Source organism: Drosophila sulfurigaster, chromosome 3 (genome assembly GCF_023558435.1).
Source record: "Drosophila sulfurigaster albostrigata strain 15112-1811.04 chromosome 3, ASM2355843v2, whole genome shotgun sequence".
Classification (NCBI taxonomy): Eukaryota; Metazoa; Arthropoda; class Insecta; order Diptera; family Drosophilidae; genus Drosophila; species Drosophila sulfurigaster.
In genome coordinates, this window is record NC_084883.1 from 142,165 (window position 1) to 214,253 (window position 72,089).

General features: G+C 37.8%; 1 protein-coding gene across 1 annotated transcript; it reads right to left on the minus strand.

Annotated features, from left to right (window-relative positions):
- Window positions 1–22,177: 22,177 nt before the first annotated feature.
- LOC133844705 (uncharacterized) lies at window positions 22,178–40,582 on the minus strand. Its single transcript, XM_062278804.1, has 5 exons — window positions 40,392–40,582; window positions 26,240–27,656; window positions 25,758–26,050; window positions 24,960–25,684; window positions 22,178–24,864 (listed from the first exon to the last, which is right to left on the minus strand). Exons 1-5 carry the CDS (start codon window positions 40,580–40,582, stop codon window positions 22,178–22,180), a joined length of 5,313 nt encoding a protein of 1,770 aa, XP_062134788.1.
- Window positions 40,583–72,089: the final 31,507 nt, after the last annotated feature.

The following is a 72,089-nucleotide window of genomic DNA, read 5'->3' on the forward strand; positions in this document are numbered from 1 at the left end:
GTAAAATCGGCCAAATTTCGGAAATTGAAACAAACTTAAAAATCGGCCAAATTTTGGAAATTGAAAAAAATGTGAAAATCGGCCAAAATTCGGAAATTGAAAAAAATTTAAAAATCGGTCAAATTTTGGATATTGAAAAAATTTTTAAAATCGCCAATATTTTGGAAATTGAAAAAATGTAAAAATCGGCAAAATTTTGAAAATTGAAAAAAATGTAAAAATCGGCAAAATTTTGGAAATTGAAAAAATGTATAAATCGGTAATATTTTGAAAATTGAAAAAATTTAAAAGTCGGCAAAATTTTGAAAATTGAAAAAAATGTGAAAATCGGACAAAATTTGGAAATTGAAAAATTTAAAATCGGCCAAATTTTGGAAATTGAAAAATTTTAAAATCGGCAATATTTTGGAAATTGAAAAAATTTAAAAATCGGTAAAATTTTGAAAAATTGAAAAAAATGTAAAAATTGGCAAATTTTTGGAAATTGAAAAAATGTTAAAGTCGTCAAAATTTTGGAAATTGAAAAAATGTAAAAATCGGCCAAATTTTGGAAATTAAAAAAATGTAAAAATCAGCAAAATTTTAGAAATTGAAAAAATGTATAAATTGGCAATATTTTGGAAATTGAAAAAATTTAAAAGTCGGCAAAATTTTGGAAAATGAAAAAAATGTTAAAATCGGCAAAATTTTGGAAATTGAAAAATGTAAAATCGGCCAAATTTTGGAAATTGAAAAAATGTAAAAATCGGCAATATTTTGGAAATTGAAAAAATTTAAGAGTCTGTAAAATTTCGGAAATTGAAAAAATTTAAGAATCGGCCAAAATTCGGAAATTGAAAAAATTTAAAAATCAGCAAAATTTTGGAAATTTAAAAATAGGCAAAATTTTGGGAAATTAAAAAAATGTAAAAGTCGCCATAATTTTGAAAATTGAAAAAATGTAAAATAAGATAAAATTCGGAAATTGAAATTAAAAGAAATGAAAAAAATTGGCAAAGTTTGGGAAATTAAAAAATGTAAAAATTGGCCAAAATTCGGAAATTGAAAAAAATATAATAAACGCAAGTTAGAAATTGAAAAAAGTTAAAACTCGGCAAAATTTTGGAAGTTGAAAATTATAAAATCGGCAACATTTTGGAAATTGAGAAAATAGAAAAATTGGCAAATTTTGGAAATTGAAAAATGTTAAAAGTCGTCAAAATTTTGGAAATTAAAAATGTAAAATCGGCCAAATTTCGGAAATTGAAACAAATTTAAAAACCGGCAAAATTTTGGAAATTGAAATAATGTAAAAATCGGCGAAATTTTAGAAATTGAAAAAATGTATAAATCGGAAATATTTATGAAAATAAAAAAATTTAAAAATCGGCAAAATTTTGGAAATTTAAAAAATTTAAAAATCGGCAAAATTATGGAAAATGAAAAAATGTAAAATCGGCAATATTTTGAAAATTGAAAAAATGTTAAAGTCGTCAAAATTTTGGAAATTGAAAAAATGAAAGAATCGGCCAAATTTCAGAAATTGAAACAAATTTAAAAATCGTCCAAAATTCGAAAATTGAAAAAAATGTGAAAATCGGCAAAATTTTGGAAATTAAAAAAATGTAAAAATCGGCAAAATTTTAGAAATTGAAAAATTTTAAAAATCGGCAAAATTTTGGATGTTGAAAAAATGTAAAAATCGGCAATATTTTGAAAATTGAAAAAATTTAAAAGTCGTCAAAATTTTGGAAATTGAAAAAATGTATAAATCGGCAATATTTTGAAAATTGAAAAAATTTAAAAGTCGGCAAAATTTTGGAAATTGAAAAAAATGTGAAAATCGGCCAAAATTCGGAAATTGAAAAAAATTTAAAAATCGGCCAAATTTTGGAAATTGAAAAAATTTTAAAAATCGGCAATATTTTGGAAATTGAAAAAATTTAAAAATCGGCAAAATTTTGAAAATTGAAAAAAATGTAAAAATCGGCAAAATCTTGGAAATTGAAAAAATGTATAAATCGGTAATATTTTGAAAATTGAAAAAATTTAAAAGTCGGCAAAATTTTGGAAATTGAAAAAAATGTGAAAATCGGACAAAATTTGGAAATTGAAAAAAAATTAAAAATCGGCCAAATTTTGGAAATTGAAAAAATTTTAAAAATCGTCAATATTTTGGAAATTGAAAAAATTTAAAAATCGGCAAAATTTTTAAAATTGATAAAATGTAAAAATTGGCAAATTTTTGGAAATTGAAAAAATGTTAAAGTCGTCAAAATTTTGGAAATTAAAAAAATGTAAAAATCGGCCAAATTTCGAAAATTGAAACAAATTTAAAAACCGGCAAAATTTTGGAAATTGAAATAATTTAAAAATCGACCAAAATTCGGAAATTGAAAAAATTTAAAAATCAGCAAAATTTTGGAAATTTAAAAAATTTAAAAATCGTCAAAATTTTGGGAAATTAAAAAAATGTAAAAGTCGCCATAATATTGGAAATTGAAAAAATGTGAAAATCGGCAAAATTTCGGAAATTAAAAAAATGTAAAAATCGGCGAAATTTTAGAAATTGAAAAAATGTATAAATCGGAAATATTTATGAAATTGAAAAAATTTAAAAATCGGCAAAATTTTGGAAATTGAAAAAATGTTAAAAATCGGCAATATTTTGGAAATTGAAAAAATTTAAAAATCGGCAAAATTTTGAAAATTGAAAAAAATGTAAAAATCTGCAAAATTTTGGAAATTGAAAAAATGTAAAAATCGGCCAAATTTTGGAAATTAAAAAAATGTAAAAATCAGCAAAATTTTAGAAATTGAAAAAATGTATAAATTGGCAATATTTTAGAAATTGAAAAAATTTAAAAGTCGGCAAAATTTTGGAAATTGAAAAAAATGTAAAAATCGGCCAAATTTTGGAAATTGAAAAAATGTAAAAATCGGCCAAATTTTGGAAATTGAAAAAAATGTAAAATCGGCAATATTTTGGAAATTGAAAAAATTTAAGAGTCTGTAAAATTTCGGAAATTGAAAAAATTTAAGAATCGGCCAAAATTCGGAAATTGAAAAATTTAAAATCAGCAAAATTTTGGAAATTTAAAATTTAAAATCGGCAAAATTTTGGGAAATTAAAAAATGTAAAAGTCGCCATAATTTTGGAAATTGAAAAAATGTAAAAATAAGATAAAATTCGGAAAAATTGAAATTAAAAAATGAAAAAATTGGCAAAGTTTGGAAAATTAAAAAAATGTAAAAATTGGCCAAAATTCGGATATTGAAAAAATGTAAAAATCGGCAATATTTTGAAAATTGAAAAAATTTAAAAGTCGTCAAAATTTTGGAAATTGAAAAAATGTAAAAATCGGCCAAATTTCGGAAATTGAAACAAACTTAAAAATCGGCCAAATTTTGGAAATTGAAAAAAATGTGAAAATCGGCCAAAATTCGGAAATTGAAAAAAATTTAAAAATCGGTCAAATTTTCGATATTGAAAAAATTTTTAAAATCGCCAATATTTTGGAAATTGAAAAAATGTAAAAATCGGCAAAATTTTGAAAATTGAAAAAAATGTAAAAATCGGCAAAATTTTGGAAATTGAAAAAATGTATAAATCGGTAATATTTTGAAAATTGAAAAAATTTAAAAGTCGGCAAAATTTTGAAAATTGAAAAAAATGTGAAAATCGGACAAAATTTGAAATTGAAAAATTTAAAATCGGCCAAATTTTGGAAATTGAAAAAATTTTAAAAATCGGCAATATTTTGGAAATTGAGAAAATGTAAAAATCGGCCAAGATTCGGAAATTGAAAAAATGTAAAAATCGGCAATATTTTGAAAATTGAAAAAATTTAAAAGTCGTCAAAATTTTGGAAATTGAAAAAATGTAAAAATCGGCCAAATTTCGGAAATTGAAACAAACTTAAAAATCGGCCAAATTTTGGAAATTGAAAAAAATGTGAAAATCGGCCAAAATTCGGAAATTGAAAAAAATTTAAAAATCGGTCAAATTTTGATATTGAAAAAATTTTAAAATCGCCAATATTTTGAAATTGAAAAATGTAAAATCGGCAAAATTTTGAAAATTGAAAAAAATGTAAAATTCGGCAAAATTTTGGAAATTGAAAAAATGTATAAATCGGTAATATTTTGAAAATTGAAAAAATTTAAAAGTCGGCAAAATTTTGAAAATTGAAAAAAATGTGAAAATCGGACAAAATTTGGAAATTGAAAAAAATTTAAAAATCGGCCAAATTTTGGAAATTGAAAAAATTTTAAAAATCGGCAATATTTTGGAAATTGAAAAAATTTAAAAATCGGTAAAATTTTGAAAAATTGAAAAAAATTTAAAAATTAGCAAATTTTTGGAAATTGAAAAAATGTTAAAGTCGTCAAAATTTTGGAAATTGAAAAATGTAAAATCGGCCAAATTTTGGAAATTAAAAAAATGTAAAAATCAGCAAAATTTTAGAAATTGAAAAAATGTATAAATTGGCAATATTTTGGAAATTGAAAAAATTTAAAAGTCGGCAAAATTTTGGAAAATGAAAAAAATGTAAAAATCGGCAAAATTTTGGAAATTGAAAAATGTAAAATCGGCCAAATTTTGGAAATTGAAAAATGTAAAATCGGCAATATTTTGAAATTGAAAAAATTTAAGAGTCTGTAAAATTTCGGAAATTGAAAAAATTTAAGAATCGGCCAAAATTCGGAAATTGAAAAAATTTAAAAATCAGCAAAATTTTGGAAATTTAAAAATAGGCAAAATTTTGGGAAATTAAAAAAATGTAAAAGTCGCCATAATTTTGAAAATTGAAAAAATGTAAAAATAAGATAAAATTCGGAAATTGAAATTAAAAGAAATGAAAAAATTGGCCAAAATTCGGAAATTGAAAAAAATATAATAAACGCAAGTTAGAAATTGAAAAAAGTTAAAACTCGGCAAAATTTTGGAAGTTGAAAAATTATAAAAAGCGGCAACATTTTGGAAATTGAGAAAATAGAAAAATTGGCAAATTTTTAGAAATTGAAAAATGTTAAAGTCGTCAAAATTTTGAAATTAAAAATGTAAAATCGGCCAAATTTCGGAAATTGAAACAAATTTAAAAACCGGCAAAATTTTGGAAATTGAAATAATTTAAAAATCGGCCAAAATTCGGAAATTGAAAAAATGTGAAAATCGGCAAAATTTTGGAAATTAAAAAAATGTAAAAATCGGCGAAATTTTAGAAATTGAAAAAATGTATAAATCGGAAATATTTATGAAAATAAAAAAATTTAAAAATCGGCAAAATTTTGGAAATTTAAGAAATTTAAAATTCGGCAAAATTATGGAAAATGAAAAAATGTAAAATCGGCAATATTTTGAAAATTGAAAAATGTTAAAGTCGTCAAAATTTTGGAAATTGAAAAAATGAAAGAATCGGCCAAATTTCGGAAATTGAAACAAATTTAAAAATCGTCCAAAATTCGAAAATTGAAAAAAATGTGAAAATCGGCAAAATTTTGGAAATTAAAAAAATGTAAAAATCGGCAAAATTTTAGAAATTGAAAAATGTAAAAATCGGCAATATTTTGGAAATTGAAAAAATTTTAAAATCGGAAATTTGGAAATTTGGAAATTGAAAACATTTAAAAGTCGGCAAAATTTTGGAAATTGAAAAAATTGGCAATATTTGGAAATTGAAAAGGAAAAATTGGCAAAATTTGGAAAATTAAAAAATGTAAAATTGGCCAAAATTCGGAAATTGAAAAAAATAAAAATCGCAAAATTTTGAAATTGAAAAAATTTTAAAAATCGGCAAAATTTTGATGTTGAAAAATGTAAAACCGGCAAAATTTTGGAAATTGAAAAAATGTAAAAATCGGCTAAGATTCGGAAATTGAAAAAAAAATGTAAAAAACGGCAAAATTTTGGGAATTAAAAAAATGTAAAAATTGGCAAAATCTTGGAGATTGAAAAATGTAAAAATCGCAAAATTTTGGAAATTGAAAAAATGTAAAAATCGGCAAAAGTTTGGATATTGAAAAAATGTAAAAATCGGTCAAAATTCGAAAATTGAAAAAATTTAATAATCGGTAAAATTTTGGAAATTGAAAAAATGTAAAAATCGGCAAAATTTTGGGAAATTGAAAAAATGTAAAAGTCGGCAAAATTTTGGAAATTGAAAAAATATAAAAATCGGCCAAAATTCGAAAATTGAAAAAATGTAAAAATCTGCAAAATTTGGAAATTGAATAAAATTTAAAAATCGGAAAAATTTGGAAATTGAAAAAATTTAAAAATCGGCAAAAGTTTGGATATTGAAAAAATGTAAAAATCGGTCAAAATTCGAAAATTGAAAAATTTAATAATCGGTAAAATTTTGGAAATTGAAAAATGTAAAATCGGCAAAATTTTGGGAAATTGAAAAAATGTAAAAGTCGGCTCAGTTACACACCGAACTTCAAAGAGTTAAGACGTGCGACTACTTACACTCCAAGCGAAAGCTTAACAATCTAATCTATAAATAGATCAGCTGATTTACAGCTACTTCGCGCTCAAGTTACAAATATTACAATTAACACAAACAACAAGTGAACTTACTTACACGTGGCTGGGCCCGAGCCCAAAAAAAAAGCTCCGATATGTCTCGACCACCCGACCGTACATTGACAATGATAAACTCAATAACAAGTGAACCCAAATATATTGTTATAAGTAGAACCGACAATGAAACCTTTGAAAAAACATCACCGTTTATAATAAAAAAAGTCATAGACTTTACCTGCAATGGAGCAGTTGAAACATGCAAGAAAACCAAAACTGGTACTCTACTAGTCAAAACAAAAAGCTTCATCCAAGCTCAAAAGCTACTCAAAATGCAGACTTTTCACATCTTTCCCGTCCACGCTGAAGAACATAAAACGCTAAACTCCTCCAAAGGCATCATATACTCCAACGATCTACGGAATATCGACGAGAAAGATATCTTGGATGAACTCAAACCTCAAAATGTTACTAATGTCCGCAAAATACTAAAAAAAGACAACAACGATATTAATAAAACAACAGAAACAGGCCTAATCGTGCTAACGTTCTCAACAACTACCCTTCCCGACAAATTGTGGATAGGATATGAAGTTGTCAATATACGCCCATACGTCCCACCCCCAATGAGATGCTTCAACTGCCTCAGATTTGGACACCTCTCCGCCTACTGTAAAAGCCCTAAAACATGCGCCAATTGTTCTGAAAAAGTTCATACTGCAGACAATGAAACATGCACCAATAACCAAACCTGTATTAATTGTAAATACGAGGACGACAATATCAAACACCACAACGCAATGGACAAATCATGCCCCGCCTTCATCAAACAAAAAGAACTGACTGCCATTAAAACAATCCAAAAAGTGGATCACAAGACTGCATGCTTTATATACAACACACGCCATACTCACCCACCAATTCCCTATGCACAAAAAGCAGCAATTCCAACACACGAAACACCAGCTATAAAAAAAAAAATAGACACAACTACTACATTAAAAACAAACTCATCAACTCCAAACACTTCAACCAGACAAATTATCACCTACGACGACATCTCTGAAGAACACATGGACACCAACACATCAACACCATTATACTCCTCACGCCCTGATATTTCCGACGAACTCAAACTTAAAATATTCTTAAATAAACCAAATAAGCTAAGTACTAACATGAAATCTAAAGAAAAAAACCAAAAAACTAAAACAGACAAAAGAACAAAAAATAAGACTTCTGAAGATAAATGTACAATGAGTACAGACGAAGACTCTGAATTATAATATTATATAAATTATCCAAATTAAATTTATCTTAATTCTAATTAACTTATACTCCTATTCCCAAAATGCTAAAAATATTACAATTAAATTTAAATGGATACCTTAATAATTATAACCACCTACAAATACTAATAAAAAAACACCACCCCAAAATAATATCCATCCAAGATACACACCTCCACTCCACAAATAATATTCCTATCCCAATAAACTTCACTCTCTACCACATAAATAACTCCAACAATCCTTATGGCGGAGTAGCCCTTCTGCTTCACAACTCCTTACAACAACAACAAACCCAAATTCGCAATATAAGCTTTGACTCAATCGCCGTTACCGTACAATCCAAAATCAAATTCACTATAATCTCCAGTTACATTCCTCCGAACAAACCATTCACTCTACAAGAATTGCAAGATACTTACAATCATATCGACACCCCTATTCTAATAACAGGTGATTTTAACAGCTGGCATAGGAGTTGGGGATCACAAAATAACAACTCGCGGGGTAACTTACTATTCAAATTTATAAATCAATCCCTTTTAGCCACTCTTAATAATGGCTCCCCGACCCACTTCACCACACACCACACCTTTACACATATTGACCTCTCTCTAGCTTCCCCCGAACTATACATATACTGTAAATGGTCAATTGACAACCACCTCTCAGGTAGTGACCACTTCCCGATACTAATCCAACTCTTTGAAAATGAACCAACTGACTCCTCCACCATTAAACCTAAATTCAACACAGATAAAGCCAACTGGCCTCTCTATCAAAAATTCAGTAAACAACTTTCCGACAACAGACCTCCCAGCCAACAAATAAACCAAGAAACTGCCCACATTTGCTCCATCATAAGACACAGCGCTCATTTATCCATTCCACAACATCATCCAATCTCATCCAAACTGGTCCCATGGTGGGACTCTGACCTTCAAGCACTAAAAACAAAAAAAAAATCAGCCTGGCAAAACCTACGTAATAATATAAACACTACCAACATAATAACTTACAAAAAAGCAAACGCAATACTCAAACGAGAAATAAAGCAAAAAAAACGCAAAGCCTTACACGAATTTACCTCAGACATAAATCCTCATACTCCCATTCCTACAATTTGGAAAAAAATCAATAGATTCTGTGGCCTCAAAACCAACCTCCCGATTCATTGTCTCATCAATCCTAACAATACATCCGAGACTTATACAAAGAATTATGATATATCCAAAGCCCTATGTGAATTCTGGTCAAATGCTTCACTCAACAATAACTTCCATCCTTCCTTCAGATCACACAAAGAAAACATAAGCTACAATTTCTCCCACAGTACCTCCCCCCTAACTCTACCCTTAGAATGTGATTTTTCTATTATCGAATTGAAAAGCGCCATAAACCAACTTAAAGGCAAAACACCAGGTAAAGACCGAATCAGTTACCCAATGATAAAAAATTTACCAGATTCGGTAATGATAAGACTCCTCAAGCTCTACAACAATATCTTCAAAGCACACATCCCTCAACAATTTAAAATAAGCAACATCATCCCAATATTAAAACCAGATTCAAACAAAGCAGAAATACCATCATATCGTCCTATATCTCTAAATAGTTGTCTATCCAAAGTCCTTGATAAAATTATTTCTAAAAGACTATGGTGGCTAGTTAACAACAGCCAGCTACTCGATAGTCGTCAAATGGGCTTCAGAAAGGGTAAATCGGTATCTGACTCTCTAGCTACGCTAGATTATCTGACTACCACCGCCCTATCCAGAAAAAGTCACCTTTCTCTAATTTCGCTAGACTTCTCAAAAGCATTTGACAAAATAGGAATCCACACTATCATAGACGAACTTGTTGATTGGAAGTTAGGACCAAAAATGATGAAATATATAATAAACTTCCTAACCAATAGAAAAATCTGCGTACAAATTCAAAACACACAATCCCAACCTTTACCACTTGAGAATGGAATCCCACAAGGATCACCATTATCCGTAATCCTCTTTGCAATTGCCTACAACAAACTCAATAGAATCATAGGTCTTCACAAATCATTCGAATTTACGGCATACGCAGACGACTACACAATTATAAATAGACACAAAAGAAGTGACACGTCAATAAACCTAAATCCTCTCCTCACTGACATTCAAGAATGGTGCAATTATTCTGGAGCCAGTCTCTCCATCCCTAAATCCAAATATCTACACGTTTGTCGAAAAAAGAAATGTAACTTCAAAGTACTTAGCACTCTCCAGCTAAAAAACGAAAAATCGTTAAAAATATTGGGTATTACTATAACTAATAATTATAAATGGGACGCACACATTGATCATTTAGTAATACAAATTTCTAAAAGATTAAATATTATAAAATGCCTCTCTAGCTCTAGCTTTAACTGTCACATTAAATCCATTATTTATGTAATCAACTCAATAATCATGTCGAAAATTGATTACGGGTTATTTCTATACGGAAGAGCACCCAAATCAAAACTTAATAAAATAAAAACGATATACCACTCAGCTATTAGAATAGCCTTCGGAGCATTTCGCTCCTCACCAATTAACAACCTACTATACGATGCAAACATTAGACCAATAGAAGACAGAACTAAACATGCCATCTTAAAAAACTTTAAAATGATTCCCACCGCCAAGAAAACACCTGTAGAACAAATTATCAAAAAGATCAAGAATACAAAACGAATTCCAAAATATACATCAACAATAAAAGATACGATTGACCACTGCAAAGCAATACTACTACACCCTATCCCCATAACAATTAAAAAAGAAACCGCGCCAGCGTGGTCCTTTAACTCTACTAAAATAAACATATCCTTACATACTTCAATAAAACCAAACACACCTCCGATAGTCTACAATAAAAAGTTCCAAGCAACACACATTCCTTTACACTGACGGCTCCAAATCCATCAATGGCGTTTCCTATAGCGTAACCTCTTCACAATACATCATAACCCAGCAGATCCTACCTCCTTATTCATCCATTTTCACCGCTGAAATAGCAGCCATCCTTCACGCATGTAAATATGCCGAAAAACAAACAGGAAAATTCGCTATATGCACCGACTCACTATCAGCCCTTACAGCTCTTGAAAACCCAAACAACTCTACATACTATACATTAGAAATCAGAAAAATTATATACAAATACAAATACAAATTTACTCTTATTTGGGTCCCAGGCCACTGCGGCATCATTGGCAACGAACTTGCAGACCTAGCTGCTAAACAAGCAACCACACTACCTTTAATAGCAGTAAAAAACTACAACGTATCAGATACCCTTAAATACATCAACAATCACATGAAAGAGCAAAATTACCTTATATGGAACAATACATCCATACACTACAAACTTATTAACACAAAAAAACAGAGCAATATCGAACTTTTAAAGCCAACTATTTCTCGATTAGATACCATCAAATTTATGAGACTCCGAATAGGACACACTAAACTGACACACAGCCACCTATTTGATAAAACACCTCCACCCATATGCCAAGAATGTAACCTTAACCTCACCATATCTCACATATTCCTTGATTGCCCTACCTACAATCAACTCAGACATAAATTCCTCCAAAAAACTTTAGAAGAAATATTAGATCCTATGAATATAACCACAACTATCCAATTCCTTAAATCCATAAACCTTTACAACAGCATATAACATAAGTTCATCCTTACTGTACATAACTAGAATAAGTGCACACATTTGTATATATGTAAATACTTATTTAAGTCATTTCATATTATTTAAGTAATCTCATATTATAAAGTAGATTTTAAGCAGAAGGCCTTTGTAGCTATTGCTTTACACAAACCAAAATTACCCGCACTTTATAATTGCTGGTAATTTCTTAATAATAATAATAATAATAAAAGTCGGCAAAATTTTGGAAATTGAAAAAATATAAAAATCGGCCAAAATTCGAAAATTGAAAAAATGTAAAAATCTGCAAAATTTGGAAATTGAATAAAATTTAAAAATCGGAAAAATTTGGAAATTGAAAAAATTTAAAAATCGGCAAAAGTTTGGATATTGAAAAAATGTAAAAATCGGTCAAAATTCGAAAATTGAAAAAAATTTAATAATCGGTAAAATTTTGGAAATTGAAAAAATGTAAAAATCGGCAAAATTTTGGGAAATTGAAAAAATGTAAAAGTCGGCAAAATTTTGGAAATTGAAAAAATATAAAAATCGGCCAAAATTCGAAAATTGAAAAAATGTAAAAATCTGCAAAATTTGGAAATTGAAAAAATTTTAAAAATCGCCAAATTTTGGAAATTGAAAAAATGTAAAAATCGGCCAAATCTTTGAAATTGAAAAAATTTAAAAATCGGCAATATTTTGGAAATTAAAAAAATGAAAGAGTCTGTAAATTTTGGAAATTAAAAAAATTGGCCAAAATTCGGAAATTGAAAAAATTTAAAATTCGGCATGTTTGTGGCGGCGCTGAAAAGTGTCCAAAGTATTTGCTTCCCGAACAATAAAAACACTCGCGTTTTTATCACTATATATATTTGGTTTATTGAAAACTTATCGGGTTGTTATGTCGCACAGAAAGGGGGGTGATTGTAACGATTTGAACTAGACGTCGTTTGCTACTGACTAATAGGAAAAAGCCGACGGCATTTCGGCGATCTATGCTGAGCGCGGCTCAGCGGTGGTGAGTTGTGGGAGAGAGATGCTGAGAGCACTGGAGCTTGAGTGCATTCTTACGCACTGAGCGCATTGCTAGTGAGCGAAAAAGCTTTGAGTGCTTTTCGGTCGGCGGAGCGGAGGTGTGCCTCTCACTTAGCAATGCGCTCGCATCAACATTCTCCCCCCCCTTGCAATATTGGGATTGCAACGAAACTGCTAGTAGCACGTGCCGGACAGAATCCAGCCCAGCGTGGAATTCTGCGCCATAGGCAGTCCGCCTTGGCCCGGGAGGATACCCGGTAGCACGACATCAGGGTAAACATCAGCCCCCAAGACTGCCGAGATCGATGCCGAGCGGAACCAGTCCTTGTCAGCCAACACGAGGTTGCTGAAAGAACTGGGCCCGGCTGGTGTGACAGTCCTGGTGGGCGTCGTTGTATGGAGCTGTGGATCAGTTTTGAAGACGACCTCCCGGCTCATGGGTGACGTCTTGGAGCGCAACGTTGCCGTGCACACTCCTTCTGCGCCTTCACTGCCATCGACTCGCTGATGCGACTTACAGGACAGCACGGATCAATGAGCACTCGCGCCTCGAAGGCCGTCTTCCCGTGACTAGCCAGACCGCCGCGGTGGGGAGAATACTGACTCCCTTGCACTGGAGTAGTGCCGTCAATGACAAGGCGGGGCTAGGCACGGGCCTGGTGTGTGGGGAAGTGGGCCGGTCCATCCGGGATGACGATGGTCCTCCTCTGGTGGGTGCCGGGTGGTCGCGTCGGCCCCTCGGTCGTCGCGCCAACCGCTGCTTGGGTTTAGGATCTCGCATGTGCAACATGGGTGGTGGTCCTCACCACAATGCCTGCACCGTCCACCGCTGCGGCAAGTGCCCCCGGAGTGCTGATGAGCCAAGCAGTTGGGACAGTACTTATTTACAAGTACTGCCCGGAGCCGCTTCTCTGGCGTCAGCTGGGCAAACCGTGGACATTTGCGCAGCGCGTGGACACCGCGGCACACCCTACAGCGGAACGAGTTTGTGCCGGGAGGCACATACTCACCCCGCTGAGGGGCGGCCCGGCGAGGTACGGAAACTCCACGCGGAGTAACCAGTGCCACCGGTGCTGGAGAGGGCTCGGACTCCATCGGGGCGACTTGCCTCGGCGGAGAGCCGGCAATCGGAGGCGAAAGGGAGCGCGCTGGCGAGAAGAGCCGTCGCAAGCTCACTCCGTCGGACAGGGTGCAGGATGATCTTCTGGAGGACGCCATGGTAAACTGTAATGGGATGAAACCAAAAGGCGAAAAAAACAAAAGGAAAAGAAAAAAGAACAAAAACAATTGATTAAATGAAGAACATGGCGCGGGATGAATTGCCTAAGCCGGAAGAGAAAACCACAGGATAGTGGATGGCAGTAGAGAAAAGAATAGGTGACTCAGAGCGCGCGTCCCGTAGGAAGGAGGACCAGCTTTGCAACTGGTCGGCGGAAAACGCCACGACACGTCTGGATGTCTACCACACGGACTCTTTCATCAGCACCTGGGCAAGCGGTCAACACACGCCCGAGGCGCCATTCTTGAGGTGGTATATTCTCCTCTCTGATGACCACCATGTCACCGATTTGGAGATCGCGTGAAGGTGACTGCCACTTATTCCGCTTATGCAATTCCTTCAAATATTCACTCTTCCATCGCACACAGAAATGCTGATGGAGAGCCTTGAGCCGTTGCCAGCGGTTGCGGATGGACTCCACATCCTCTCTGGACTCTGGCTCTGCCATGGAGAGTAGCGGACCCCCGATCAGGAAATGACCGGGAGTAAGTGCCGCCAAGTCGCTCACATCCTCTGACATAGGAGTCAAAGGCCGCGAATTGAGGCACGCTTCAATTTTAGATAGGAGGGTGGAAAGCTCCTCGAACGTATGTTTTACGGAGGAAACCGTCTTGTAGAAATGCGTCTTGAAGCTCTTGACGCCCGCTTCCCAGAGACCCCCCATGTGAGGGGCACCAGGTGGGTTGAAATGCCATGCAAGACCTTGATGGCTGTGAGTGGTGAAAATTTTGGGAAATTAAAAAAATGTAAAAGTCGCCATAATTTTGAAAATTGAAAAAATGTAAAAATAAGATAAAATTCGGAAATTGAAATTAAAAGAAATGAAAAAATTGGCAAAGTTTGGGAAATTAAAAAATGTAAAAATTGGCCAAAATTCGGAAATTGAAAAAAATATAATAAACGCAAGTTAGAAATTGAAAAAAAGTTAAAACTCGGCAAAATTTTGGAAGTTGAAAAATTATAAAAATCGGCAACATTTTGGAAATTGAGAAAATAGAAAAATTGGCAAATTTTTAGAAATTGAAAAAATGTTAAAGTCGTCAAAATTTTGGAAATTAAAAAAATGTAAAAATCGGCCAAATTTCGGAAATTGAAACAAATTTAAAAACCGGCAAAATTTTGGAAATTGAAATAATTTAAAAATCGGCCAAAATTCGGAAATTGAAAAAATGTGAAAATCGGCAAAATTTTGGAAATTAAAAAAATGTAAAAATCGGCGAAATTTTAGAAATTGAAAAAATGTATAAATCGGAAATATTTATGAAAATAAAAAAATTTAAAAATCGGCAAAATTTTGGAAATTTAAAAAATTTAAAAATCGGCAAAATTATGGAAAATGAAAAAATGTAAAATCGGCAATATTTTGAAAATTGAAAAAATGTTAAAGTCGTCAAAATTTTGGAAATTGAAAAAATGAAAGAATCGGCCAAATTTCGGAAATTGAAACAAATTTAAAAATCGTCCAAAATTCGAAAATTGAAAAAAATGTGAAAATCGGCAAAATTTTGGAAATTAAAAAAATGTAAAAATCGGCAAAATTTTAGAAATTGAAAAATGTAAAAATCGGCAATATTTTGGAAATTGAAAAAATTTTAAAATCGGCAAAATTTGGAAATTGAAAACATTTAAAAGTCGGCAAAATTTTGGAAATTGAAAAAATTGGCAATATTTGGAAATTGAAAAAAGGAAAAAATTGGCAAAATTTGGAAAATTAAAAAAATGTAAAAATTGGCCAAAATTCGGAAATTGAAAAAAAATAAAAATCGCAAAATTTTGGAAATTGAAAAAAATTTTAAAAATCGGCAAAATTTTGGATGTTGAAAAAATGTAAAAACCGGCAAAATTTTGGAAATTGAAAAAATGTAAAAATCGGCTAAGATTCGGAAATTGAAAAAAAAATGTAAAAAACGGCAAAATTTTGGGAATTAAAAAAATGTAAAAATTGGCAAAATCTTGGAGATTGAAAAATGTAAAAATCGCAAAATTTTGGAAATTGAAAAAATGTAAAAATCGGCAAAAGTTTGGATATTGAAAAAATGTAAAAATCGGTCAAAATTCGAAAATTGAAAAAATTTAATAATCGGTAAAATTTTGGAAATTGAAAAAATGTAAAAATCGGCAAAATTTTGGGAAATTGAAAAAATGTAAAAGTCGGCAAAATTTTGGAAATTGAAAAAATATAAAAATCGGCCAAAATTCGAAAATTGAAAAATGTAAAAATCGGCAAAATTTGGAAATTGAATAAAATTTAAAAATCGGAAAAATTTGGAAATTGAAAAATTTAAAAATCGGGAAAATTTTGGAAATTGTAAAATGTAAAAACCGGCAATATTTTGGAAATTGAAAAAATTTTAAAAATCGCCAAATTTTGGAAATTGAAAAAATGTAAAAATCGGCCAAATCTTGGAAATTGAAAAAATTTAAAAATCGGCAATATTTTGGAAATTAAAAAAATGAAAGAGTCTGTAAATTTTGGAAATTAAAAAAATTGGCCAAAATTCGGAAATTGAAAAATTTAAAATTCGGCATGTTTGTGGCGGCGCTGAAAAGTGTCCAAAGTATTTGCTTCCCAAACAATAAAAACACTCGCGTTTTTATCACTATATATATTTGGTTTATTGAAAACTTATCGGGTTGTTATGTCGCACAGAAAGGGGGGTGATTGTAACGATTTGAACTAGACGTCGTTTGCTACTGACTAATAGGAAAAAGCCGACGGCATTTCGGCGATCTATGCTGAGCGCGGCTCAGCGGTGGTGAGTTGTGGGAGAGAGATGCTGAGAGCACTGGAGCTTGAGTGCATTCTTACGCACTGAGCGCATTGCTAGTGAGCGAAAAGCTTTGAGTGCTTTTCGGTCGGCGGAGCGGAGGTGTGCCTCTCACTTAGCAATGCGCTCGCATCAACATTCTCCCCCCCCTTGCAATATTGGGATTGCAACGAAACTGCTAGTAGCACGTGCCGGACAGAATCCAGCCCAGCGTGGAATTCTGCGCCATAGGCAGTCCGCCTTGGCCCGGGAGGATACCCGGTAGCACGACATCAGGGTAAACATCAGCCCCAAGACTGCCGAGATCGATGCCGAGCGGAACCAGTCCTTGTCAGCCAACACGAGGTTGCTGAAAGAACTGGGCCCGGCTGGTGTGACAGTCCTGGTGGGCGTCGTTGTATGGAGCTGTGGATCAGTTTTGAAGACGACCTCCCGGCTCATGGGTGACGTCTTGGAGCGCAACGTTGCCGTGCACACTCCTTCTGCGCCTTCACTGCCATCGACTCGCTGATGCGACTTACAGGACAGCACGGATCAATGAGCACTCGCGCCTCGAAGGCCGTCTTCCCCGTGACTAGCCAGACCGCCGCGGTGGGGAGAATACTGACTCCCTTGCACTGGAGTAGTGCCGTCAATGACAAGGCGGGGCTAGGCACGGGCCTGGTGTGTGGGGAAGTGGGCCGGTCCATCCGGGATGACGATGGTCCTCCTCTGGTGGGTGCCGGGTGGTCGCGTCGGCCCTCGGTCGTCGCGCCAACCGCTGCTTGGGTTTAGGATCTCGCATGTGCAACATGGAGTGGTGGTCCTCACCACAATGCCTGCACCGTCCACCGCTGCGGCAAGTGCCCCCGGAGTGCTGATGAGCCAAGCAGTTGGGACAGTACTTATTTACAAGTACTGCCCGGAGCCGCTTCTCTGGCGTCAGCTGGGCAAACCGTGGACATTTGCGCAGCGCGTGGACACCGCGGCACACCCTACAGCGGAACGAGTTTGTGCCGGGAGGCACATACTCACCCCGCTGAGGGGCGGCCCGGCGAGGTACGGAAACTCCACGCGGAGTAACCAGTGCCACCGGTGCTGGAGAGGGCTAGGACTCCATCGGGGCGACTTGCCTCGGCGGAGAGCCGGCAATCGGAGGCGAAAGGAGCGCGCTGGCGAGAAGAGCCGTCGCAAGCTCACTCCGTCGGACAGGGTGCAGGATGATCTTCTGGAGGACGCCATGGTAAACTGTAATGGGATGAAACCAAAAGGCGAAAAAAACAAAAGGAAAAGAAAAAGAACAAAACAATTGATTAAATGAAGAACATGGCGCGGGATGAATTGCCTAAGCCGGAAGAGAAAACCACAGGATAGTGGATGGCAGTAGAGAAAAGAATAGGTGACTCAGAGCGCGCGTCCCGTAGGAAGGAGGACCAGCTTTGCAACTGGTCGGCGGAAAACGCCACGACACGTCTGGATGTCTACCACACGGACTCTTTCATCAGCACCTGGGCAAGCGGTCAACACACGCCCGAGGCGCCATTCTTGAGGTGGTATATTCTCCTCTCTGATGACCACCATGTCACCGATTTGGAGATCGCGTGAAGGTGACTGCCACTTATTCCGCTTATGCAATTCCTTCAAATATTCACTCTTCCATCGCACACAGAAATGCTGATGGAGAGCCTTGAGCCGTTGCCAGCGGTTGCGGATGGACTCCACATCCTCTCTGGACTCTGGCTCTGCCATGGAGAGTAGCGGACCCCGATCAGAAATGACCGGGAGTAAGTGCCGCCAAGTCGCTCACATCCTCTGACATAGGAGTCAAAGGCCGCGAATTGAGGCACGCTTCAATTTTAGATAGGAGGGTGGAAAGCTCCTCGAACGTATGTTTTACGGAGGAAACCGTCTTGTAGAAATGCGTCTTGAAGCTCTTGACGCCCGCTTCCCAGAGACCCCCCATGTGAGGGGCACCAGGTGGGTTGAAATGCCATGCAAGACCTTGATGGCTGTGAGTGGTGAAAATTTTGGGAAATTAAAAAAATGTAAAAGTCGCCATAATTTTGAAAATTGAAAAAATGTAAAAATAAGATAAAATTCGGAAATTGAAATTAAAAGAAATGAAAAAATTGGCAAAGTTTGGGAAATTAAAAAATGTAAAAATTGGCCAAAATTCGGAAATTGAAAAAAATATAATAAACGCAAGTTAGAAATTGAAAAAAAGTTAAAACTCGGCAAAATTTTGGAAGTTGAAAAATTATAAAAATCGGCAACATTTTGGAAATTGAGAAAATAGAAAAATTGGCAAATTTTTAGAAATTGAAAAAATGTTAAAGTCGTCAAAATTTTGGAAATTAAAAAAATGTAAAAATCGGCCAAATTTCGGAAATTGAAACAAATTTAAAAACCGGCAAAATTTTGGAAATTGAAATAATTTAAAAATCGGCCAAAATTCGGAAATTGAAAAAATGTGAAAATCGGCAAAATTTTGGAAATTAAAAAAATGTAAAAATCGGCGAAATTTTAGAAATTGAAAAAATGTATAAATCGGAAATATTTATGAAAATAAAAAAATTTAAAAATCGGCAAAATTTTGGAAATTTAAAAAATTTAAAAATCGGCAAAATTATGGAAAATGAAAAAATGTAAAATCGGCAATATTTTGAAAATTGAAAAAATGTTAAAGTCGTCAAAATTTTGGAAATTGAAAATATGAAAGAATCGGCCAAATTTCGGAAATTGAAACAAATTTAAAAATCGTCCAAAATTCGAAAATTGAAAAAAATGTGAAAATCGGCAAAATTTTGGAAATTAAAAAAATGTAAAAATCGGCAAAATTTTAGAAATTGAAAAATGTAAAATCGGCAATATTTTGAAATTGAAAAAATTTTAAAATCGGCAAAATTTGGAAATTGAAAACATTTAAAAGTCGGCAAAATTTTGGAAATTGAAAAAATTGGCAATATTTGGAAATTGCTGGATTGTGTTCAAAAAGGAAAAATCGGCAATATTTTGAAAATTGAAAAATGTTAAAGTCGTCAAAATTTTGGAAATTGAAAAATGAAAGAATCGGCCAAATTTCGGAAATTGAAACAAATTTAAAAATCGTCCAAAATTCGAAAATTGAAAAAAATGTGAAAATCGGCAAAATTTTGGAAATTAAAAAAATGTAAAAATCGGCAAAATTTTAGAAATTGAAAAATGTAAAAATCGGCAATATTTTGGAAATTGAAAAAATTTTAAAATCGGCAAAATTTGGAAATTGAAAACATTTAAAAGTCGGCAAAATTTTGGAAATTGAAAAAATTGGCAATATTTGGAAATTGAAAAAAGGAAAAAATTGGCAAAATTTGGAAAATTAAAAAAATGTAAAAATTGGCCAAAATTCGGAAATTGAAAAAAATAAAAATCGCAAAATTTTGGAAATTGAAAAAATTTTAAAAATCGGCAAAATTTTGGAAATTGAAAAAATGTAAAAATCGGCAAAAGTTTGGATATTGAAAAAATGTAAAAATCGGTAAAAATTCGAAAATTGAAAAAAATTTAATAATCGGTAAAATTTTGGAAATTGAAAAAATGTAAAAATCGGCAAAATTTTGGGAAATTGAAAAATGTAAAAGTCGGCAAAATTTTGGAAATTGAAAAAATATAAAAATCGGCCAAAATTCGAAAATTGAAAAAATGTAAAAATCTGCAAAATTTGGAAATTGAATAAAATTTAAAAATCGGAAAAATTTGGAAATTGAAAAAATTTAAAAATCGGGAAAATTTTGGAAATTGTAAAATGTAAAAACCGGCAATATTTTGGAAATTGAAAAAATTTTAAAAATCGCCAAATTTTGGAAATTGAAAAAATGTAAAAATCGGCCAAATCTTTGAAATTGAAAAAATTTAAAAATCGGCAATATTTTGGAAATTAAAAAAATGAAAGAGTCTGTAAATTTTGGAAATTAAAAAAATTGGCCAAAATTCGGAAATTGAAAAAATTTAAAATTCGGCATGTTTGTGGCGGCGCTGAAAAGTGTCCAAAGTATTTGCTTCCCAAACAATAAAAACACTCGCGTTTTTATCACTATATATATTTGGTTTATTGAAAACTTATCGGGTTGTTATGTCGCACAGAAAGGGGGGTGATTGTAACGATTTGAACTAGACGTCGTTTGCTACTGACTAATAGGAAAAAGCCGACGGCATTTCGGCGATCTATGCTGAGCGCGGCTCAGCGGTGGTGAGTTGTGGGAGAGAGATGCTGAGAGCACTGGAGCTTGAGTGCATTCTTACGCACTGAGCGCATTGCTAGTGAGCGAAAAAGCTTTGAGTGCTTTTCGGTCGGCGGAGCGGAGGTGTGCCTCTCACTTAGCAATGCGCTCGCATCAACATTCTCCCCCCCCTTGCAATATTGGGATTGCAACGAAACTGCTAGTAGCACGTGCCGGACAGAATCCAGCCCAGCGTGGAATTCTGCGCCATAGGCAGTCCGCCTTGGCCCGGGAGGATACCCGGTAGCACGACATCAGGGTAAACATCAGCCCCAAGACTGCCGAGATCGATGCCGAGCGGAACCAGTCCTTGTCAGCCAACACGAGGTTGCTGAAAGAACTGGGCCCGGCTGGTGTGACAGTCCTGGTGGGCGTCGTTGTATGGAGCTGTGGATCAGTTTTGAAGACGACCTCCCGGCTCATGGGTGACGTCTTGGAGCGCAACGTTGCCGTGCACACTCCTTCTGCGCCTTCACTGCCATCGACTCGCTGATGCGACTTACAGGACAGCACGGATCAATGAGCACTCGCGCCTCGAAGGCCGTCTTCCCCGTGACTAGCCAGACCGCCGCGGTGGGGAGAATACTGACTCCCTTGCACTGGAGTAGTGCCGTCAATGACAAGGCGGGGCTAGGCACGGGCCTGGTGTGTGGGGAAGTGGGCCGGTCCATCCGGGATGACGATGGTCCTCCTCTGGTGGGTGCCGGGTGGTCGCGTCGGCCCCTCGGTCGTCGCGCCAACCGCTGCTTGGGTTTAGGATCTCGCATGTGCAACATGGAGTGGTGGTCCTCACCACAATGCCTGCACCGTCCACCGCTGCGGCAAGTGCCCCCCGGAGTGCTGATGAGCCAAGCAGTTGGGACAGTACTTATTTACAAGTACTGCCCGGAGCCGCTTCTCTGGCGTCAGCTGGGCAAACCGTGGACATTTGCGCAGCGCGTGGACACCGCGGCACACCCTACAGCGGAACGAGTTTGTGCCGGGAGGCACATACTCACCCCGCTGAGGGGCGGCCCGGCGAGGTACGGAAACTCCACGCGGAGTAACCAGTGCCACCGGTGCTGGAGAGGGCTCGGACTCCATCGGGGCGACTTGCCTCGGCGGAGAGCCGGCAATCGGAGGCGAAAGGGAGCGCGCTGGCGAGAAGAGCCGTCGCAAGCTCACTCCGTCGGACAGGGTGCAGGATGATCTTCTGGAGGACGCCATGGTAAACTGTAATGGGATGAAACCAAAAGGCGAAAAAAAAAACAAAAGGAAAAGAAAAAAAGAACAAAAACAATTGATTAAATGAAGAACATGGCGCGGGATGAATTGCCTAAGCCGGAAGAGAAAACCACAGGATAGTGGATGGCAGTAGAGAAAGAATAGGTGACTCAGAGCGCGCGTCCCGTAGGAAGGAGGACCAGCTTTGCAACTGGTCGGCGGAAAACGCCACGACACGTCTGGATGTCTACCACACGGACTCTTTCATCAGCACCTGGGCAAGCGGTCAACACACGCCCGAGGCGCCATTCTTGAGGTGGTATATTCTCCTCTCTGATGACCACCATGTCACCGATTTGGAGATCGCGTGAAGGTGACTGCCACTTATTCCGCTTATGCAATTCCTTCAAATATTCACTCTTCCATCGCACACAGAAATGCTGATGGAGAGCCTTGAGCCGTTGCCAGCGGTTGCGGATGGACTCCACATCCTCTCTGGACTCTGGCTCTGCCATGGAGAGTAGCGGACCCCCGATCAGGAAATGACCGGGAGTAAGTGCCGCCAAGTCGCTCACATCCTCTGACATAGGAGTCAAAGGCCGCGAATTGAGGCACGCTTCAATTTTAGATAGGAGGGTGGAAAGCTCCTCGAACGTATGTTTTACGGAGGAAACCGTCTTGTAGAAATGCGTCTTGAAGCTCTTGACGCCCGCTTCCCAGAGACCCCCCATGTGAGGGGCACCAGGTGGGTTGAAATGCCATGCAAGACCTTGATGGCTGTGAGTGGTGACAATCAGGTTGCGGGTGCTCTCCACAAATTCTTTGGAGAGAATGGAGGAGGCTCCGACGAACGTTTTCCCGTTGTCAGAGTACATGTGGAGAGGGCACCCGCGCCGTGCCACGAATCGGGAGAAAGCTTCCAAGAACTTTTCCGCTGTCAGATCCGTGGTCGCCTCAAGATGGATTGCCTTCGTGCTGAAGCACACGAAGACACATACGTAACCCTTCGTAATCTTGCAGCCCCGTCCGACGTAGCTCTTGACGTCGAAGGGACCGGCGAAGTCTACTCCGGAGTTAGTGAAAGGTCGCGAAAAAGTCGACCGGGCGGTTGGGAGATCACCCATCAACTGCGACTGGATCTTGCGGCGATGAATCACGCAGGTCTTGCATGCACTAATCACTGTCTTCACCAAGTTCCTTAGCTTGGGAATCCAGAACTTGGTTCGGACCAGCCGCATCACCAATTGGTTGCCTCCATGGAGGGAGACCTGATGCGTGAAGGAAACCAGGAGGCGTGAGAACACGCAGCCGAACGGGAGAATTATTGGATGCCGTTCGTCGTAGGATAAGGAGGTGGACGCTCTTACGCGTCCACAGGAACGCAGGACACCTTGCTTGTCAAGGAAAGGATTCAAGCTTAGGATATCGCTTGACCCGATTAGACGATTATGGGACCGGAGGGAAGCACACTCTTTCGCGTATACCCGATTCTGAGCCTGTACAATCAGCCTCTCTTGAGCTTCTGCAAGCTCTTGAGAGCTGAGCGTCTCTGGAAACGAGACCTTGGGTTGGCGGCAACGCTGGGCAAACCTTCGCACATACGCAAACACTCGGAGCGCTCGATCGAACCTGGAGAAACGGTCGAGGAAGTCCTCACATAGGACTTGCGCTGCATGGACCTTCACCGCTCGACACTCCAATTCAGTATCGAGCCCAATGACCGGTGAAGGCCACTGCGCTGGTGAGTGCGTCAGCCATTCAGGCCCCTGCCACCAAAGGCGACTGCCCAGTAGCTCTTGCGGCGAGACACCGCGGCTTGCCAGGTCGGCTGGATTGTGTTCGGAACGAACATGCTGCCAAGTGCTATTCACCGAGTGAATCTTGGCCACTCGGTTCGCCACGAAAGTGGTCCACTTGCATGGCTGCTTGTCCAACCATGCCAGAACGATAGTGGAATCTGTCCACAGGTACGTCTCAGCGTCGGGGGTGGGAAAATGTGGTAGGAGGGCGGCGGATAATTCTGCCAACAGGAGAGCTCCGCACAGCTCAAGACGAGGTAGAGAGACCGTCTTGATAGGTGCAACTCTAGTCTTCGCTGCTAGAAGGCTCACAGACACTTGTCCAGCTGTTTCCACACGTGCGTAAAGAGCGGCTCCATACGCGCTTTGAGAGGCGTCGCAAAACCCGTGGAATTGGATTTTTGCGCCGGGAGCGTAGTTGGTCCATCTAGGAATGCGGATGTCCTGCAAGGACGAATAGTTCCGCAGAAAACTGGTCCACTGCTCTGTGAGATCCGCCGGTAAGGAGTCGTCCCAGCCGATTTCTTGCTTCCAGATTTCTTGCATAAAAATCTTGGCCCAAATGACCACGGGAGCAAGCCAACCTGCAGGATCGAACAACTTGGCGATCTGCGACAGCACTTCTCTCTTACTGAAAGATGGTTTGGACACCATCTCGGCGGTGACGAAAAAGAACTCGTCGGACGTGGCCCGCCAACGAATGCCTAGCGTCTTTGCGACACTAGCTTCGTCGATCTCGAGGAAGTCTGCACAGAGCAAGTGATCCTTAGGGATTCTCCTCAGCACATCTTTCGAGTTCGAGGTCCACTTACGCAAAGGGAACCCAGCACTCTCGAGCGCTGTTCGAAGCTCATCTATAGCAGACACCGCAGCCTGCTTAGTGTGAGCTCCTGCTAGGACGTCATCAACGTACATATAATTGGCGATGATGTCACTAGCAAGGGGGTACCGGTCGCGAACATCATTCGCAAGCTGATGCAGAACGCGGATAGCCAGGTACGGAGCACAGTTCACTCCAAAGGTGACTGTGTTGAGTTCAAAGTCGCATAACTTCTCGTCTGGAGTACGGAAGAGCAACCTTTGAAACCGGGTGTGGTTGGGATCCACAAGGATTTGCCGATACATCTTGGTGATGTCAGCGTTGAAGACGAACTTGAAAACCTCCATTTCAGGATTTGAATGGTCAGGTCGGATTGAAGGATTGGCCCAGTGTGGAGGATGTCGTTCAGACTCTTCCCGTTTGAAGTCGGGCTGGAGGCGTTGAATACAACGCGGAGCTTTGTGGTGGTGCTGTCGGGCTTGAGAACAGCGTGATGCGGCAAATAATAGTTGCCGGAACTGGATGGGGGGACTTGAGTCATGTGACCCAAATCCAGATACTCTCGAATAACGGAGTCATATTGTTCCTTCAGAGAGTCGTTCCTCTTTAAACGGCTCTCGTTTCTCAGGAACTGAGCGAGAGCGGTAGCCCTCGAGTGACCCAGGTCAACGTGACCAGGATCGCGGAATGGAAGCGTGACCATGTAGCGACCCGTTGAGGTTCGCACGGTCGTGGCGTTGAAGTTAGCCTCACAAAAAAGGTCAGATTCTTTTGCTGGGCTAGCCGGCAGGTCCTCCACCTCCCAAAATTTGGAGAGGAGTTCCTCCAATGGCGGAGTGCGCTCGACGGACAGTCGAGCCGAAAAGGACGAAATGGATTTTGAAATGGATCCCGACACAGGGCCAGTCAGGATCCAACCGAAAATGGTCTCTTGACCGAGGAGGGTCCCACAAATGTTAGGGTGAGAGCCGCCGAGCAGAATGGATGGGAGGATGTCAGCGCCTAGTAGCACATCAATCTGCGAACTCTCATGGAATTTGGGGTCTGCCAGCTGGATGCTGGGCAGATTTTCGAGGAGTGTTTGTGGGACGGAACATGAGGGCAGATTCCCGCTAACTGGGGAGGACGTACGCCGACGCCTCGATCTGCAAATCGGGTCTGACCGGGGAGCCAATTAAGAATTGGCAAAACTTTCGGGGCTGGGCTGCCACAGCTTGTGTCAGCCCAGAAACGCGGGCTTGCACGGATGTATACGGCATCCTCAAGCGCTTGAACAACTTCTCTGAGAGGAAGGTGGCTTCTGATCCGGAGTCAATCAGAGCCCGAGCTGTATAGCGGACGCCGAGATGGCATACATGAATGACAGCTGTGCTGAGCAGAACACCTTGTGTGTTAACTGCCACGAAGGATTGGACGTTAGCTGACTGGGTGGAAGTGGACTGTATTGGAGATGGAATGGGGGTTGTGACTGTCGGCGCCGGGCTCACTCGGTGCAAGAGTGTATGATGGCGACCCTTGCAAGTAAAGCAGCTGTGCGCACTTGTGCACTCAGCCAGGATATGGCCTCGTGCGAAACAATTGAGACACAGCTTCTGTTACTTTATATAATTGACCCTATCGTTGATACCCATCTGGAGGAAACGCGGGCACAAACGAATCGGGTGATTCTCCCGGGAACACAACTTGCAGGACTGGGTTTTTGAAGTTACCCGACTCTCAAAGGAGTTTACCTGCTTGGCGACGGGGGCCTCCTTGCGTGAGGCTCGCGGAACCGTCGGAGCGCTCGTGCTGGCTGACACTTCCGCTATCGCTTCTAGGGTGCGATACCGCTCTAGAAGGAAATCGTTCATGTCAGCCCACGTTGGAACGTCGCTCTTATTCTGGATGGACTGTTCCCAAAGAGAAAGGGTCAATTTGGGGAGCCTCAAAGAACACAGGAAAACCAGGATGCAATCCCAATTCTCCGTATTGATCTTTGAGTGCTCCAAAGCCGTCAAGCACCCTTGGATAGTGCTTTGCAACTCTTGAATGGCTGCACCCGACTCTTGCCCGATGGCGGGCAAATTAAAAAGGATACGCAGCTGACTGTTCACGAGCAACCGTTTGTTCTCAAAACGCTCAGTCAAGCTGGACCATGCCGACTGAAACCCTTCATTGGTCAAAGGAGACTTTGACACAATGGCATGGGCTTCACCGCTGGTCTTGGAGTTGAGATGGAAAAGTTTCTCAACTTCCGACAGTCTAGGATTTCGGATGTAAATAGCCGTGAATAAGTCTCGGAAGGTGGGCCAGCGAGTGTAATCGCCTCCGAAAACTTCGGTGTCGCACGGAGGTAGGCGACACCCTGTGGACACGAACGGCACGGCTGGGGGTTGTACGGGTGTACGAGGAGTGAGTGCCTGGGAGGCATCAGCTATTTGCTCACTTAGCTGAGCGGACCACTGCTCATAGAGAATATAGCAGTAATCATATTTTGCCTGAATGGTAGGCAACTCGTCTGTCGTCATTTCATCCGACATGACACAGGAGCAAGCCTCGTACTCCTTCTCGACCTTGTCCCACAAGGCACGCATCTGGTCCCTCCGGACCTGGCACGTGTACAGGGACGCGCTGTCAGTAGAAACATTGTTAAGTCGCGCCGCAAAGTGACTTAGTCGGTCAGTCGCGGCGATGAACTTATTCAATGCCGAATCTACCACATTTTGTGCCATTTTGCTTTGTGAACGAGTAACAGCTGGCCGAGGAATTGGGTCGGAAACAACCTTGGTCTTAGGAACAGACGGAGGTTTCGTGACGAGGATCAGAGGCTTGGTACCGGAAGTGGGCGAAACACTAGCTGACCGTGCGGGGACCTCCCTTTTTGTGTGAACTGGCAATGTGCTGGATGCACGAAGAGCCGGTTCCCCCTTGGATCTAGGAACAGGGAGGTTACTCGAAACTCTAGCGGTGCTAGTAGAAGGCACGGACAGTCTAGCTTTAGTCTTATCGGGTCTGCCCGATGACATGCTACGCACGGAAGGTAGGAAGCCGCTGGTTAGAGAACCAGAAAATCACAGAAAATATACCAAAAAAAATACCAAATGGAACTTGGTTTTTTTTTTTATATATATCCGGAAACGGCCCAGAAGATGGAAACGAAATGAAAGGCACGTAGCAACTAGTAAAAGAAAAATACCAAATAAAAATACTGGAAAAAATACCACAGGTAGTGCTGAGGTATTTTGTACCCCAAATGGGTACGGACTGCGGACACAGGAAACGAACGCAAAGGGGGGCCGGGGAAAATTCCCGCGACAATCAAGCGAACGATTGTCGGAAACAAGAACAAAAAGACACGAAAATAAGAAAAAATACCACGAAAATGCAATACGCTGGAAAAAACACAAATGTGGTTAAAAAAGCGCTGGATGGAAAAATAATAAATAAATTGTCACAAAAAAAACAACAACAAAAATTATTTATATATTTAAATATGGAGATGTGGTGGAAGTATAATTGTGATTATATGTAGGTGTGTATATGTGTGTGTGTATGTCTATGTATGTGTGGACACTGGCTGGAAGTAGCCTATACACCGACACTTGAGCTGGGAGTTGCTCTTAAATACACACACTAAATATATCACTTGGCAAAAGAAAAGGAAAGGGTAGGGTATGTCGAGTGCGACTACCGCTGCCCTGCCAATCTATTACTTCACTCGTAGAAGTACTTATGCACGCGGTTAAGCATGCACAACAGTATGTACGTATGTATGTATGTGCTTGCACTGCGCTGCCAACGTCTAAGCAAGCGAAATGCACGTATATTTGTATGTAACACAAATGAGAGCGAGAGCAAGTGCGGACAAACAGCGAATGCACAAGAGTGCGTGTGTGTGTGTTGAGAGAGCGCGAGAGCAAGCGCGGCTGCAAGCCGGTGCGCTTGCGGACAAAAGAGAGTGCACCGAAATATGTGTGTATGTATGTATGTCGGCAATTACCGCGACATACAAACGTACAAGAAATAACGGACAAGAATTAAGCAACACGAAATTCTGGTACACAACTTGGAATTAAGTTAATTAATTCGTATGATTATATATGTATGGAGTATACAATATATAATCCTCGCACTTTAAAAAATGATTCTCTTTGGATAATTTACACTTGTCACTGCACTTGCACTTGCAAAAAAAAGGAAAAACACACATGCATACATACGTACGCGATTGGCGGAAAAAACAAATATAATTATTTATTATAAATGTAATTAGGCAAAAAACCATAGAAAAGGTCGTCCGAAGAACAAAGAAGTCAATTGGCAAAAGCTATGGAAAAAACTTTTGCGCAATATGGCGGAATGGAGGGGCGGACGACCGTGGTAGAAGGAATAGGAAAGAAGCAAAAACTAGTGGCACTTATCTGCGGATGTAAAACTGGAACGATGAAAAATGTATTGATGATGATCCGGCTCGAAGGACCAATGTTTGTGGCGGCGCTGAAAAGTGTCCAAAGTATTTGCTTCCCGAACAATAAAAACACTCGCGTTTTTATCACTATATATATTTGGTTTATTGAAAACTTATCGGGTTGTTATGTCGCACAGAAAGGGGGGTGATTGTAACGATTTGAACTAGACGTCGTTTGCTACTGACTAATAGGAAAAAGCCGACGGCATTTCGGCGATCTATGCTGAGCGCGGCTCAGCGGTGGTGAGTTGTGGGAGAGAGATGCTGAGAGCACTGGAGCTTGAGTGCATTCTTACGCACTGAGCGCATTGCTAGTGAGCGAAAAAGCTTTGAGTGCTTTTCGGTCGGCGGAGCGGAGGTGTGCCTCTCACTTAGCAATGCGCTCGCATCAACACGGCAAAATTTTGGAAATTGAAAAAAATTTAAAAATCGGCAATTTTTTGGAAATTGAAAAAATTGTAAAAATAAGCAAAATTTTGGAAATTGAAAAAATGTAAAAACCGGCAAAATTTTGGAAATTGTAAAAATGTAAAAACCAGCAAAATTTTGGAAATTGAAAAAATGTAAAAATCTGCCAAGATTCGGAAATTGAAAAAATTTAAAAATCGGCAAAATTTTGGAAATTAAAAAATTTTAAAAATCGACAAAATTTTGGAAATTGTAAAAATCGAAAAATTGTGGAAATTGAAAAAATGTTAAAATCGGCAAAATTTTAGAAATTGAAAAATTTGTAAAAATCGGCAAATTTTTGGAAATTGAAAAAATCGGCAATATTTTGGAAATTGAAAAAATGTAAAAATCGGAAAAATTTGTAATATTAAAAAAATTGTAAAAATCGGCGAAATTTTGGAAATTAAAAAAAATGTAAAAATCGGCAAAGTTTTGAAAATTGTAAAAATCGGTAAATTTTGGAAATCGAAAAAAATTAAAAAACCGGCAAAATTTTGGAAATTGTAAAAATGTAAAAACCAGCAAAATTTTGAAAATTGAAAAAATGTAAATATCGGCCAAGATTCGGAAATTGTAAAAAATGTAAAAATCAGCAAAATTTTGGAAATTGAAAAAAATGTAAGAATCGGCAAAATTTTGGAAAATTGAAAAAATGTAAAAATCGGCCAAATTTCTGTAATTGAAGAAAATTTAAAAATCATAAAAATTTTAGAAATTTAAAAAATGTAAAAATCGGTAAAATTTTGAAATTGAAAAAATTTTAAAATCGGCAAATTTTGGAAATTGAAAACATTTAAAAGTCGGCAAAATTTTGGAAATTGAAAAAATCGGCAATATTTGGAAATTGAAAATAGGAAAAAATTGGCAAAATTTGGAAAATTAAAAAAATGTAAAAATTGGCCAAAATTCGGAAATTGAAAAAAAAATTAAAATCGCAAAATTTTGGAAATTAAAAAAAATTTTAAAAATCGGCAAAATTTTGGATGTTGAAAAAATGTAAAAACTGGCAAAATTTTGGAAATTGAAAAAATGTAAAAATCGGCTAAGATTCGGAAATTGAAAAAAAAATGTAAAAAACGGCAAAATTTTGGGAATTAAAAATGTAAAATTGGCAAAATCTTGGAGATTGAAAAATGTAAAATCGCAAAATTTTGGAAATTGAAAAAATGTAAAAATCGGCAAAAGTTTGGATATTGAAAAAATGTAAAAATCGGTCAAAATTCGAAAATTGAAAAAATATAAAAATCGGCCAAAATTCGAAAATTGAAAAAATGTAAAAATCTGCAAAATTTGGAAATTGAATAAAATTTAAAAATCGGAAAAATTTGGAAATTGAAAAAAATTTAAAATTCTGGAAAATTTTGGAAATTGTAAAAATGTAAAAACCGGCAATATTTTGGAAATTGAAAAAATTGTAAGAATCGCCAAATTTTGGAAATTGAAAAAATGTAAAAATCGGCCAAATCTTGGAAATTGAAAAAATTTAAAAATCGGCAATATTTTGGAAATTAAAAAAATGAAAGAGTCTGTAAATTTTGGAAATTAAAAAAAATGTAAGAATTGGCCAAAATTCGGAAATTGAAAAAATTTAAAATTCGGCAAAATTTTGGAAATTGAAAAACATGTAAAAATCGGCAATTTTTTGGAAATTGAAAAAATTGTAAAAATCAGCAAAATTTTGGAAATTGAAAAAATGTAAAAACCGGCAAAATTTTGGAAATTGTAAAAATGTAAAAACCAGCAAAATTATGGAAATTGAAAAAATGCAAATATCGGCCAAGATTCGGAAATTGAAAAAATTTAAAAATCGGCAAAATTTTGGAAATTAAAAAATGTACAAATCGAAAAAATTTTGGAAATTGTAAAAATCGAAAAATTGTGGAAATTGAAAAAACGTAAAAATCGGCAAAACTTTGGAAATTGAAAAATTTTTAAAAATCGGCAAAATTTTGTAAATTGAAAAAAATTTAAAAATCGGCAAAATTTTAAAAATTGAAAAAATTTTATAAATCGGGAAAATTTTGGAAATTGAAAAAATGTAAAAATCGGCAAAATTTTGAAAATTGAAAAAATGTAAAAATCGGCAAAATTTTGGAAATTGAAAAAATGTAAAAATCGGTAAAAATTTTGGAAATTGTAAAAATGTAAAAACCAGCAAAATTTTGATAATTGAAAAAATGTAAAAATCGGCCAAATTTTGGAAATTGAAAAAATGTAAAAATCGGCAATATTTTGGAAATTAAAAAAAATGAAAGAGTCTGTAAATTTTGGAAATTAAAAAAATTTAAAAATTGACCAAAATTCGGAAATTGAAAAAATTTAAAATTCGGCAAAATTTTGGAAATTAAAAAATTTTAAAAATCGACAAAATTTTGGAAATTGTAAAAATCGAAAAATTGTGAAAATTGAAAAAATGTTAAAATCGGCAAAATTTTGGAAATTGAAAAATTTGTAAAAGTCGGCAAATTTTTTGAAATTGAAAAAATCGGCAATATTTTGGAAATTGAAAAAATGTAAAAGTCGGCAAAATTTTGGATATTGAAAAAATGTAAAACTCGGTCAAAATTCGGAAATTGAAAAAATTTAAAAATGAAAAAAGGTAAAAATCGGTAAATTTTGGAAATTGAAAAAAATTAAAAAACCGGCAAAATTTTGGAAATTGTAAAAATGTAAAAACCAGCAAAATTTTGGAAATTGAAAAAATGTAAAAATCGGCCAAGATTCGGAAATTGAAAAAATTTAAAAATGAAAAAAGGTAAAAATCGATAAATTTTGGAAATTGAAAAAAATTAAAAAACCGGCAAAATTTTGGAAATTGTAAAAATGTAAAAACCAGCAAAATTTTGGAAATTGAAAAAATGTAAAAATCGGCCAAGATTCGGAAATTGAAAAAATTTAAAAATCGGCAAAATTTTGGAAATTAAAAAATTTTAAAAATCGACAAAATTTTGGAAATTGTAAAAATCGAAAAATTGTGGAAATTGAAAAAATGTTAAAATCGGCAAAACTTTGGAAATTGAAAAATTTTTTAAAATCGGCAATAATTTTGGAAATTGAAAAAAATTTAAAAATCGGCAAAATTTTAAATATTGAAAAAATTTTATAAATCGGGAAAATTTTGGAAATTGAAAAAAATGTAAAAATCGGCAAAATTTTAAAAATTGAAAAAATGTAAAAATCGGCAAAATTTTGAAAATTGAAAAAATGTAAAAATCGGTCAAAATTTTGGAAATTGTAAAAATGTAAAAACCAGCAAAATTTTGGTAATTGAAAAAATGTAAAAATCGGCCAAATTTTGGAAATTGAAAAAATGTAAAAATCGGCAATATTTTGGAAATTAAAAAAATGAAAGAGTCTGTAAATTTTGGAAATTAAAAAAATGTAAGAATTGACCAAAATTCGGAAATTGAAAAAATTAAAAATTCGGCAAAATTTTGGAAATTGAAAAAATTTTATAAATCGGGAAAATTTTGGAAATTGAAAAAAATGTAAAAATCGGCAAAATTTAGAAAATTGAAAAAATGTAAAAATCGAAAAATTGTGGAAATTGAAAAAATGTTAAAATCGGCAAAATTTTGGAAATTGAAAAATTTGTAAAAATCGGCAAATTTTTGGAAATTGAAAAAATCGGCAATATTTTGGAAATTGAAAAAATGTAAAAATCGGCAAAATTTTGAAAATTGAAAAAATTGTAAAAATCGGCGAAATTTTGGATATTGAAAAAAATGTAAAAATCGGCAAATTTTTAAAAATTGAAAAAATGTAAAAATCGGTAAATTTTGGAAATCGAAAAAAATTAAAAAACTGGCAAATTTTTGGAAATTGTAAAAATGTAAAAACTAGCAAAATTTTGGAAATTGAAAAAATGTAAATATCGGCCAAGATTCAGAAATTGAAAAAAATGTAAAAATCAGCAAAATTTTGGAAATTAAAAAATGTACAAATCGAGAAAATTTTGGAAATTGTAAAAATCAAAAAATTGTGGAAATTGAAAAAACGTAAAAATCGGCAAAATTTTGGAAATTGAAAAATTTGTAAAAATCGGCAAAATTTTAGAAATTGAAAAAAATGTAAAATTCGGCAAAATTTTATAAATTGAAAAAATTTTATAAATCGGGAAAATTTTGGAAATTGAAAAAAATGTAAAAATCGGCAAAATTTTGAAAATTGAAAATATGTAAAACTCGGTCAAAATTTTGGAAATTGTAAAAATTTAAAAACCAGCAAAATTTTGGAAATTGAAAAAATGTAAAAATCGGCCAAGATTCAGAAATTGAAAAAAATGTAAAAATCGGCAAAATTTTGAAAATTAAAAAATTTAAAAAATCGACAAAATTTTGCAAATTGTAAAAATCGAAAAATTGTGGAAATTGAAAAAATGTAAAAATCGCAAAATTTTGGAAATTGAAAAATTTTTAAAAATCGGCAAAATTTTGGAAATTGAAAAATTTTTAAAAATCGGCAAAATTTTGGAAATTGAAAAAATCGGCAATATTTTGGAAATTGAAAAAATGTAAAAATCGTCAAAATTTTGAAAATTGAAAAAATTGTAAAAATCGGCAACATTTTGGAAATTGAAAAAAAATGTAAAAATAGGCAACGTTTTGAAAATTGAAAAAATGTAAAAATGCAAAAAATTCAAAAATGCAAAATTTTGGAAATTGTAAAAATGTGAAAAACAGCCAAATTTTAGAAATTGAAAAAATGTAAAAATCGGCCAAGATTCGAAAATTTAAAAAAATGTAAAAATCAGCAAAATTTTGGAAATTAAAAAATGTAAAAATCGAAAAAATTTTGGAAATTGAAAAAAATGTAAAAATCGGCAAAATTTTAAAAATTGAAAAAATTTTAAAAATCGTCAAAGTTTTGAAAATTGAAAAAATTTAAAAATCGGCAAAATGTTATGTTAGAAATATCAATGTACGCATATGAATATCGATAACTAAAATAAGCACGGCAATGGATAAGAAAGCATTGGCCATGATCATGTTGAATGTGAAGACATCACAATTGAGTGCTATCAAAAGTTGTAAAGCGGCACGTGAAGCGTGGAATAAGCTGAAAGAGATCCATCAGCCAAGTGGACCTCTACGTAAGGTTGCGCTTTACAAAATGTTGCTCAACTTACGCATGACAGAAGGTCAAAGCATGACAAGTTTCATAAATGTGTTTTGTGAAATTGTCGATCAACTCGCCGCGGTTGATATACAGTTAAATAATGAGCTACAGGCTATTATATTGCTTTCAAGTCTACCAGAAGAGTTTGAAAATTCTGTAGTCACCATAGAGACGCGCGACATTCTGCCTTCGGTTGAAATTCTGAACACAGAAAAAACGATCACAATAGAGTATTTATAAAATATTTAAACTTCATTATTTATATTATATATATTTTTTTTTGGTTTTAATGGATAAGAATTTAAATGGACTGAGCTTCATGTTTTTGATTCTTCTTTAATTTTTGAATTGTGAATTTTCTGATTTTTGGTTGTGATAAGGGTTGAACTTTTATCTTGTAGTACTTGCTGCTTTGTGAATCTAGCTATTTTCTTTTCTAAATATTACATGATTATTTTCTAGCTGTTCCGGATCTTGCCTGTCGTTATTCAATTTATTGCTTCTCATTTTCATTTTTCTTTCGACTTCATCTTTAATGAATATATGTTCATGTGTCATGTTCGTTGCTGAAAATCGTTTCTTTGTTAAATAAATGTGGTCTACCATAAAAAATCTCATATGGCGTGTATATTGTGGTAGAATGGATAGCGTTATTGTATGTAGTAAACGATTCGGTAAGAATGTCATTATGATCACAATCCAGTTTTTTCTCCTTTTTTATACCCGCTACCCATAGGGTAGAAGGGTATTATAACTTTGTGCCGGCAGGAAATGTATGTAACAGGTAGAACGAGGCATCTCCGAACCTATAAAGTATATATATTCTTGATCAGCGTCAACAGCCGAGACGATATAGCCATGTCCGTCTGTGTGTCTGTCTGTCTGTCTGTCCGTCTGTCCGTATGAACACCTAGATCTCAGAGATTATAAGAGATAGAGCTATAATTTTTTTCGACAGCATTTGTTATGTTTGCACGCAGATCAAGTTTGTCTCAAATTTTTGCCACGCCCACTTCCGCCAATCGAATAACAAGCGTAATTTTAAAGCTAGAGTTGCGAGTTTTGGTACATACTATAATTACTATAGTAGTTATGATTCCTGGTTGCGATCAGATAAAAATTGTGGAAGTTATTAAAGAAATACTTTTGTATGGGCAAAAACGCCTACTTACTAGGGGTCTGAGTTGCTTTGGCCGACAATCTGGTACATTGTGCCGTCTATGGTATATTTTGAATGGTGTGCTGTGTCGATATACCAAACATACCCTTTGGTATATTTTAGTATTTTTTTAGTATTTTCGGTATATTTTGAAAATAATACCGCAATATTTTACCCTTATTAAAAATGGGTAGCTGGTATCTCACAGTCGAGCACACTCGACTGTAACTTTCTTACTTGTTTTTTATTTATTATAATGCGATATATTTCTGTTAAGGAAGAATGTAACCTCTCAACTGGTGAAGGGCTAGATGATTGTTGGAAAGTCGTGAAATTAAGTTGAATATTATATTGTTGGCAAAAATCTTTAAATATTTTTTCTGCAAATTCAGCGCCTTGATCGCAGACATGTTTTTTAAGAGTACCGAAGAGTACAAATAAATTTCTCATGGCTTTAACTATATTCAGACTATCCCTTGCTGGAATAGTATATCCAGCTGCAAATTTTGAAAATTTGTCCATAATTGTTAAAATTATTTTGCAATTGATGCTGTACAAGTCGAACACCTCTTGAATGATAGTGAGAATATCATCTGCAGCAAAAATAGCGTATACTTTATTTGGTTTTAATATTGTTTTAAATATATCAATTATTTTTTTATTATCAAATGAACTATCCGTGACAATTCTCCTTATTTTATTTTTGAAAAGAGTTGAGGTTATTATTTGAGAGTCTGTATGAATTCTAAATATAATCTGCATATTGTATTCGTTAATTGGCTTTTTTACGGTAAAAATTGTGTTTGTCTTTTTATTACAGTTATATTTTATAGAAATGTTGGTGTGTACTTCCGCTGAAATGCGACTAAGTGAATCTGCTACTACATTTTCAGAATCTTTTTTATATGAGATTTCATAATTATATTCTAAAAGTTGCAATTTCCACCGAAACAATTTAGAATTAGGTTCTTTGAAATTCATTAGCCACATTAATGGTTTGTGATCGGTGTTAATTTTAAATTTTTGGCCATATAGATAAGGTCGGAAGTATTTAGTAGCCCATATAATGGCTAACATTTCTTTTTCGATGGTTGAATACTTTAATTCAGTGTCAGTAATTGTGCGACTAGCAAATGATACAGGTTTTTCATTATTAGGTGTGCCTTGAGAAAGGACTGCTCCTATTGCCACATTACTTGCGTCTGTCGTAAGAGTGAAAGGTTTTGAAAAATCCGGATATTCTAACAATGGATCATTACATAATAGGTTTTTACAATCTTCAAATGAAGAATTCTTTGCCAATTTTGACTGAATCTTTACCTTTTAATTGTTGTGTTAATCTTTTTTGGATTTGGTTTGATTTCTCTGTCCGTAATCACGTGACCTAAATACTCAATTTCCTTTCTCATAAATTCAGATTTGGCAGGTTGCAGTTTAAGGTTAGCATTATTTTATTTGTTGAAGACCACTTTTAAATCAATAATGTGTTCCTATAGAGATGCAGAGAATATTATTATATCGTCTAAATATATTAGACAACATTTGCCATTTAGGTCGGCCAAAATGTTATCCATAACCCTTTGGAAGGTGGCTGGGGCATTTGTAAGCCCAAATGGCATTCTTACAAATTCAAAGTGCCCTCCTTCAGTGGAAAATACCGTTTTGTTTATATCTTTCTGAGGCATAGGATATTTGTCTTTCATAGTTTTTTCATTTAATTTGCGATAATCTACTACTAATCGCCATTTTTTTTGTATTTAAGGCGTCCATTTTTGTTTTTGATACTAGGAACGTTGGAGCACTCCATGGAGAATAACTATGCCTAATTATTTTTTGTTCCAGCAGGTTATCGATTTGTTTCCTTTTTTTCTTGTCTTTCTTTTTGACTATAACGAAAGGGTTTAGTGTGAATGGGAATTTCGTCTGTGGTTCTAATTCTGTGCTTGATTAAGTTAGTGAGAGGTAAGGTATTTCCATCTTTGAAAAACAGCATCGGAAATTCTAAGCAGAGTTTCTTAACTTGGCTAATTTCCTCATTATTAAGGTGCTGAGTTCGTATATAAGTATTGAAATCCTGATTATTGAATGTCGTTTCATTATTGTCTTTTTGAATTAAGTCCACTTCAAAATAATCTTGTTCTCTACAGTTTTATACTTCTAAATATGTATCTAAACAGAATGTTTTGTCTTGGCTTGAATAATTATGAACTTCCATATAACTAAGGTTATTTTCGGCAGTATAAAGTCCACCTGATATTATAATGTCTTCAGAAACAGTTGTGGTTGCAAACAATAAGATTTCGTTTGAGACGTTTACTGGTAGCTGAATAATCTTCTTTGATTCCTCTTCTATTGTATATATGTATGTCAGAATTTGATTTCTCTTCTAGCTCAATATTTATTTTTGAAGTTTTTGTTTCAAGTATCTTTAATGGAATGTTTACAATAGCTTTTATTTCTTGTAATATATCTATCCCGATAAGTCCATCAAAGTATGGATGAAAATCAAATAAAAGAAATGAGTACTGTGACAAATCAGAGAATTCACTAAACAATGGTATCATAGTCTTGTTATGTAATTGGAATTGGTTTAATACTGTCTTAATGGCTATTGATGTATGTAATTTAATTTGATTTTCTTTTTGAATATAATTAGGGTTAATAAAAGAAAAGGTAGCACCAGTATCTATAAGGAACTTGACAGTTTTATCGAAAATCTTATTTACCATAATATACGGTAGTTTTGACTTGTTGTCTTTATTTATCAGGTATCCTGTCTGTTGTCTGAGGCTTCTTGTGGAAAATTTGCCGCCTCATTAAAATTATGTATTTGTGCTTATTAAGGCGAGCGCATTGTAGGTGAGTGGCACACTATCCGTTCCGCCGACCAAAAAGCACTCGATGCTTTTCGCTCACCCGCAATGCGCTCACGCTTAAGAAAGCACTCAGTGCGCTCAACTTCTCTCTCTCTCCCACAACTCCCCACCGCAGAGCCGAGCTTTGCAAGGGTTCGGCTTTAGATCTGCAAAATGCCGTCGGAATTTTGCCTCTCCAGTTACGATCTACGTTTGTTTAATAGCGGTCACCCCCAATAACCCCCTCTGTACGTTTTATAACTAACAACCTGGCAAGTTTACAATATATATAATAGTAAATATAAACGCGAATGTTTTTATTTAATTTCGGGAAAGGGAAATCTGGAACCTATCTGCGCCACCACAACATTTGGTCCTTCGAGCCGGATCTGCTCATCATCGTTTGCTTCTCCAGCATATCGCAGATAAGTTTTAAATCATTTCTCTTTTCTTTACTCTTTCCTTCCCCACGGTCGTCCGGCCTTTACGTTCTACATTCTTTTTCATATGGTGACTAAATATAAGATTTGTAAATTCACCCATATTTTCCGGACGACCGTTTTCCATATTTTCCAATTGCTGTCTTAAATATCTTTACTCCAAGATATTTACTATTATTGATTTTACATATATTACATTATATATTTTCCGCCAATCGCGTACGTATCACAGTGGGCGATTTGGTCTCGCTAGCGGCATTTAATTAATAACTTCTAAACTAAAATAGATGTCTTCAGTCGATTTTTTTTCACTGATCAGAGAAAAATCATAAAAATTTTTAAGTTAAAAAATTTGTTTTTTAAATTTATTTTTTTTTTTTAATTTAAATTTTTTTTTTTTAATTTAAAATTTTGTTGTACTTTTATTTTATTTGAACTTCAATTAATATATTTCATATATAAACTTTATTTAAAAAATGATGGGATGATGGAAAAAAAATAGGATGAGAGATATATTTTGGGATATTTTTCTCAAAATATACCGAATATACTGCAAAAATACTAAAAATATACCAAATAGTATATTTGGTATAATGATATAGTACCGCATTCAAAATATACCATAGACGGCACAATATACCAGATTGTCATCTAAAGCAACTAAGACCCCTAGTAAGTAGGCGTGTTTGGTCATACAAAAGTATTTCTTTAATAACTTCGACAATTTTTATCTGATCGCAACCAAATTTTCAGGAATCGTAACTACTATAGTTATTATTATAAAAGGTTGGCAAAAAAGTCTTGCGGTATTTTTATTGAATTTTCAATTGTTCATAAAATTGGTTACAATAATGCTATTTAAGTCAAATATGCGCCGTTTTGTTCGATAACGAGTTCCCAACAAGATGCCAACTTGATAATGCCCCTATTATAGAAGCTCGCTTCCCTATTGGCAAAAAACTCGGAGAGCCAATTTTCACAGGACTCTCTTGTGGCCAACTTCCGACTACCAAGTTCGTTCGCCATGTACAGAAATAGGTGGTAATCACTTGGTGCGAGATCCAGACTATACGGTGGATGCAAAAGAACCGCCCATCCGAGCTCCCGGAGCTTTTGGCGCGTCACCAAAGATGTGTGTGGCCTGGCGTTGTCCTGATGAAAGACAATTCGGTCTCTGTTGATCAAAGATGGACTCTTCTGCATGAGTGCTGCATTCAAGCGGTCCAGTACAGGTCCGAATTGAGCGTTTGGCCATAGGGGAGCAGCTCATAGTGGATGATTCCCTGCTAATCTCACCAAACACACAGATGAACCTTCCTGGCCGTCAATCCAGGCTTGGCCACCGTCTGGGCAGCTTCACCGCTTTTCGACCACAACCGTTCGCGCTTCACGTTGTCGTAAGTGATCCACTTTTCATCGCCAGTCACCATCCGCTTCAAAATCGGGTCGATTTTGTTGCGATTCAGAAGCGATTTGCATGCATCCATACGGTCAAAAATGTTTTTTTGCGTCAAGTCGTGTGGGACCCATACATCGAGTTTTTTTTGAATCCAAGCTTCTTCAAATGGTTTAAAACGGTTTGATGACTCATGCCCAGCTCTTGGCCGATGCTACGGCGCTACTATGCCGATCTCTTTCGATCAATTCAGCGATTTTATCGCAATTTTCGACGACAGGCCTTCCGGACCGTGGCGCATCTTCGACCACCTCCGCACCAGAACGAAAACGTTGAAACCATCGTTGTGCGATGGAAATGGAAACTGTATCGGGTCCATAAACTGCACAAATTTTATTGGCAGCATGAGTTGCATTTTTGCCTTTATCGTAGTAGTACTGTAAAATATGCCGTGTTTTCTCTTTATTTTGCTCCATGTTTGTGACGCTATAACTCACGAACGACTCAAAACAAACAACAATAAATCAGCGCGTGGAAAGAGCTTTCCAAAAAGGTATAGCATGAACCGATGCGACGAATAGAAGTAGAACTACGCGCCTGCAAATACACCTATCGGAAATACCGCAAGACTTTTTTGCTTAAATAAATCAAATCCAAGCTGTGTGTACAAGCATTTCTTATTTCATTTAATTTTATCCCCTTTTACATACATATGTGTGTACATTTATACGTCGCTATAATCACCGACATACTTGCACACATACTTTGTGCACTCTCTCTCTTGTCCATGATACAATTATACAAGGTAGTCTCGTCGGAAAAAGCTTTCTTCGCACCGGCTTGCAGCAGCGAATACATACATACGTTCACTTCACTGATACAATATTACAAGGCAGTCTCGTCGGAAAAGCTGTCCGTTATCTCTACCATACATAAGTGCGAGTGAAACGACTGCGCCTAGTGAGTGCGAAAGAATCGACAGTAGAGCTTTGTGATTAACCCTTAAATGGTGCATAGAGTTTAATTGTTCCACTATATTAAAAAGAGTTGAAATGTTTTTTATAATTTAATTGTTTATATAGACAGTAATCGCTGTTTTTATACCCGCTACCCATAGGGTAGAAGGGTATTATAACTTTGTGCCGGCAGGAAATGTATGTAACAGGTAGAACGAGGCATCTCCGACCCTATAAAGTATATATATTCTTGATCAGCGTCAACAGCCGAGACGATATAGCCATGTCCGTCTGTCCGTCTGTGTGTCTGTCCGTCTGTCCGTATGAACACCTAGATCTCAGAGACTATAAGGGATAGAGCTATAATTTTTTTTCGACAGCATTTGCTATGTTTGCACGCAGATCAAGTTTGTTTCAAATTTTTGCCACGCCCACTTCCGCCCCCGCAAATCAAAAAAATCGAATAACAAGGGTAGTTTTAAAGCTGGAGTTACGAGTTTTGGTACATACTATAATTGCTACAGTAGTTATGATTCCTGAAAATTTGGTTGCGATCAGATAAAAATTGTGGAAGTTATCAAAGAAATACTTTTGTATGGGCAAAAACGCCTACTTACTAGGGGTCTGAGTTGCTTTGGCCGACAATCTGGTACATTGTGCCGTCTATGGTATATTTTGAATGGTGTGCTGTAGCGATATACCAAACATACCCTTTGGTATATTTTTAGTATTTTTTAGTATTTTCGGTATATTTTGAAAATAATACCGCAATATTTTGCCCTTATTAAAAATGGGTAGCGGGTATCTCACAGTCGAGCACACTCGACTGTAACTTTCTTACTTGTTGTTCTTCATTACTAATTTTTTTGTTCAAATTCTTAATTCTATCATAAAGTTTATATATTTATATAATATAATTGCAATCTGACATTTTTGCCTTGCAAAAGGGAAAAAATCGTCCGCATACAACCTTTCTCTTCAACAAGCACTAGCGCACTGGACAATACCGGACTGAAACCGAACGAAAAGGCACACGACGAGACTACCTTGTATTATTGTATCATGGCCTGCTCAAACGTTTGACAGCGCAGTGCAGACATACATACATACATACGTACATACTGCAAGTACTTCTGCGAGTGAAGTAATAGATTGACAGGGCAGCGGTAGTCGCACTCGACATACCCTACCCTTTTCATTTTTCCAACTGATATATTCTGCGTGTGTACCAGAAGAGCAACTCTCAGCTCAATTGTCTGTGTGTGGGCTTTACTCCAGCCAGTGTTCAAACATACACAGACATACACACACACATATACACACATACATTATCATACTTCACTACACAAACAATATCATTTATTTTTATACCCGCTACCCATAGGGTAGAAGGGTATTATAACTTTGTGCCGGCAGGAAATGTATGTAACAGGTAGAAGGAGGCATCTCCGACCCTATAAAGTATATATATTCTTGATCAGCGTCAACAGCCGAGACGATCTAGCCATGTCCGTCTGTGTGTCTGTCCGTCTGTGTGTCTGTCCGTCTGTGTGTCCGGCCGTCTGTCCGTATGAACACCTAGATCTCAGAGACTACAAGAGATAGAGCTATAATTTTTTTTCGACAGCATTTGTTATGTTTGCACGCAAATCAAGTTTGTTTCAAATTTTTGCCACGCCCACTTCCGCCCCCGCTAATCAAAAAAATCGAACAACAAGCTTAATTTTAAAGCTAGAGCCACGAATTTTGGTATATACAATAATAACTATAGTAGTTATGATTCCTGAAAATTTGGTTGCGATTAGATAAAAATTGTGGAAGTTTTAAAAAAATACTTTTGTATGGGCAAAAACGCCTACTTACTAGGGCTCTTAGTTGCTTTGGCCGACAATCTGGTACATTGTGCCGTCTATTGTATATTTTGAATGGTGTGCTGTATCGATATACCAAACATACCATTTGGTATATTTTTAGTATTTTTCAATATTTTCGGTATATTTTGAAAATAATACCGCAATATTTTGCCTTTATTAAAAATGGGTAGCGGGTATCTCACAGTCGAGCACACTCGACTGTAACTTTCCTACTTGTTTATTGTCTGTTTGCTACTCTCTTCCGTATCCCTTTAACTATCTGGGTCGATTTCAGGCAAAAAAAAACCAATTTATATTTGGTATTTTTTGGTATATTTTCTTGATTTTTCGCTTTTGAAAAGAATTAGTATACAGTCCGTATCCTTGTCGGACTGTAAGAGCGCCCAGTTAGTTTTCATCCTCTTTGCGTAGCATGTCATCGGGCAAACCCGATAAAAGTAAAGCTCGACTGTCCGTGCCCTCTACTAGCGCCGCTAGAACCTCTACCAGCCCCCCTTTACCTAAATCCAAGAAGGCGCCGGCTCTTCGTGCATCCAGCACTTCGCCGATTCATTCGCAATCGAAAAGGGAGGTCCCCGCACGGTCAGCTGGTGTTTCGCCCGCTTCTGGCACAAGGCTTGCAGTCCAATCCAAGCCGCTGATCTTGGTCACACAGCCTTCGTCCGATCCTAAGACCGATCCCTCGTCTCCCAATTATCACCCTCTCTCAGGGAAGGATGACAATAAATATAGTAGACACAGCGTTGACGAAATTCATCGCCGCGACTGATCGTATCAGTCACTTTGCGGCGAGTCAACAATCCTTCGGCTGATAGCCCGTACGGACCAGATGCGTTCCTTATGGGAAAAGGTCGAGAAGGAGTATGAGGCTTGCTCTTGCGTCATGTCTGAGGAGATGACCACAGAAGAGCTTCCTACTGTTCAGGCCAAATACGAGTACTGCTATGCTGTCTACGAGCAGTGTGCATCTCAGTTAGGTGAGCAAATAGCCAATGCATCCCAGGCGCTCACCCCCCGTACACCCGTACAACCACAAGCTGTGCAATTCATGCCCACAGGGTGTCGATTACCTCCGTGCGACACCGAAGTTTTCGGAGGCGATTACACTCGCTGGCCCACCTTCCGAGATTTATTTGCGGCTCTCTATATACAGAACCCGAGACTGTCGGAAGTTGAGAAACTTTTCTATCTCAACTCCAAGACCAGCGGTGAAGCTCACGCCATTGTGTCAAAGTCTCCTTTGACCAATGAAGGGTTTCAGTCGGCGTGGTCCAGCTTGACTGAGCGATTCGAGAACAAACGGTTGCACGTAAACAGTCAGCTGAAAATTTTGTTCAATTTGCCCGCCATTGGGCATGAGTCGGGTGCAACTATTCAGGAGTTGCAGAGCACCATTCAAGGGTGCCTGATAGCCTTAGAGCACTCGAAAATCAACACAGAGAATTGGGATTGTATCCTGGTTTTCTTGTGTTCATCGAGGCTCCCTAAGTTGACCCTTTCTCTCTTGGAACAATCAATCCAAAAGAAGAGCGATATTCCAACGTGGGTTGACATGAACGCTTTTCTTCTAGAGCGGCATCGCACCCTAGAAGCGATAGCGGAGGTGTCATCAAGCACGAACGTTCCGATGGTTCCACGAGCCTCACGCAAGGAGGCCCCCGTCTCCAGGCAGGTCAACTCTTTTGAGAGTAGGGTGACTATTAAGACCCACACCTGCAATTTCTGTTCCCGGGAGAATCATCCGGTTCGATTGTGCCCTCGCTTTCTTCAGATGGGTGTCAATGAAAGGGTCAACCATATCAAGCAACAGAAGCTGTGCTAAAATTGTTTCGCACGAGGCCATGTCCGGGCCGAGTCCACAAGTGCGCACAGCTGTTTTACGGGCAAGGGTCGTCATCATACACTCTTGCATCGAGTCAACCCGACGCCGGCAGTCACTAATCCCTCTCATAGTATACAGTCCACTCCTTCCCAGTCAGGTAATGTGAAATCTTTCCTGGCAGTTAACACACAAGGTGTTCTGCTGAGTACAGCTGTTGTACACATTTGCCATTACGGCGTTCGGCACACAGCACGGCATTTCTAAGTCCATCTCGTCCTTTTCGACTCGACTGTCCGTCGATCGAACTTCTACGATCGGTCCTGTGACAGGACCCCCCCTCCAAATCTATTTCAATTTTTTCGGCTCGACTGTCCGTCGAACGAACCCCTCCCTAAGAATGGTCCTGTGACAGGACCCTCCTCTACATCTATTTCAGCTTCGAATGGTCCTGTGACCGGACCCCACTCTGATCCTTCTTCGGTTCGACTGTCCTTCGAACCTTTACGATTGGTCCTGTGACAGGACCCCCCCTCAGAACTTCTTTCAGCTCGACTGTCCGCCGAACGATCCCGGACGGAGACGAATTCTTCCTCGGCACCGATTGCACCGGTCACTCCGCGCGGGGTTTCCAGGTGCCGACGCGACCACCCGGCACCATCCAGAGGAGAACCACCAAGAACGTCCCATGTCAACGTTTCCCAGGCCGGCATCCACAAGCCCACTCACCCACGCACCAGGCCCGTGCCTAGTGCCGCCATACCACTGACGCCACTTTCCAGTGCAAAGGAGTGAGTATAATCCCCACCGCGACGGTCAGGCTAGACACTGGGACGGCGGCTTTCGAAGCACGAGTGCTTTTGGATCCATGTTGTCCCGTAAGCCGCATCACCGAGTCGATGCCAATGGCATTGGGCCTCTCCATCACTCGCATGGGCGCTGAAGGAGTCTGCACGGCATCGTTGCGCTCCAAGACATCACCCACTCTATCTCTCCTGATATTGTCCTGCCGGGTATCCTCCGAAGTCTGATATTGTTTGCAATCCTAATATTGCAAGGGGGGAGAATGTTGATGCGAGCGCATTGTAGGTGAGTGGCACACTATCCGTTCCGCCGACCAAAAAGCACTCGATGCTTTTCGCTCACCCGCAATGCGCTCACGCTTAAGAAAGCACTCAGTGCGCTCAACTTCTCTCTCTCTCCCACAACTCCCCACCGCAGAGCCGAGCTTTGCAAGGGTTCGGCTTTAGATCTGCAAAATGCCGTCGGAATTTTGCCTCTCCAGTTACGATCTACGTTTGTTTAATAGCGGTCACCCCCAATAACCCCCTCTGTACGTTTTATAACTAACAACCTGGCAAGTTTACAATATATAAAAATTAATTAATTAAATTAATTAATAACTTCTAAACTAAAATAGATGTCTTCAGTCGATTTTTTTCACTGATCAGAGAAAAATCATAAAAATTTTTAAGTTAAAAAATTTGTTTTTTAAATTTATTTTTTTTTTTTAATTTAAATTTTTTTTTTTTAATTTAAAATTTTGTTGTACTTTTATTTTATTTGAACTTCAATTAATATATTTCATATATAAACTTTATTTAAAAATGATGGGATGATGGAAAAAAATAGGATGAGAGATATATTTTGGGATATTTTTCTCAAAATATACCGAATATACTGCAAAAATACTAAAAATATACCAAATAGTATATTTGGTATAATGATATAGTACCGCATTCAAAATATACCATAGACGGCACAATATACCAGATTGTCATCTAAAGCAACTAAGACCCTAGTAAGTAGGCGTGTTTGGTCATACAAAAGTATTTCTTTAATAACTTCGACAATTTTTATCTGATCGCAACCAAATTTTCAGGAATCGTAACTACTATAGTTATTATTATAAAAGGTTGGCAAAAAAGTCTTGCGGTATTTTTATTGAATTTTCAATTGTTCATAAAATTGGTTACAATAATGCTATTTAAGTCAAATATGCGCCGTTTTGTTCGATAACGAGTTCCCAACAAGATGCCAACTTGATAATGCCCCTATTATAGAAGCTCGCTTCCCTATTGGCAAAAAACTCGGAGAGCCAATTTTCACAGGACTCTCTTGTGGCCAACTTCCGACTACCAAGTTCGTTCGCCATGTACAGAAATAGGTGGTAATCACGGTGCGAGATCCAGACTATACGGTGGATGCAAAAGAACCGCCCATCCGAGCTCCCGGAGCTTTTGGCGCGTCACCAAAGATGTGTGTGGCCTGGCGTTGTCCTGATGAAAGACAATTCGGTCTCTGTTGATCAAAGATGGACTCTTCTGCATGAGTGCTGCATTCAAGCGGTCCAGTACAGGTCCGAATTGAGCGTTTGGCCATAGGGGAGCAGCTCATAGTGGATGATTCCCTGCTAATCTCACCAAACACACAGATGAACCTTCCTGGCCGTCAATCCAGGCTTGGCCACCGTCTGGGCAGCTTCACCGCTTTTCGACCACAACCGTTCGCGCTTCACGTTGTCGTAAGTGATCCACTTTTCATCGCCAGTCACCATCCGCTTCAAAATCGGGTCGATTTTGTTGCGATTCAGAAGCGATTTGCATGCATCCATACGGTCAAAAATGTTTTTTTGCGTCAAGTCGTGTGGGACCCATACATCGAGTTTTTTTTGAATCCAAGCTTCTTCAAATGGTTTAAAACGGTTTGATGACTCATGCCCAGCTCTTGGCCGATGCTACGGCGCTACTATGCCGATCTCTTTCGATCAATTCAGCGATTTTATCGCAATTTTCGACGACAGGCCTTCCGGACCGTGGCGCATCTTCGACCACCTCCGCACCAGAACGAAAACGTTGAAACCATCGTTGTGCGATGGAAATGGAAACTGTATCGGGTCCATAAACTGCACAAATTTTATTGGCAGCATGAGTTGCATTTTTGCCTTTATCGTAGTAGTACTGTAAAATATGCCGTGTTTTCTCTTTATTTTGCTCCATGTTTGTGACGCTATAACTCACGAACGACTCAAAACAAACAACAATAAATCAGCGCGTGGAAAGAGCTTTCCAAAAAGGTATAGCATGAACCGATGCGACGAATAGAAGTAGAACTACGCGCCTGCAAATACACCTATCGGAAATACCGCAAGACTTTTTTGCTTAAATAAATCAAATCCAAGCTGTGTGTACAAGCATTTCTTATTTCATTTAATTTTATCCCCTTTTACATACATATGTGTGTACATTTATACGTCGCTATAATCACCGACATACTTGCACACATACTTTGTGCACTCTCTCTCTTGTCCATGATACAATTATACAAGGTAGTCTCGTCGGAAAAAAGCTTTCTTCGCACCGGCTTGCAGCAGCGAATACATACATACGTTCACTTCACTGATACAATATTACAAGGCAGTCTCGTCGGAAAAGCTGTCCGTTATCTCTACCATACATAAGTGCGAGTGAAACGACTGCGCCTAGTGAGTGCGAAAGAATCGACAGTAGAGCTTTGTGATTAACCCTTAAATGGTGCATAGAGTTTAATTGTTCCACTATATTAAAAAGAGTTGAAATGTTTTTTATAATTTAATTGTTTATATAGACAGTAATCGCTGTTTTTATACCCGCTACCCATAGGGTAGAAGGGTATTATAACTTTGTGCCGGCAGGAAATGTATGTAACAGGTAGAACGAGGCATCTCCGACCCTATAAAGTATATATATTCTTGATCAGCGTCAACAGCCGAGACGATATAGCCATGTCCGTCTGTCCGTCTGTGTGTCTGTCCGTCTGTCCGTATGAACACCTAGATCTCAGAGACTATAAGGGATAGAGCTATAATTTTTTCGACAGCATTTGCTATGTTTGCACGCAGATCAAGTTTGTTTCAAATTTTTGCCACGCCCACTTCCGCCCCCGCAAATCAAAAAAATCGAATAACAAGGGTAGTTTTAAAGCTGGAGTTACGAGTTTTGGTACATACTATAATTGCTACAGTAGTTATGATTCCTGAAAATTTGGTTGCGATCAGATAAAAATTGTGGAAGTTATCAAAGAAATACTTTTGTATGGGCAAAAACGCCTACTTACTAGGGGTCTGAGTTGCTTTGGCCGACAATCTGGTACATTGTGCCGTCTATGGTATATTTTGAATGGTGTGCTGTAGCGATATACCAAACATACCCTTTGGTATATTTTTAGTATTTTTTAGTATTTTCGGTATATTTTGAAAATAATACCGCAATATTTTGCCCTTATTAAAATGGGTAGCGGGTATCTCACAGTCGAGCACACTCGACTGTAACTTTCTTACTTGTTGTTCTTCATTACTAATTTTTTTGTTCAAATTCTTAATTCTATCATAAAGTTTATATATTTATATAATATAATTGTAATCTGACATTTTTGCCTTGCAAAGGGAAAAAATCGTCCGCATACAACCTTTCTCTTCAACAAGCACTAGCGCACTGGACAATACCGGACTGAAACCGAACGAAAAGGCACACGACGAGACTACCTTGTATTATTGTATCATGGCCTGCTCAAACGTTTGACAGCGCCGTGCAGACATACATACATACATACGTACATACTGCAAGTACTTCTGCGAGTGAAGTAATAGATTGACAGGGCAGCGGTAGTCGCACTCGACATACCCTACCCTTTTCATTTTTCCAACTGATATATTCTGCGTGTGTACCAGAAGAGCAACTCTCAGCTCAATTGTCTGTGTGTGGGCTTTACTCCAGCCAGTGTTCAAACATACACAGACATACACACACACATATACACACATACATTATCATACTTCACTACACAAACAATATCATTTATTTTATACCCGCTACCCATAGGGTAGAAGGGTATTATAACTTTGTGCCGGCAGGAAATGTATGTAACAGGTAGAAGGAGGCATCTCCGACCCTATAAAGTATATATATTCTTGATCAGCGTCAACAGCCGAGACGATCTAGCCATGTCCGTCTGTGTGTCTGTCCGTCTGTGTGTCCGGCCGTCTGTCCGTATGAACACCTAGATCTCAGAGACTACAAGAGATAGAGCTATAATTTTTTTTCGACAGCATTTGTTATGTTTGCACGCAGATCAAGTTTGTTTCAAATTTTTGCCACGCCCACTTCCGCCCCCGCTAATCAAAAAAATCGAACAACAAGCTTAATTTTAAAGCTAGAGCCACGAATTTTGGTATATACAATAATAACTATAGTAGTTATGATTCCTGAAAATTTGGTTGCGATCAGATAAAAATTGTGGAAGTTTTGCCCATACTTTTGTATTGGCAAAAACGCCTACTTACTAGGCGTCTTAGTTACTTTGGCTGACAATCTGGTATATTGAGTCTATGGTATATTTTGAATGCGGTACTTTATCGATATACCACGTATACCATTCGGTATATTTAGTATTTTTGTAGTATATTTGGTATATTTTGAGAATAATACCGAAAAATATATTGCTTTTATTCAAAATGGGTAGCGGGTATCTCACAGTCGAGTACACTCGACTGTAGCTTTCTTACTTGTTATTTTTTGTTTTTCCAATCCAACAGCAATTAAGAAACAATTGTCGTTTTTTTTTCAAAATACCAACATATATATACTTTTTTGGTTTTTCCAGCTTCTTGCTCTTTGGATTTTTTTGTACGATTGTTTTTTGTTGTTGTTTCTTTTTTTCGACGAACATCTTTTGTTGTTGCGGGTAATTTCCCCCGGCCCCGTCCTTTTGCGATCTTCGTCTGTGTCCGCTATTTCCGTACCCATCTAGGTGTAAAATACCACAGCACTAACTTTGGTATTTTTCAGTATTTTCCGGTATTTTTATACCCGCTACCCATAGGGTAGAAGGGTATTATAACTTTGTGCCAGCAGGAAATGTATGTAACAGGTAGAAGGAGGCATCGCCGACCCTATAAAGTATATATATTCTTGATCAGCGTCAACAGCCGAGACGATCTAGCCATGTCCGTCTGTCCGTCTGTGTGTCTGTCCGTCCGTCCGTATGAACACCTAGATCTTAGAGACTATAAGAAATAGAGCTATAATTTTTTTTCGACAGCATTTGTTATGTTTGCACGCAGATCAAGTTTGTTTCAAATTTTTGCCACGCCCACTTCCGCCCCCGCAAATAAAAAAAATCGAATAACAAGCGTAATTTCAAAGCTAGAGTTGCGAATTTTGGTATATACTATAATTACTAAAGTAGTTATGATTCCTGAAAATTTGGTTGCGATCAGATAAAAATTGTGGAAGTTTTAAAAAAATACTTTTGTATGGGCAAAAACGCCTACTTACTAGGGCTCTTAGTTGCTTTGGCCGACAATCTGGTACATTGTGCCGTCTATTGTATATTTTGAATGGTGTGCTGTATCGATATACCAAACATACCATTTGGTATATTTTTAGTATTTTTCAATATTTTCGGTATATTTTGAAAATAATACCGCAATATTTTGCCTTTATTAAAAATGGGTAGCGGGTATCTCACAGTCGAGCACACTCGACTGTAACTTTCCTACTTGTTTATTGTCTGTTTGCTACTCTCTTTCCGTATCCCTTTAACTATCTGGGTCGATTTCAGGCAAAAAAAAACCAATTTATATTTGGTATTTTTTGGTATATTTTCTTGATTTTTCGCTTTTGAAAAGAATTAGTATACAGTCCGTATCCTTGTCGGACTGTAAGAGCGCCCAGTTAGTTTTCATCCTCTTTGCGTAGCATGTCATCGGGCAAACCCGATAAAAGTAAAGCTCGACTGTCCGTGCCCTCTACTAGCGCCGCTAGAACCTCTACCAGCCCCCCTTTACCTAAATCCAAGAAGGCGCCGGCTCTTCGTGCATCCAGCACTTCGCCGATTCATTCGCAATCGAAAAGGGAGGTCCCCGCACGGTCAGCTGGTGTTTCGCCCGCTTCTGGCACAAGGCTTGCAGTCCAATCCAAGCCGCTGATCTTGGTCACACAGCCTTCGTCCGATCCTAAGACCGATCCCTCGTCTCCCAATTATCACCCTCTCTCGGGAAGGATGACAATAAATATAGTAGACACAGCGTTGACGAAATTCATCGCCGCGACTGATCGTATCAGTCACTTTGCGGCGAGAGTCAACAATCCTTCGGCTGATAGCCCGTACGGACCAGATGCGTTCCTTATGGGAAAAGGTCGAGAAGGAGTATGAGGCTTGCTCTTGCGTCATGTCTGAGGAGATGACCACAGAAGAGCTTCCTACTGTTCAGGCCAAATACGAGTACTGCTATGCTGTCTACGAGCAGTGTGCATCTCAGTTAGGTGAGCAAATAGCCAATGCATCCCAGGCGCTCACCCCCCGTACACCCGTACAACCACAAGCTGTGCAATTCATGCCCACAGGGTGTCGATTACCTCCGTGCGACACCGAAGTTTTCGGAGGCGATTACACTCGCTGGCCCACCTTCCGAGATTTATTTGCGGCTCTCTATATACAGAACCCGAGACTGTCGGAAGTTGAGAAACTTTTCTATCTCAACTCCAAGACCAGCGGTGAAGCTCACGCCATTGTGTCAAAGTCTCCTTTGACCAATGAAGGGTTTCAGTCGGCGTGGTCCAGCTTGACTGAGCGATTCGAGAACAAACGGTTGCACGTAAACAGTCAGCTGAAAATTTTGTTCAATTTGCCCGCCATTGGGCATGAGTCGGGTGCAACTATTCAGGAGTTGCAGAGCACCATTCAAGGGTGCCTGATAGCCTTAGAGCACTCGAAAATCAACACAGAGAATTGGGATTGTATCCTGGTTTTCTTGTGTTCATCGAGGCTCCCTAAGTTGACCCTTTCTCTCTTGGAACAATCAATCCAAAAGAAGAGCGATATTCCAACGTGGGTTGACATGAACGCTTTTCTTCTAGAGCGAAATCGCACCCTAGAAGCGATAGCGGAGGTGTCATCAAGCACGAACGTTCCGATGGTTCCACGAGCCTCACGCAAGGAGGCCCCCGTCTCCAGGCAGGTCAACTCTTTGAGAGTAGGGTGACTATTAAGACCCACACCTGCAATTTCTGTTCCCGGGAGAATCATCCGGTTCGATTGTGCCCTCGCTTTCTTCAGATGGGTGTCAATGAAAGGGTCAACCATATCAAGCAACAGAAGTTGTGCTAAAATTGTTTCGCACGAGGCCATGTCCGGGCCGAGTCCACAAGTGCGCACAGCTGTTTTACGGGCAAGGGTCGTCATCATACACTCTTGCATCGAGTCAACCCGACGCCGGCAGTCACTAATCCCTCTCATAGTATACAGTCCACTCCTTCCCAGTCAGGTAATGTGAAATCTTTCCTGGCAGTTAACACACAAGGTGTTCTGCTGAGTACAGCTGTTGTACACATTTGCCATTACGGCGTTCGGCACACAGCACGGCATTTCTAAGTCCATCTCGTCCTTTTCGACTCGACTGTCCGTCGATCGAACTTCTACGATCGGTCCTGTGACAGGACCCCCCTCCAAATCTATTTCAATTTTTTCGGCTCGACTGTCCGTCGAACGAACCCCTCTAAGAATGGTCCTGTGACAGGACCCTCCTCTACATCTATTTCAGCTTCGAATGGTCCTGTGACCGGACCCCACTCTGATCCTTCTTCGGTTCGACTGTCCTTCGAACCTTTACGATTGGTCCTGTGACAGGACCCCCCTCAGAACTTCTTTCAGCTCGACTGTCCGCCGAACGATCCCGGACGGAGACGAATTCTTCCTCGGCACCGATTGCACCGGTCACTCCGCGCGGGGTTTCCAGGTGCCGACGCGACCACCCGGCACCATCCAGAGGAGAACCACCAAGAACGTCCCAGTCAACGTTTCCCAGGCCGGCATCCACAAGCCCACTCACCCACGCACCAGGCCCGTGCCTAGTGCCGCCATACCACTGACGCCACTTTCCAGTGCAAAGGAGTGAGTATAATCCCCACCGCGACGGTCAGGCTAGACACTGGGAAGCACGAGTGCTTTTGGATCCGTGTTGTCCCGTAAGCCGCATCACCGAGTCGATGCCAATGGCATTGGGCCTCTCCATCACTCGCATGGGCGCTGAAGGAGTCTGCACGGCATCGTTGCGCTCCAAGACATCACCCACTCTATCTCTCCTGATATTGTCCTGCCGGGTATCCTCCGAAGTCTGATATTGTTTGCAATCCTAATATTGCAAGGGGGGGGAGAATGTTGATGCGAGCGCATTGTAGGTGAGTGGCACACTATCCGTTCCGCCGACCAAAAAAGCACTCGATGCTTTTCGCTCACCCGCAATGCGCTCACGCGTAAGAAAGCACTCAAGATCCAGTGCGCTTAACTTCTCTCTCTCCCAAAACTCTCCACCGCAGAGCCGAGCTTTGCTAGGGCTCGGCTCTAGATCTGCAAAATGCCGTCGGAATTTTGCCTCTCCAGTTACGATCTACGTTTGTTCAATAGCGGTCACCCCCAATAACCCCCTCTGTACGTTTTATAACTAACAACCCGACAAGTTTACAATATATATGTATAATAGTAAATATAAACGCGATTGTTTTTATTTAATTTCTGGAAAGGGAAATCTGGAACATATGATAGGACATCAAGTGGATTAACATTTTGCTCTCATTGATCTGGAAGGACGTATTCTGATGAAGAAGACTTAGATGATTGATCGTCTTGTCTTGTTACGATGGCCTCTGTATTTTCGGATACACTGGTGTTGTTTCCAGATCGGCTCCTGGTATTTGGAATACAGTCTTTTGCTCCTCTCATGGTAGCTCTTATCTGTTAATTAGTATTTACTATTAGTAAAGAATATATATTTCAAATTTACGTGTAACAAAACCAAGGTGCGTATATAAATATATTGTTATATCTGGTACTTAAATTGTACCTAAAGATATACAAATATCGTTTCGAACATGTTTCAACTACACGTTAAAAGGTTTGACCACATATAATTGCCCTTAGTCTGTGAGTCGCACTGAAACACAGAACTAACTGCAACTATCTCAAACATGCTCCAGGACACATTCGATCGGTTTGAGCACACATTGTTGCTCTTAGTCTGTGAGTCGCACTGAAACACAAAACTAGCTGCAACCATCTCAAACATGCTTCAGGACACATTCGATACGTACATACGTATACACACACAAAAAGAATTCGACGACTGTTCGTACTGAAAAGAACGATCCCGTTGTCTCTGTATGCCTCTCGCATTGTTCCAACATATTCTTAGAAAAAACGCAGAATAACGGGATTCACAAGCAATTCATTTACATTGCCTCACTGCTATGTATGTATGTATGTTCTTATTTTTTTTTTTTCTTCTCCTTTTTTTTTTGTCTGAATGTCACCACTATTCTCAGTATTTCACAATGTACAGAAGTGTGTAATGTGTGTTAATAATTGAAATATACATATACATGTAAAGTATTTTATTAAATGTAAGTTAATTGTTTATTATTAATCGTGATAACTTGGAGTGAATAATACTACGCATTATATTTTATCAACTACGACTTTTTCTGCAGCAACGACTTAATACCTTCGCGACTTTCCAAGGAGTGAAGTGCGTTCGCAACTCTTGTTCTTCTTTATATTTAACAGATGCATGAGCTGCCGGATCGCTAAACTTATTATTAACAGAAGTGACTTGTTTACATTCGGCCCTCCTGATCTTCTTCATCTGTCCCAGATGACGGTAACTCCTCGTTATCCATCACAAACCTCCAGAGCTTCATATTGTCGCAGCTAGAAGCAGTGATATTAGGCCCTTCAACATCAGCTGCCTTACGAACGTCATATCGCCCATTTCCCTTCGTCTTTGTTATATCGTATGGACCAAGATACTCACTTGCCAGCTTACGTCCGGCGACAATTTGCGTTCTCTTTATGGCGACAAGATCTCCAATTTTATACGTCTGCTCTAGCCGGCGCTTCTTGTCGAAATTGCGTTTGTAGACCTGCTGTGTCTGCTCTATATTTCGTCTCGCCTCCTCACGTTGCTTTTGACGCTCATTGTTGAATTGACAGACCAACTCCTCCTCTAACATCTGCAGTAAAAGATCTTCGGATTGATTATGCATTTTTGCGCCAAAAAGTACTTCAAACGTAGACATCTTTAAAGATGCATGTACATGTGAGTTGATGGCTTTCTGATGACAAAATTGATATGATCGACAAAATTGTTTGGTTAACCCGTTCAACCTGTCCGTTACCTCTTGCCACGCCTGTCGTCGTCTTTACGTGGTCTACCTTCATCTCGTCAAGGAATTGTTGAAATCCATCCGATGTGAATGCTGCTCCTCTGTCTGTAATAATACGCTGGGGCACCCCGAACACATTGGACCACTCGTTCAACCTCTTCACAACTTCCTCATGGCCAGTCGACTTGGTTGGAAACAGCCATGCGAACTTGCTGAATCCATCTACTGCCGCCAAAATGTACTTATATTGCTTAGCAGATGCATCCATGGGACCTAAATGATCCAGATGTAATGTGTGTAAGGGAGCATCGCCTTTGTCGATCGTGTTAAGAAAACCCTCTTGTTTTCCCAATTTCTTGCTGTGGATTATACATTTTATGCAATTAGAGATCAAATTAATTGTCTTACTCTCCACATGTGGGATCCAGAATTGCTGCTGGATAGCATGCATCGTCTTTTGTGTCGAAAAATTACCAACTTCATGTGCTGTTTGAATAACCCCCCGCTCCAGTGACCAGAACAGCTAGTAATTCGCTTCCATTAACATTTTTGAAAAGAACGCCCCCTTAGCTTAAATTCTTTATAAGGTCGTTCTTTAACGATTTCTATGATCGCCTTCATAAAATCGTCTTGTTGTTGCGCTTTCCTTATGCGAGCTGTCAGTTCGGTCGTTACCACCATATAGGAATTTGGGAAACGACTAAGAAAGTCTACATGCTGCATTCTATTCCCAGGGCGGTGTTCTGTTTCAAAACTGAAATCCTGCAAGTACAATATCCATTGCCCAACTTCTCGTGGAACCTCCTGTTTTTTTGTTGTAGCCTTAAATGCGGCGCAGTCCGTCAGCAGCTTAAAGTTAACACCCAGCAAGTAGGGTCTAAACTTGTTGATGGCTAAATAGGCTGCTTTGACCTCTAAGTAATAGCTATGTCTTTTTGATTCGGCGTCCGTCGTTTTCTTACTCCAATAGTAAATCGGGTGCATCTTGCCCTCGAACAGCTGCGGTAATACAGCTCCAAAACCGTCTTTAGAGGCATCAGTGTAGAGCTCGGTTGGGGCATCTCTTGAGTAAATATGCAATACCGGTTCCTTCGTCAGTATATCCTTCAACTGCTGCATCGCCTGTAGTTCTGCCGTACCAATATGGAAATCTGCTTCCTTCTTTAAAAGATCAGTTTAACGGGCATGCAATGTGAGCATATCCGCAAACGAATTTTCTGAAGAATCCCGTCAATCCCAGAAATGACTGTACTGCTTTGATATTCTTCGGTGTGGTGAAATGGCTGACTCCTACAGTTTTCTCCTTTCCCGGCCAAATTTTACCAGCCTCAATGGTGTGGCCCAGAAAATTGATTTTGTTTTGCATAAAGCTGCACTTCTTCCATTTAATTTTTAAGCCATACTGCGCTGCTGTCTCCAAAACTCGTCTGGTCTTCTGCAAGCAGACCTCAGGCGACTCAGCGTATATGATTATATCATCCATGTACAGCTGCATGTCTCCAGAGTTTATAAGGTTCTTGAATACAAACTGAACAAATCTTATGAAAGCAGCTGGCGAATTTTTAAAACCAAACGGCGTTTTATTAAATTCGTAAAGCCCTTCACGTGTAACGAAAGCTGTCATCCATTTGCTTTCTTCTAGAATTGGCACGTGGAAATAGCCATTCTCCAAATCCATTATCGTATACCAACGTGCAGCCTGCAAACTCTCAAGCACTTCCTCCATCAGTGGCACCGGAAAACAATCCATCAGTACCATGCTGTTAAGTTTTCTGTAGTCGACGCATACTCGCAGTGTGCCGTCCTTCTTTTTAACAACAACTACTCGGTGCAACATTTGACGACGATTGCCGTACGACTCCGTGATCAATCCACTCTTCTACTTGCTTCTGTACAGCAGCAGCTTCATCTGGTGATAACCGAGCAGGTGGATGGTGAAACGGCTTAAACACTCCATCTGGCACTATCTTTAGCTCGTCAGGACACTGTTTAACAACTTGCGGCGGCTTCTCGTAGGTGTCCTTTATCAACTGCTCGACAGGCTTTCGATACTTTGGCGAAACTGTAAAAGAAGACTCTTCGCAAATATTATATACTTCATACTCATCATTATGCATCGAGCTTCCTTCCATATTGAAAAAAGTATATCCTCGCTTGTCAGCAGCCATGCGAAATCGTGCCCTAGCAGTACATCGTATTCCATTTTATTGCTAGGCACAACAATAAAATGTTGGTCAGTTGACAGCCGATCGACCACTACTTGCGCGTTGAAACATCCAGTTGGTTGTGTCGTGGCATTGCCCAATCCACGCAATACTGAGGCAGTCTTAGTAAGCTCTTTATTTGATTTTCGATATTTGCCTTTATCAACGTCACATCCGATCCTGTGTCCACCAGGCGGTCTACTTCAAGATTGTCTTTTTGGTGCGGCTGTTCTCGTATACAACTTTATTAACTTTTTCAACTTTTGTAGGACAATTACGAGAAATATGACCCTCTCGATTGCAACTAAAGCATTTTGTGCTGGCATTGCAATCCTTTCTTTTATGCTCTGTCGAACCGCAAATATAGCAATGATCTTTTTTACCAGCTGATGTCATTTGCTTGTTGTTAACATTCGTTTTCTGTTGCTCACTCTTCTTTTCATTCACATTCAGCTTATCGAAAATCTCAAACTCTTCTTTCAATGACTTAAGTGACTTACATCGCAACATACTGTACTTATATTCATCTTTAATGTCGAGTCCATTTACTATGTGATTAATTACAGCAATATCTTCAATGTCCCCAAGTGCAGCTATCTTCCTCATTTGCAACATGTACTCGTGCATTGACTCATCTTTCCTCTTCTTTCTATCCTGCAGCTTCTTGTGTATATCTGCACTATTGACACTGCATGCAAACTCTTCGATCACACTACGTTTCAGCTCTTCATAACCGCACACATCTTCAGACTCCAGGAATAGTTTGGCTGTTCCAACCATCTTGCCTATGGCTTGAACATATTTCTGCTTTTCTGAAAGCTCGCAGGCATTCGCATTTCTTTCGAAAATTTCAAACCACTTTTTAACTGGTATCGATTTTCCATCGTAATCGGTCACAACTTTTTCAAACTTATCGGCTGCAATCTTAATCTGGCCACTTTGTTTTTCATATACTTCTATTTTCAAACTTAACAGCTGCAGCATTTGGTCAACTTTGTCAGATACACTGCTGGTCACTCTTTTTTCATATTCTTCTTCCATTTCGTTCTCTACCACAAGTTCTAATTTCGACGTCACCTCTTCTTCTGCTTCTTCGTGTTGTACATACGTTTTCTTTGCCGGCGTTTTTTTGTTTCTCTTTACTGGCGTATTCAGTGTAGCCATTGTGTATGTATCCCGCGACGCAGAAACGCAATTACGCAGGTGATCACCAAAATTGAGTTTTTTGCAACTTCCACTGTAGTACTACTGCTTATTGGATTCGGACCTTTCAACTTATTTTGAAATAAGGGCTTCAACTTACAAGACCCTATTTCACAACTTTGCAACTGTTCCGTCTATCCGTATTTTCAGCAACAACTTTCAATTTTTCACACACAAGACTCACGACCGGTTGAGCCCCCAAATGTAAAGTATTTTATTAAATGTAAATTAACTGTTTATTATTAATCGTGATAACTTGGAATGAACAAAACTACGCATTATTAGACTTAATACCTTCGCGACTTTCCAAGGAGTGAAGTGCGTTCGCAACTCTTGTTCTTCTTTATATTTAACAGAGTGCATGAGCTGCCGGATCGCTAAACTTATTATTAACAGAAGTGACCTGTTTACATACATACATACTTTTTTATAATGTTGTGTCCGGCTTAAAATGGAGTAATAGGAAAGAGTACGGCTGCGCCAGTTAGCAAAAAGTTAGTAACACTATTGGTGTATAGTAGATGTCCTTATTTTGCCGATGTAAATTAAAACGCACAGTTGTTTATTGCTTATTTTACTTTTTTTTTTTTTATTTCAACGTCTGCTTAGTTGCAGTGTTCACACTTGACTGCCTGTCTAGAACCAAACGTCACTTCGCGATTCTGTCGTTTCTTTTGTCGTTTTTTTATAATGGTCGTTCCGATTGTGTCCAGTCGGATCGTGCCTCTTCAAATTTGTCGTAGACTCGCGCCGCTATCGATGGCGGCTCGATAGCACCAATCCATCGATAGCGTCGATAGTTCTCCACCTATAGTTTGTATGTACATATTTGTATGTTGTAACGGAAACAAGTTGAGATGCATAAAATTAATCAAAAAAACACCAATTCATTTATTTCTTAAATTTTTACGCTTAAAATTAAAATGCAATTCATGCTTAAAATTAATGAAAAAGTATTGCTTAAAATATTAGGAAACACAAATTTCAAATATTTAGCATGTGCGCGAGTTAACATGCCCCTCTCTCCGGCCACATGGAATAATGCCGATCCGGAAACTCCAAGCCTACTCTATGCAACTCCAAGCCTACTCTATGCAACTCTGACGATAATACACTCATACATAGATTCTGACATACACACACATGTTCATGCCTTTTGTAATAAATTGCCACTGCACTATGTTGAATTTGACCCGTTTTTGTGGCCTAAATTAAAATTTTTGAAATTAACAAAATTTTTGAATGCAGTTTTCTTGCATAATGAAGGTTATTACTATTGGAAGGTATTTTAGAAAAGTGGGCGTGTCAACGCCCACAAAAATCGAAGAAAAGCGAATATCTCAGGCAATTTTCAAGTTAGAGACCCCAATTTTGGAACACAGGATGAATGTCTTTTTTCAAATGTGTCCTGCAAATTTGGTCCAGATCCAATAATAAATATAGAAGTTATTCAAGTTTTTTTTTTGTATTATTCTATGTATTCATTTTTAACTTCATAATTTTCATCAATTTCATTATTATTATAAAAAAAATATGCATCGTCGTCTTCCCTTGCGTCGATATTATTTGCAGACTCATCTGCAGATTCAACCTCACAAGTCAATAGCTGGATGACTTCTACTGGCAAAGCAAGTCTCTTATGTTTTTGGATCCGCCTTTTCAAATTTAAGGATGAGATTATGGGGTCGGAAGTATCCATTGCTCTGTGGAAAACATCTGTAAGGTTGTTAATTCGGCTGTTTTTCCTTGCATGGTGGAGTCTGTCGGATTTATATATTTTATTTCTCGATTCAGCTGCTTCCTCACCAAAATAACCGACTGGAAGAACAGTGTTTTCCAATATAACTCTTGAGTGAACAAGAATCTTATGGACCGTCGCTGTCATTGGTAGCCATGCATATTTGTCAATTATCAGGTGACCAGTTTGATGGCAAAGTTCTTCAAATTTTTCAGCATTTATTGGCAGCTGACAGGATAATGAAATAAGTATATTCCTCATGTTGAAAATAATTTGTGTATCGACGCCAGTTATTTCTGCGAAAGCTTCATATTTATTGAATGCACGGCGTGCAGTATTTCCAACATTTGTGCTTCCGAATCCTCCTTGCTTAGGTTGGTCAACTTTAAGGGACAGCATTTCCCAAAACATTCGCTGAATTTTTTTTTTGCAACACAATCTTTTTTTCGTCTTGGCTTGATATTCGCCATTTCTTTACATCCATTTTATACCCAGCATGAAGTACGAATTCAAAAAACCTAATCCAACAATGCAATGGACTTAAACCGTGTTTTAAATTGTGGATAATGGGAACAAATTTCATGCACTTAAAATTTTTGTTACCAAGAAAATCTTTAGGTGTCGCAGTGCAGATTGGGCAAGCTTGGTAAGATTTCGTATTTGTTAGAGCATTTAGCACTTTGCCATCAATTACAGTCAAATACAAGCTAAACCTTACATATATACATTGCCTTTCATTGAGATTTATTTTAATAGCATTTAATGCACTGATTTCCCTTTCCATACGTAGGTTCTCGTCTTCAATGACTTTTGTGGATTCTTTAAGAAATTGTAGTTTAAACGGTCTGCAAAACCGTATACTTTGCGGAGTTTGATTGTTCCACAATATATTGCCGGACGAATCAATCAGACGAAGAGGCATAACTGTAGTGGCAAAAAGTGAAGAGTCTGCATCTTGGGACTGGCCGTCAGTGTAAGCCTGATTATAGTTAGCTTGTCCCGTGCTGCCATCAAACCCATAACTCAATATCAATTCGGCAGATAAAAAGTCAGACTGCTGCATGTTCAGTGCCGTTGCAATAACCTCTTTTTGGTAATCAACTATTCGACTTGTAGTGTGATTTATTAGGTCTTGCAAAGAAACTTTTGCTACGGTGTCCGTTACAATAATATTGTCTGGTCGGCAGTCTTTTTTCTTTTCACTTACATCACGATAATTCGGAAATATACTGGCTTTCCTGCAATTTGCCTCCTCTCGAATTGCGCAATATTGATCAGTTGTGAAACCTTGATCCAAAATCAAGGCCAACGCCTCTTCAGCGGAAGATCGCAAAGGCTTTACCACGGGCTTGGTTATCATTTTGCGAATAGTGATGGCTTTTCCAGGGTTTAACGCAAGTAATCTTAATAGTGCAGCAAGATCAACAAGCCCGCGCCTACGAGCAGCTATGCTTGCCGCTTGAGTCAGTAACCTTGCGTTATGTTTTTGTCCCGCGGAGAGATCGGCTGCTTGCTTTCTTTGAGCTCTTTTACCTTTGATATTGAATGTCATTTTTGGACGTCCCACTGGTCTTTTTGTTTCTTCTCCTTTGGCAATTTCTATAGTTTAAGTAAGGCTCATGTAACCTTCCATCCAATTCGAATATCTGGTTTTAAAAGTATCCAATTTCCTAAAGCATTTTTGCCAATCTCGCCATAAATTTACAGAGAAATTGCTGGCTTTATCTTTTTAATAACGAACATTTTGTTCCAAAACGCTGTCATCAATATTTTTTGTTATGAAATTGTATATGGCTTTTCGTTTTTCGCATATGCTCCGTTGCTTACGCCAAACTCCTAACAGTTCTGCATTGCTGATCAAGATGTTGCTCCCTAAAAAATCAAATTACGCAAAAAACCGCAAAAAACGCATAATGAGCTTATATATTATGAATTCAGAATTGACAGATCTACAACATGTATATGGACACTCACTGAACAAATTTGAACATTTTAGTTAAAACCTTTTGGAAAGTTCAACTTTCTTTCCAAAAATGACAAGGGGACAACACTTGCTAAAGAAACAAATTGTTAAAAAAATACGAACAAATCACGCAATATATTAGTATAAGCACATAGTACAAACCTGGAGAATTAATATTCATTTTGAATTTTGTAATTTAATGATTTTATGTGGGAGATATGCCAATTTGAAATTGCACCGCAAATTTAACATTTAACATAGCATGTGGTGTCCGCTTGCAACAGCTGACTTTAACAGCGGCTATTTTAACATGAAACTGTTAAATTAACATTTCTGGTATGCAATATCGCGATTTGATCATTTCTCAGCATGGTCACATTGAAAAAACGGAAATTTGAATACTTGCGAAAAATGAGTTTTGGCCAAAAAAACGGGTCAAATTCAACATAGTGCACTGGTGAAATAGTCAGTCTTATTCTGTTCTCCAAACAGCACAGTGCTTTTATTTTGTGAGTATTTCTAACATATTACAGAATTCTCTCGCAAATGAGACTCCCTCGGCCACTGGACTGGTAACTGGCGCAGCCGGACTTCGAACAAGGGATTTTCCCACTACGCTTACCATTTTAATTTTTTTTTTCTCTAAATTTAATTTCTTTGAAATTTTGTGGAAATTTTTGTAGTGAATGGTGAAAAATAATAATACATATTCAAAAGAGAGAAAACTGCACAAAAATAACATGTGCAAATAAAATAAACAAAAAGTCAAATTCCAATTGCCACACAAGCGACCGTATATTGTAACCATCAATCACTGAGAAGGAACCGGGATCGCTTGTGTGAGACAATATGTTTCTGTGTGTGATGACCGTATATTGTGACCATCAATCGCTGAAAAGGCACCGGGATCATCAAAACACAGTGGTTTACAGAATAAGTTGTATGATTAACGACCGTATATGTGACCATCAATCGCTGAAAAGGCACCGGGATCGTTTTCATTTATCAACTTACATTAACGCAAATTTACTATTAATTTGTGAAATACACAAACAATCATGAACGAATAAATAAACTAAAACTGCACAAATATTACAAAAAAAATCACACACAGTGATACTGTTCACTTCGACAAATGCCATGTAAACATGTACATACATATGTACATGTCACTCGCTTGTGAAATTCTTGATAATAATTAATATCTATTATATCTATTTCTTACTCAAGAAACAAATAATAATTCAACGCTATGGATTCATCTATTCCTATAAGCACAAGCCTGAATCTACATCAATTACTAGGACTTGTACATCAATTGCCCACCTATGAAGGCCCACCTGACAATCTTGAAAGATTTGTAAGTAGAGTAGAACAGCTACTATTGTTAGCTGGATCAGTGGACGAAGCAACATGCGGACAGTACTTGCTTGGAACTATCCGTGACAAGATTAAAGGCAGAGCAGACGAAGCACTTACGTGTCTGCGATGTACTCCTCAGTTGGGATGATATTAAATCAAATCTCAAGCGTCTATACTCTAGCAAGAAGACGGAAGAAATGCTTGTTAGAGAGCTACATACTCTTCCGGATGCACTCAGAATGACACAAAACCATAATAACAATAATACTAGACGCTTTTCTAGTCAACATAATTCTAATAACGAAAGTAATGGTCGACAGGGCAGGAACCCCTTCACAGCAATGGCAAATCAGATCAGATTCTAAACCACCAAGACAGGAACAACAATAATCCAGGCGTATTTCTATGTAACATCAACGATGACACAAATTTTTTACTAGAAGCCTCGGGAAGCCAGTCGGGTACATAAGCAAGAAGACTCACGGATCTTCCTTGCCATTTGTTTTATTATCACCAAACTTCATGGCGTCAAACACTCTAAAATTCCTAATAGATACTGGATCAACCTATTCATTCATAAATCCAACACTTATTAATGAAGATCAAACCAAAAACCTAACCTCCGATGTGGACATCCACACTGTACTTAATACATTTAAAATTCGGGACTATACGGATAGAATTAATTTCAAACAATGCCCAATTTTTTTTGTTGCTATTCAATTTCTCACCCTCACTTCAAAAACATATAGCAGATATTAAATCCGTATTCACAAGACTACAAAACGCAAACCTAAAAATCCAACCGAGCAAATGTAGCTTTTTAAGGAAGGAAATCGATTTCTTGGGACACATCGTTACTCAGGAAGGAGTGAAACCAAACCCACTGAAAATTCAAGCCATCAAGGACTTCCCCTGCCCCTGCCCCCTGCGATAGGCTCAGTATTGTCAACACCAGGTCCAGGTTTTTCACTTTTTACGCATATACAATCATCACTTTGATGGTCGCAGTTTTGCATTTTATGCCAACGCTCTGGTGCACTTAGATAAATAGATTGAGGATCACTGGCTATCTGCTGCAAGACTTCGTCATCATGGAAACTATCCCATCCACTGCTGCCACCCCAGACCTCCAACAACTTCTTCTGATTTCGGTGAACAATCTTCTTCAGTAGGACGTCAAAAGCCAGACTCTTGGGCAACCTACATATAGGCAACCACATGGAGACCCCCGCGAGCCTCAAACAACTTATATATAAGATGATAGTCCTCAATGCGCTGATCATCTGATGAAATGCGAACATTCTGGAATATCTCATCGAACTGCATTTGTTCCGCGCGACTATTGTGCACAATGTCAAATATATAGCCATGACCCATCATTGGAAAACTTAAGTCTCTCACTTTCGCCCACTATTAGCGCCTTAATCAACTGCAATCCGTGTCCATTATTATCGTTACGCAGGAATATCTTTCAAATACTGACTTACTCACATCGAAACTGCCGCCCAGTTATGTCCTATATCGTGGAGGAGCACTTAAACGCGAACGCAGGAAAAAGGTTGACTAAATTAAATGAGGACAGAGAGACACCAGTCCAAGTCGAACATACTGATATGATATTTAGGAAAGAAAATCGTAGAAACAAGTTGACACAGATTTTCACAACACAAAGTGGATAAAGACAATGGTGTCACCTTGCTAACAACTAGAGGTCCAAAACTACACAAGCCAAAAATTGGGAAAACGGTTAAGAGACAAGAAACCATAACACCAACAAGTAAAATTCAAAATATCGTCGGAGTTCGTGGCATACACCAACAACACGTCACCGATCTATCCTTCTCCGTTCTGGCCATTCACGCCTATGGTTGACTGTATGGCCTTCTCTTCGGACTGGGGGGGAGTTAACATACCCCTCTCTCCGGCCGCATGGAATAATGCCGATCCGGAAACTCCAAGCCTACTCTATGCAACTCCAAGCCTACTCTATGCAACTCTGACGATAATACACTCATAGATTCTGACATACACACACATGTTTCTTATTCTGTTCTCCAAACAGCACAGTGCTTTTATTTTGTGAGTATTTCTAACATATTACAGAATTCTCTCGCAAATGAGACTCCCTCGGCCACTGGTCTGGTAACTCGCGCAAGTTTCGGCTTATGATGAAATAGTAGATCGGGTTGAATCGAACCACCCGGTATGACCAAACGGTATGAGTGTGATCGATTTGAATGCAAGCAGATCGAAGAAAATCATTACGAACCAAGCAAGAGTGATTGGAACCAGTGCTGTCAGTTTAGCAATTTAATTGCGAGATCTAGCAACTTTTCAAAAAATTTGCAACTTTTTTTTAATGCTATTAGCTACAAATTAAGCAACTTTTTATTTTTTTTTTTTTTTTTTAGCAATTTTAGCTATTTTAGCAATTTTTCATTTATACTTTACTTAAAGCCTTTTTATTTAGTATTCCCTGTTTGCCATTCACTTTAAAAATTGCGATTAGTAGTTCACAATAAAATCGGAACTTGTATTTAACTCAACTGTTCGATTATATGAGCTACTTGAACCAATACACTTTTAGTGGCTTAGCAGATTTTGAGCTCAAAATCTTTTCCCTGCCATGGTCGAACGATAAAGTTGAGCGTATATTATCACAAATGAATATATCAAAAAATAAATTACGTAACTGTATGAGCCTTAAAACATTAAATGCGATATTGCATATAAGGTAATTTTTGAATTTAAATAATTAAAAAAAAAATAAATATTAATTTTATATATGTATTAGACTACAAATGTTGCCACAATTATGTAGTTCCCTACGAGTACTTAGCTAAAATTTCAGGAAACGACAAGTACACGGATAGTAAGGAAGCAGAAGAATTGGACGAAGTTCTAAGTTTTTTGTAATGTTAACAATAGAAGATATGAAATCCTGTTTATTTTAATTTTTTTATTTTTTATTTCAATATATCATTCTCAAATTAATTAAAAATGTACATACTTAAAAGAACAATTGCAATTTGCAATTTTTTTTACAATTTTTACCAATTTTTTTTTTTTAATCTAGCAACTTTTACTCCAGAGAATCTGGCAGCACTGATTGGAACAGAATGTTCGCTTTGAACATGCTTGCTTACGATCATTCATTTTTGTTCAAGCTAAGTTTTGAGTCACAAAAAATCCGAGTCTTTGATCGGGTAAGATTTAAAAAATTGTGATCGTTGCATGATGCAACTTGCATCTCTCTGGTTCATACATATACATATGAGTAGCCATCCTCATGTTCGCACTGAACATGCAACGTCATACGGCACTAACATCTTTACCCTGAACATGTCGTTCCGCAGTCGCTGTGCTGAGGCGCTGCAGCTGTAATCACGGTTGCCACTTCAAAAATTTTTAATGAAAAAAAAATTTGTATTTATTATGTATTTTGATTTTTTTTTAACTTTTATCATAAGAGAGTAATATAAAAACATAAACAAACCATTTTTCATATTCAGCTTTTTTTAAGTCTTTGTCAGACATATCATGAGTAACTTATCTTATCTTAATTTAAAATTTTGGTGCGATCAAACTTAGTGCGTTTTTTTTTTTTTAATTAATTAAAGCCTTGCATAGCATTATGCTGTTAATTGCAAAAAATTTTGGCTTTGCTGCAGCAGAGCTGTGTGGGAGTGATAATAAGTCGTGTACAAAATTAACACACTTTAATTTAATCCATGTATCGTTTCATAATTTCAACATTTTCCACTGATTTATTATTCTGTCAAACTCTGATTCGCAGAGGTATTTAAAATTTTTTTTAGCAATGGAAAAATGTTCCACTCCTCAGCGGAAATAACTTTGGCAGGAGTTATTAAAACCAAATTTTTATGTCTTTTCTTGAGAAACCAAATCGTAGTGTTATTTGGACCATAAGTTCCAAATAAAATTGTCTTATTATTTAATGCTGTTAGATTGATCTTCTAGTAATTCAGAGATACACAAATGTACATGAATTCTTTACTTACACAATCTCCGCCAAATTTAGAAGCACATGTGAAAGCTATCATAACAATACCATACCTTGTTTAGAGCTACCATACCAGCGGAACAATTTAGTTTCAATCTGACACTTTTAGGTTTCAGACATTAATCGCTTTTAGAATTGCAACAAAAATGCATTAATAAAAAATGAATCCGTTTTTTCAAATTTAAAATAAATTGTATAGCTATTAGCAAAAAATAGCCAAACTCAATAAAAATAGGCCAAAGAGCCAACGAGAAAAAAAAGAGCCAGTTTTGGCTCAAAAGAGCCACATCGAGCTTACCCATCACATTTGCACTAAATGGCTGGGCAACTTGTACGGCGTAACGTCGCTCTCATACCTCCACGCGAGCTACACGGTACCAAGCTGCTGGCTATGTTGCGGCTGCAGTGTTGCGAGTTCAGCTTATTATAAGCTAGTTCTAGTATAGTTAAAAATGGAAAAGCTTGTAAAATTTGCATCTAGCTTATAGCTTTATATATAGCTTATTTTAAAATTCATCTAGTATATTCTAGGTTTAAATGTATTTGCGACAAAACGGTTTGTTTTGTAAGAAATATATATGGGCAATTCCCAAAAAATGGTAAACCACGACCGAAAAAAAAAATCTTCACATTCATCGTATTTTTTTGTATAATGTCATAAAGAAATGTCCAAATTTTCATAATACAATGGATCCGTAGGCTATATCCGTTGTTTTTATAAAAAAAAATTTGCCTGCAAACTGAAAAAATGTAATTTTTCACTTTTAGCTTTTTTTGTATGCATTTTTTTGATTAATTATTTCACAAGAAAAACATAAGATATGTTTGTATTTTTTCTACCAAATCTCTTAATAGCAATCCAATAATAAGATAAAAAATTCAAAGTGAGCGAAAAAATGTTCAATTAACTGTTAATTTTTATTTTGCTTCTTATCTATGTTCAAATCGTACGTTCGCGACCGAATTGCTTCGCATTAAGTGCAAGCAGGTGAATGAAACTTCGCGTGTTAAGTTATTTTGGTATATATATTTTAAATATAAAAAATCGTTGGGGTTACTCAAACCAATCTTTTTTTATCGATTGTCAAAGTAGCGTACGTTCGCGACCTTACCTATAAGCCTATGTCGATTTTTACTAGCGTCGCATGGATTTAAAAAAAAAAAAATTTTTTTTGTTTTTGTTTTTGAAAACTATGTTGTTTGCAGTTACTTATTACTTGTTAGTTATTTATTACATATTTTTCTTGCTATTAATAAATTTCAGTACATATTTCATATTTAATAAAAATTTATTTTTTTGCTTTTAAATGTTATTAGACACTTTAAATTGAGTTAAATCCGTATGTTTTTATGAAATATGAAGTTATTAATAAAAAAAAGTTGTGGTAAAAATAAAAATTTAATAAATAAAACAACATGGAAAAATCGTACGTTCGCGACCGGAACTTAATTAAATTAAAAATAAATAAATGGAGATATTTTCTTGGGAGTAGACTTAATAGAAAGCTACATGATTCTATTTAAAAAGTAAAGTTATTTCTTTAAAATATTCCGTCTCAATTCGCAGAGTTTTGCATTTTACTGTATTAAGCCAAAGTCGACTTCCATTTTGCGTACGTTCGCGACCGCATGTTTTTTGACAATATTATGAAAATTAAAAATCGATAAGCCCCATAAATTACACTAACCAAAGAGCTAAACAAATGCTATCGAAGAGTAAAAAAAAAGTTTCAGGAAACGTTTGTTTTTGATTTTATTTTTTTAATTTATCTCGTACGAACGTACGTTCGCGACTTTGGGAAATGCCCATATGTATATGCTTTGTGGAATGAAAATATCGGAGCTTGTTCTTTTATTGCCGATGGTTATGTGCATTTCATATGATCGTGAATTTATTTCTAATCGATAGTGTCATCGAAGATCGATAAATTGGCTGAAGTGTTACCACTAATCATTTAGAGTTGTGAAATTAAATAAAGTGTTTATTAAAATGCCAAAAGTGATATATGTACATATGTATGTAACATATGTATAAACAATTTTTTCGCGGCATCGAAGTAGCACATGTTAGCAATGGGCAGTAATAAAACATTTAATAAGATTGTACATACATACAAAAAACAAGTAAGAAAGCTACAGTCGAGTGTACTCGACTGTTTGATACCCGCTACCCATTTTGAATAAAAGAAATATATTTTGCAATATTTTTCCCAAAATATACCGAAATTACTGTAAGCATACTAAAAATATACCAAATTGTGTGTTTGGTATCGTCGATAAAGTACCACATTCAAAATATACCATAGACGGCACAATATACCAGATTGTCAGCCAAAGCAACTAAGACCCCTAGTAAGTAGGCGTTTTTACCCATTTCTTTAATAACTCCGACAATTTTTATCTTATCGCAACAAAATTTTCAGGAAAATTTCATAACTTCAGTAGTAATTATTGTATATACCAAAATTCGCAACTCTAGCTTTAAAATTACGCTTGTTATTCGATTTTTTTGATTTGCAAACATAACAAATGTTGTCGAAAACAAATTATAGCTCTATCTCTTATAGTCTCTGAGATCCAGTGTTTCATACAGACAGACACACAGACGAACATGGCTAGATCGTCTCGGACGTTGACGCTGATCAAAAATATATTTTCGGGGTATAGGGTCGGAGATGCCTCCTTCTACCTGTTACATAAATTAACAAAACGTTATGTTTGTTTTATTAAAAAAAAGCGATTGCTTTATTTGGTTGCCAAAATGGAACTAACTTATGACAATTCTAATTCTTATAATGAAAACTCGCTGCCGCTACCGCTGCTGCCGTCGCTGCTGACGATCCCGCGTTGGCGCTGGTTGCGCAAGTGTCCCACGATGGATATTGTGCTGACACAGGGCATGTGGCACTCGCTGCTGCTTGCGATCCCGCGTTGCGCAAGTGTCCCACGATCGATGTGCTGACCCAGGGCATGTGGCGGATGTTCTGCAGACTTTGCAGAGCTTGCAGAATTGGCTGAGTGCATTTCAGGTGTCGATGCACTTAGCCACCTTCTGGTGTGTCAACATTGTTGTTAACTCATTCCATTCGCGGCCCTTCTACCCTATGGGTAGCGGGTATAAAAACGCATATATACTGGGGGTCTTGGTTGCTTTGGCTGACAATCTGGTATAATGCGCAGTGTATGGTATTTTTTGAATGTGGGTCTACATCGATATACCGAATATACCATTTGGTATATTTTTAGTATTTTGT

Excerpts from the sequence above, each read along its gene's own strand:
- LOC133844705 (XM_062278804.1), bottom strand. The coding sequence starts at position 40,582 with ATGGATGCATGCAAATCGCTTCTGAATCGCAACAAAATCGACCCGATT. Across the intron at positions 27,657-40,391 it reads AAGGTTCATCTGTGTGTTTG|CGGCTTCCTACCTTCCGTGC; the intron begins GTGAGATTAGCA and ends TTCTCTAACCAG. Across the intron at positions 24,865-24,959 it reads CCTGAAATGGAGGTTTTCAA|ACGAGAAGTTATGCGACTTT; the intron begins GTTCGTCTTCAA and ends TCCGTACTCCAG.